The sequence below is a fragment of the Silurus meridionalis genome, chromosome 14 (assembly GCF_014805685.1).
Source record: "Silurus meridionalis isolate SWU-2019-XX chromosome 14, ASM1480568v1, whole genome shotgun sequence".
NCBI lineage: Eukaryota > Metazoa > Chordata > Actinopteri > Siluriformes > Siluridae > Silurus > Silurus meridionalis.
The window spans coordinates 14,074,603-14,146,691 of NC_060897.1; the positions used below are offsets into that span (position 1 = coordinate 14,074,603).

Here is a 72,089-nt window from a genome sequence, read left to right on the forward strand (position 1 = left end):
AGTGTTTTTTTTTTCCACATTTGTGGTAGTGTATGACAATTCAAAAAAAAGATCTGGGCTTAGTTAGACAGAGTTGGCAAGTAAACTAAAATAAGATGGATGTTCTGAACTCCACCTTCTCCATAATTCTGCAGCCATGTGCTGGCAGAGATGGATCTCGAAGGGTAATTAAGATTTTTGCCCTATGTACAATAGATGAAAATGAATGACATAGGACAGCATTTTGATATTTTTAAATGACCCAGAAACAAGGTATAGCTGCACCTTACTGGTAATGGTATAATTTATAGTGGCTCTCATTAAAACTGGTTTGACATTGTGTAAGACAGGAAGATAAATGGGTTGCACTTTCAACATTTAAAGCAAGGTGATGTTCCTGGCTGGTTATCCTACAGTCTGTTAAAAAAAAGCCGGATTGTTGCCAAGTAGAGGCAGCCAGACTGGAAAACAACAGTGATATTATATTGGCACTGATTCTCAAAAAAAAAAAAAGTTTTGCAAAAAGTAGGATTTGAGTAGTCAGCAGATGGCTAGTAGCAAATCCACAGCCAGTAAATCACCCTAATTGCTGCAAAAGGTAAAGATTTGGAGAAGATAATGGCTGATGAATTTCTGAGGAACCATATTACATTGTCATTCAGCCCAGTATAGATTTTGGAGGATTGAACTGTTCATAATAAACTGCCAATCTCTGTAGGGTCATCTATATATTTTTTTGTACACACACTGTCACTACATAATATTTTATTCATAATTCTCCTTTTGTCCCAAGTGGGCCCATGAAACAAAATGTGACCTCATTAAAACTGTAAGCATCAAAAAATTTTATCCTTTCCTGTGGTTTTGTAATCTATGCAATTAAGATTAACACGTATCATACTTTATTTATTTATTTATTTATTTATTTATTTATTTATTTATTTATTTATTTTCCACTGTTGCCGAAAGGTGATGATGATGATGATGATGATGATGATTATATTATTATTATTATTATTATTATTATTATTATTATTATTATTATTATTATTATTTATAGGATATATAATTGATTTATTAACATAGACACTTGAGTTAGAGACTTAGACATTACAACTTTATAGCCTGAACAAAAAAAAAACAGGAGCAAAATTTTAATCTTAATAATTAAATAATCTTTTCCAACCTGTTTAACTGTTATTCTCAAAATGGCTTTAAATAAACATCGGTTTAAAACATTTAACTGAATATCATATTCATATACCTTGAATATAATTTATAAAAATAAACATATATCTTATATCATATCTTATAACATATATCTTGAATATAATAAAAAAAAAAAAAGCAACTTGCAAACTTATAGAGATTGTACTAAGTTTTCAAATAAAAAATAGCTAAGAAAAAAAGCATTAACATTCACATTCACTTGACCTTCTGGTTAGAGACTTCTTCTTTTAATTGAGTATGGCTTTGATTCTAACCATGCTTTATCTTTAGTACATTGTCCATCCCTGTGTAAAAGTCTTGTACTATGGCAATGAGAGTGCTTTACACTATGCCACAGAGTACAAGTGATGCAGACAGAATCCTGATTAGACATCATTGCCCTTTTAGCACAGTTTTATAATCCATGCAGTAATCAATAGGAATGGTTTCAAGCACCTTGTCATAGGTCCAGGGCACTAATCTGGCCAATCTTCCTCAAGTTCCATGCCTTTCTTCCTTGTTCCTCTAAGGTACTGTATAACTAAGCACTGTTAATTATGCAATATAGGGATAACATTTAGTTATACCTGACAGGTACTGTTATTTCCGGCTAATGTTGACCCTTGAATCTTTCTGTTCAATTTACAGTAGGCTGTCTGAAACTTTTGGTGACAGGAACCATGTAGTGACAAGCAAGACCTTTTACGGAACACTCAGAAGGCACAACAATATGTTTGTACGGTTCTCACATACAGCATTCCAAGTAGACCCTGAGAATTCAGGAGAAATTATGATACCAAGATGGACAGTTCATGCATCCAGTTTTAGCTGCAGGCAGTTGATGAATTTATGGTAATTACACTTGTATACACAGTATGTAAATCAATCTGCAAAGCCTCCCTGTGGCTCCTGAATATAAATAAGTAGTGGAACAACACAGAATAAAAGACACCTACACCACCTACACATGCACAAAGCAACAATAAGAAAACTGGATTCTGATATGCCTCCAGGTGAACTTGGAAATCTGAGTAGGTTCAGGTATGGGGAGTTGAACTGGTTCCCTGAGGGAACTCGAGCTGCATCAACAACACGTTGGGAATGCCTGTGCATGACCATGCTCTGAACCACGTGTGCAATCTGTCTAATGGAAGGGCATGACGTCACCGGCAGGGTGAAATCATGACCAGGAAGCTATAAACTTAAATGAAGTGGAGACGGCACTAGCTTCTGATGTTCAGGAAGCACTCTCTGTGTGTCTGTGTTTTTCTTCAGACAGGTAAGTGCTGGTAAGAAAGTAAAATGAGGAAATGGAATGCAAACAATCTTTGAGGCTGTGTGTCTCTCCTTGCCCCCACTTTATCATGGGGGGTATACACATAGTTGGTGCATAGCAGCACCGGGGGAGAGATAGCTTGCAAGTGTCTCTTTTGACCCAGGGAATCGTCCCATAATCTTCAGTACCACTGTGATGAATTAGAGGGTAACATTGGGGCTAAGGAGGTGGGCTGAATAAGGATTATTCCATAACCTGGACACCTTTGTGTGCAGATCAGAAAAGAAAGGCAGGCACCAGAATAGATGCAGTGACCTAGGTCGCAAGAAGTGCTTATCTTAATTATTCTGAGGATGCACTTTCTGCTGTTCAGCTGGCCAAGCAATGTTTAGCTTTAAAACTGCTCGAGTAACTACCTTCAGAAGTTGCTCAAACTGGACTGACACAGACCTGTCTCTTTGGGCCACCAAGGAGACCGCTAGGGCTATAGGCCAGTCTATGGCAGCCCTGGTGGCTGCAGAGTAGTACTTGTGGCTCACACTTTCTGATCTCAGTGATAGAGACAGAACCTTCCTCCTGGATGCTTATGTCTTACCAACTGGTAATGTGAAGGGCTACCAGTTCGATACACACTTCTGAAATAACAAATTTGCTCAATTTACCTTTAATTATATGTTATGAATAATTAATTATATTCATTTATATCTAGTCAACTATATTTTAATATTGTAATTTTAAAATTCACACTAATGCAAGTATGATTTTGTCAGGGAACCACCAGCCATGCCTCCCTCCAAGGCTCTAACTCTCACTCAACCTCTCCCTGATCTAATCACCTACATCTGTTTCCCATTATCTTTCCCCTTTATAAGGTCCCGATTCCACCTCACTCACGTTCGGATCTCCTCGTTGCCATGGGAGATCTACCGGACTTCCTACCACTAGTATTTCCTGTAGTTACACGCTCCGCTTCGGAGGAAACGCTCAAGATAGGTTTGCCTTTAACGGTTTACATTGGCGATCATCCCTGGACTACCTGCATTAGGGATTCTACCTGCATTACGGATTCTACCCGCATTACGAATTCTACTCGCATTACGGATTCTACCCGCTTTCTGGTTCGTACTTCTTCTCAAGCCTCTGCCTTGTATATGTTCAGACTAAATAAAGGCAAGGTGTTTAACCATACGCCGGTTTCCAAATCTTGGTCTATCCGTGACAGATTTTAAAAAGAAAGGAAAAAAAAAAAATAGCGCCACTTACCAGTGAGCTGCATCTATGGTGAACTATTTTTAGAAAAGGCCCCAGAACCAATTCACTAGGTACACATGTAGTGAAGCCAATGAAAAGGATCGTCTGCAGGTTATGTATGTACCCATGGTTCCCTGAGGGAATGAGACGCTGCGTCACAACACTTTGGTAACGCTTCCATGTTGTCCACGCTCTGAATCACGCGTGTAATAAGTCCAATGAAAAGCACAGCATCATTGGCATGGTGACATCATGACCAGGAAGCTATAAAAACCACATGCAGTGAAGTGGGGGCTAGCTTCTAAAATTAGAAAAAAAGTGCTGCAGGGATGCCTGCAGTGTTATAAAACCTGACATAGGTCAGCGTGCTGGACCAGCCGAATGTCTTGGAGAGGAACTCTAGAGGACCAAGCCTTAGAGGCTGCCACACTTCGGGTCGAGTGTGCTCTGACCCCAAAAGGAACGGGGTGACCAGAGGACTCATAGGAGGATGAAACAGCACCCACAATCCATCTGCTGGGCATATGCTTGTTTGCAAGGAGACCTCTCCTCGGACGGGCATAGCAGTTGCTCACACACTCGTTCTGTGGATGTATATGTCCAGTGCTCACACCGGGGAAAGTCGGTTTAGCTTTTCCTGGTCTGGGGCCTGAAAAGGAGGAGTAGAGAATACCTGGAGCATACCCGGTCGTGGGACGACCGAGAGTACCTTGGGAAAATATCTCGTTCTGAGGTAAGCAGCTAAGTCCCACACAGGCACTCTAGGTCATGCCAGAGAAAATGCATAACCAATGGGTTTCTACCTAGCGACTGCCCTGAAAGGAGGGCATTATACACCACAATGGTGGACATGTACACTTTTAGGGTGGAGGGAGCCAACCCTTTGGCAAACTGTTAATGGCCAATCAGGCAGGATCAAATTGGTGCAGAACACACCATGCTGTGAACAGGCTCCATTTCATGGTGTATGACCTCTTCGTTAAGAGAGCTCTGGAATGGAGAATGGTCTCTACCACCTTGGTGGAGAGACTGGAGGCTAGGAGCCTTGCCCCCTTTTCCTCTTCTCCCAGTTAAGCTGTTCGAGAAGGTCCGCAAACCAGGAGGAGACGGATTACGTCCTGACTAACTCTCCCCAGAAATCCCTGGAGCAGCACGACAGGGGGAAGGTGAACAAATGCAGCCTCAGCCATGCCTGTGCCATGGCAGTCAGCCCTAAAGTGGCTCTGTGTGTAAGGGCGAATGAGAGGGAACAGTGTGATGCCTCTTGAGTTGCAAACAGGTCCACCTGAGCTCTGTAAAAATTTTTACCCCCTTGCCTCAAGAGGGGGTCTGCCCCCTCGTTTTGATGGCCGAGGACATACACAGGAGGATCTGTCGTGCCAGCTTGTACAGGAGGCATGAGCGCAGACTGCCCTGGTGGTTGATATAGGAGACCACAGAGGTGTTGTCCGAAGGGACCAACACATAATGGCCTCTGAGATCCGAAAGGAAGTACCTTAGAACTAGAAGCATGGCCAGCATCTCTTGGCAATTAATGTGCCACAACAGATTGCGCCCTCCCCAAAGACCTTGGGCAGAGCAGCCACTCATGACTGCTCCCCAATCTGTAAGGAAAGCATCCATTGTTAGCATTACGTGATGACAAGGAACTCCACACATTTAAAGCACGTATTGCTCACCGCGTGACCTTGATTGTATGAAGTGGATTGCCCCTCCGAGAGAACCCTTGGGTCCTGAGCCACCACTGGAGGGGTCTTATGTGCAGGAGGCCAAGTGGAACCACATTGGATGCTGCTGCTATTAGCCCCTGCAGTCTCTGGACCCGATTGACAGTGAGTGACTGGCCTTCTTTGACCATTCTGACAGTCGTAAGGATGGACCCAATGCGGGCAGGAAACAACTGGGTCGAATCCTACACAACGCCTAAATAAGTGTTTCTCTTTAGTGGCGTGCCCACCGGGAGCAACGAGATGTAGCGTTCGCATTGACATGTGAGCACAATCTGCGCAGTCGGTTCCCTTGAAAACCAACCTAGCATGCTCCGCTCCCAAGCAAGCCCCACACAGGCTGTGTGCTTCCTAATGGACATGCTGTTTTCAATTGGACTGATTACACACGTAATTCAGAGCATGGACAATGCATTGTTTAATGCAGCTTAAGTTCCTGAAAGGGAAGCTGGAATCTAGTGCTGAGTGTGCAAAGCTTAGTGTGAAAATATTGAATGGTTTCTTTTTTGTGTATGCTGGACTGAGATTTCTGAGAAAACTGGACCCTCATAACGAAGATCAAACAATAACTTTGGAGAATACTTATAAATAATATAGGACAGTAGAGGAATATATATATAGCAATATGATTATATTATTCCTTCAAGTTCAGAGACATCTCCATGAACACTGAGATTAATCAAACTGCAATTGCTCACCAAAAAAAATCTAACAAGGCAAAAGAATACCAAGGCAAAAGATTAAAAATCCTTAGTGGTTTTAGATCAGCTCTCATATTTAGATTTGTAAGAGTACACTAATTGACTAACTACTTTGTATCTATTCAGTTTACTCATAACAATTATTTGGGCTTGATTTATGTTTTAAATTAAAAAAAAATAATAATTGGAAATTGCTATCATCTTTGAAACGTAAGGGCAGTCTATGTAATCAAGCTTAGTCTTAATATTCAAGACATTTTAAAATATTCTAACATATTGAATAAGTGTTCCCTGTGGAACTTGAGGATCAATTCTCATTTAACATACACGGCAGTTTACAGGAAAAAGTGCACAATCCACAAAATGCTATTGGAAGATTGCTTACTGTTCAGGTGCTCTTCAGGTTTGCAAAAGTGAGTAGTAACAAAGCACAAATACTTTGTTACTATACCTAAGATTTATGTGATATTAGTACTTGACTTCGCTATTAATTTTTGGACTTATACTCATTACATTTTTTACACAAATATATGTACTCTTTACTTCTTACATTTTTAAACCAGACTAGTTACTTTAGTTTTAATCTATTTGGTGTCATGATCAATATTTTTTCTTCTCTTTGTGCACCACAAATGTAGGCTAGCCTACGAAGTTAACAACACGCAAGGCAAAAGGCAACTAAAAGTATTGCTATGTAAACGGCGATGTAAACATGATCCTCATCTTTTCTCTGCTTGTGTTCTATATAGTGGTTGTTCAGCCTGGATACGTACAGAAAACAACATTTTTAATTATTTTGTATTATTATATAATTATGATGTGAGGTCCAGTTACCAGCGTGACACTAAAACAGGTAGTAGTAATTGCTACTTTTTAATTATGTACATGTCAGAGCCCACTACTTCTGTACTTCTACCTGAGTGAAGGATGTGTGTACATTTGCCATCTCTGCAGGTTTGCTATTATGGAAACGTTGCACATCATTTCGATCGAGCTATTCTCAAGTACACATTTATTCCAAGGTTTATCACATTGCCATCTTGTGGAAGCTAAGAAGAATCACACTTCCTGATGTCTCATGCACAACCGATACAGTCATTTAAGACTGCCTGTCTCACTGGGGTACAAATATTTTATACCTAAAAAGCCAAATTCTCTTAATTATTATTAGAATAAGTGTGCAAGTATATACTTCTAGGAAAACCTATATAAAATTACATTAAATATTTAATTGTCAGTTTAGGCTAAGTAAAAAACATTACCCTATATAAATGTTTTTATTTATATTGTAATTACTGTATTTTGTAAATAAATGTATTAAGTGTCTTTTAACAAATAATTAATTACTGTCTTAGTAATAACATCATTTTTTAAAGATTATTTTTATTATATAATATGACATGAGAACAGATTTTCATCATCAACTTCAGTAACATCACAAATGTCTGTGCAAGTGCTTATGCTGCTTATGTTCTAGTGTGAAGCAACTGAGCTGGAATGTGACTGGCCAGATGATATGGTGTTGGTGCTCAGCTGAGAGAAACCACTATGACTGGACTCCAAACTTGTCATAGATCCCCTAAAATATGATGACATAAAAAATGATTGGTGTGAAATAACGTCTTACATCCAATAAAAATCAAATATTTAAACAGAACATGATATAAAACAGCATAAATATTTTTTAAAATTAAATAAAACCAACATATTTAATTAAAAGTACTTTAAACTAAAGATTATCACATTTTTCAAAAAGCCTTCACCACTTTAGGGACCCCTGGTAGTTCCCAGTCCTCACCATTAAGCTACAATGCCTTCAAAAGTTTGGAAACACATAGTCTTTTATAATGCCCTTTGTTTATATGCAAAAAACTTTTTAATGTAGTTAAGTTTAATGGTATATACATTTTATTAGACCAAACAAATATACAGTATAAATATGCAGATGTGAAACTTTATTTTCATTGATAAAACCCTCCCTATGAATAACATCTTCAAACATGGTTGCCATCTGGACAGTTAGTTTCTCCAAAGATTTAGCTGTAATAATTTACCATGACCCTTGTAAAACTTGCCAAAAGGTGTTCTTTGCTACTTGAATATGTATTTTCGGACCTTGCCATTTAGTTTATTCTAGAGCAGCTAAATAGGATTTAGGTACAGTGACTGGCCATGTTATTCATTGATAGATTACACTCCAGCTGACTGTTTTCTCACTAAATAAGGCTTATAGATCAATGCTTTAGGTCATTGTCTTTTTGTTCCAAGTTTGTTCCAATTAGTCACAGTCCAGACATAATTTTATGGCGTATGACTGACATTCAGGTTTAAATATTTTGAAGTGCTCGTTCTTAAAGTTGTACTTTCAGACATACATAGGAAACCTCTACTATCTCTCGCTCTGGCCACCGTGTACAGACATCCAGGGCCCTACGCTGATTTTCTTCAAGAGTTTGCTTGTTTTCTTTCAGACCTCTTGATCAATTTTGATAAAGTGCTGCTTGTAGGAGATTTTAATATTTATGTAGATGATACAAACGATGCCCTAGGACTATCATTTGTGGATTTATTAAACTCTTTTGTGGTTAAACAAAACATCACCAGACCAACTCATCACACACTAGACTTAATAATATCCCATGGAGCAGATGTCACTGATATAGATATTTTACCTCAAAATGATATCACGGACCATTACCTCATATTGTACACACTACCGGTAGAGAATATTAGCCCACCACGTTATCGACTTGGTAGGACTATTGTTCCGACCACTAAGGACAGATTCATAAATAACCTGCCTGATTTATCTAAATTTTTCACTAAACTTATAAATACTAAAAATCTTGATGAAATGACTAACAACATAGACACTATCCTCACTAGCACATTAGACACCGTTGCCCCCATCCGGTTAAAAAAGTTTAGAGAAAAAACACCTGCACCTTGGTATAATAGTCATAAGCATGCCCTCGAGAGAACGGTCCGTAATCTGGAGAGAAAATGGAGGAAAACTAAATTGGAGCTATTTAGAATTGCGTATAAAGTATGCTCAGCTACAGACAGGCGCTAAAAGCTGCTAGAACTGAACACCTGAACAAACTCATAGCAAACAACCAAAACAATCCCAGGTTCCTTTTCAGTACAGTAGCTATATTAACAACAAATCAGGTATCTGAAAAATATATTCCACCGCAGTTTAGTACTGAGGACCTTATGAATTAGTTTACTGAAAAAAGGTATAGTATTAGAAAAACAATTGTGGTGGTCCAACCTCTGACAGCATCTTCTGACACAATCTCACCTAAAACTCCACAACTACACTGCTTTACATGTATAGGACAGGAAGAGCTGCATGATGTTTTTACCAAAGCTAAATCAACAACATGTCAGTTAGATCCCATTCCAACTAAACTACTAAAGGAGGTGTTACATACAGCTAGTGAGCCTCTTCTGAATATTATTAACTCCTCACTATCTTTAGGTCATGTCCCTAAACCCCTCAAGTTAGCAGTTATTAAGCCCCTTATTAAGAAACCTTATTTGTATCCAAACACGCTATCAAATTACAGACCCATTTGAAACCTCCCATTTATGTCTAAGATTTTAGAAAAGATTGTCACTGCCCAGTTATGTTCCTACTTACAAGAGAACAGTATCTTTGAAGAGTTTCAGTCAGGTTTCAGGCCCCATCATAGCACAGAAACTGATCTAGTTAAAATCACTTAAGACATGTTTTAGCTTCAGACCATTGCTATACCTCTCTGTTAGTTTTGCTATATCTTAGTGCTGCATTTGAAACTATAGATCATGATCTTCTCCTAAACCGCTTACAAAATTACATCGGCATTCAGGGACAGGCATTAAGCTGTTTAAATCCTACCTGTCTGATCGTTACCATTTTGTACTGTAGACTTAAATGGAGAGCTATCCAGGTTAATGCAAGTAAATTATGGCGTGCCACAAGGTTCAGTTCTAGGACCCCTGCTTTTCACAATATAAATGCTTCCCTTAGGAAATATTATTAGAAGGCATGGAATTAGCTTCCACTGTTATGCTGATGATACCCAGCTATATATCTCATCACAACCAGACGATACAGCTCAATTGGCTCAGATAACTGAGTGTGTTAAAGAGTTAAAAGATTGGATGACTCATAACTTTCTATTATTAAATTCTGATGAGAAAGAGATTTTGCTCATCGGCCCAAAAACCAGTGCACAGAAGCTCCAGCATTTCAACCTGCATTTGGGCGGATGTTCTGTAACTACTTGTTCAACAGTAAAAGACCTGGGAGTTATTTTAGACAGCAACTTGTCTTTTAAAAATCATTAGAAATATTACTAAGCTACGAAACATGTTATCTATATCTGATGCAGAGAAGCTCGTCCATGCTTTCATGATCTCCAGAATAGACTATTGTAATGCATTACTAGGTGGATGTCCTGCATCATTAATAAACAAGCTACAGTTAGTCCAGAATTCAGCAGCCAGAGTTCTCACAAGGTTGAGAAAATATGATCACATATCCCCAATCTTATCGTCCCTACACTGGCTACCTGTTAAGTTTCAAATCGACTACAAACTACTGCTTCTCACCTCCAAAACACTAAATGGTTTAGCTCCCAATTATCTTTCCAGTCTTCTAACTCGCTACGATCCGTCACACTCCCTGAGATCTCAAAATTCCAGACTTTGAGTAGTTCCTAGAATAGCAAAGTCCACTAAAGGTGGTAGAGAATTTTCACATTTCGCTCCTAAACTTTAGAATATTTTTCCTGACAGTGTTCGGGGCTCAGACACACTCACCCAGTTTAAGTGCAGTTTCAAAACTTATCTTTTTAGCAAAGCCTACACATAACAAACATCACATCATATCTTTGTGCTCCAGATCACATGCATATTATCAATTTGTGCTGTTAATATCATGAACAGCAGCTACGCTAATTCCTCTCCACTGCTTCTCTTTCTCTACCCATCCCAAGACATCCTGAGGTTGCTCCAGCCCCAGTCACATCCCACCTTATGAAGATTGTGGACCTTTAAAGAAGTAGATGCCGACCCCGCAAACATCCCAAACTATCTAGAGACGTACCAGTGCCAATTGGATCCCACTTCATGTGGAGTTTTGACATTGGACCTCCTTTAATTTTTAAAGGCTATGGCATGGAGAAGCTGGTGTTAGATCTGTGATGATCGCAAAGGTTTTTCTTTGCCACAGTCGCCATGGCTTGCTCATCAGGGATAAATGCACACCATTCACCTTAGTGTTAATTTCTGTAAAGCTGCTTTGAGATAAGTCTGTTGTGAAAAGTGCTATAGAAATAAACTTGTTTTGAATTGACATTCAGTCATTCACTGTCTAATTTTGGTATTTTACCTACTTTGTTGTATAGAAACAAAAGAAACACATGTCTCAGAATAATTACATTTGAGGTCTTTCCAAACTTTTTACAGGCACTGAACTATTCATATATGAACTATATGTGTTAAATCTGTGGAAATGTGTAGCAAACCTGAAGTCATGAGAATGCAGTACTTCGGTGTAGTACATCACCCTACACTTCTGTGTGGAGACTTGAAGGGAGGATAAACTAGATGCTGAGCTGTGGTAGCACCACTGCAGTATGTAGAAGCCAGGCCAACGTGTTATATGAGAGCCCTACAAGAAGAGAGAAACAGAACAGGAATATTAACTCAGCAATATTATTAATAGTTATTTCAATTGTTTGCAAAATTTTTAGAGTATGTGATGCAACATCTGTGGTTACTTGTATGCTCTCGCCCTCTCTACAAGTTAGAGCAGTTTCCACCAAACTGTAGTCCTTCCCTAGCACCCAGGACTTCTCAATCACTTGCACATTGTTGGCTCCAGGGGCATTCAGATTACCCAGAGTATCTCGTTTCTGAGTCTGTGGGGCTTTTTTGGAGTGATAGATGTTAAAGGTAGCGTCACCTTTACACACATCAAAGTCCCATGTGATCACTGAGGATGCCTCTGTGATTTCAATCAGCACCTGACAACAGAAAAAAATAAGGAGTAAATATATATATTTAAAAAAATAATCCCTTTTCTGTCTAGCAGGGAAATTGAACTGAATCTCAAACCAGTTTAGAAAACTTCCACTCACTTATTTAAGGTTGTTGCTATAGTTTCATTTCTAAGCACCAGCAGAGGGCACCATCTCCTAAAACATTTTAAATACTTTGTGGCGCTATCTGAATCTTAGATGAAATGCATCAAGAGCTCTAAAATACCTCATGTGGAGCTCCTTTGAACACACTTGCAGTTTTGTAGATTGTTTCAGTCCAGAGTTTGATCTCCTCATTCTCCAGCTCCTCTGCTGTGCGGTACAAAGATTTGGGAACCACGCCTCCATCTGGAACGTCACACTACACATGAATCAAAGACAAAAAACAAGGACAAATAAGCTCCCCTGGTTCTTTCATTACTAAAAATTCAGTTTCCTAGTGCTTCAGTTAGTCTTTTTATGCATTTCCATTCAGAACACATACTTATAATGATACACAATTTATAAAAATGTATGTTGCCAAGGCTGAAATTGGTCATGCTTAATGAGGGGCTCAAATTATTTATAACCATAAGCTCATACTGTATCTCATTGATAATGTATTGATACTGTATCTCATTATTCACTTATCACAGAAGTACTGCATGTACAGAGGATATTGGATATAAAGATCACATTTGAGGTAAAACATTTATTTGTGATTTCCTCATTGCAGATAAAATGGTAATACCATCATTTTAACCAGTGCTTGGCCATTTTACTCACGGGACAATCTCCTCCGAGAAAGTCAGGTATGAACTCTCTGTCTATGTAATCCACCAAGCCTCCTGAATCCTGATAGTCATTCCCAGCGTAGATGAGGAATTTCTTGCGAGTGTTCTCATCAATGAATGGGCTAATCTAGAGGATGGAGTATGAGGTCAATAAAAAAGAGCACAAACATGACATTTAATTAGCCACGGTTGCAGAGAATGTAATAACACCTTACAAACCTGAATTAACTCATGACATTTTACTGCTGGTGGATCAATTTGTGATGACATTTACTGATGGTAAAAACAAGAAAAAGAAATGTCTATACGTAGACAGTATGTCAACCATTTGAAAACATGGTTATTTTAAAGCTAAGTTTATTAGGGGGAAAGGCTAATATGGTTGACCCATGCCATCTGCACATCCATCTTTTTGTAAACTTGCTTGCATTTGTCCCTGCTAGGCATAACTATTTTGTTAAGCCAAATTAAAATGTGCCACAACAAACCTTTGCATAGTTATTCACATTTTGGATAATCAATCCATGCTGGAAACACTATTTGTACTGCACACGTGTGCAAATGTGTCTACTAACAAAACTATTTCAAGTGAATCATTTCGCAGTTCCGGTAAAACTGCTCTGGTTGACACTATCTGATCCATACTAGAAATAGATTTTTAACTAGTGATTCTCTTGATATAAATATCAATTTTTGGTGAAGTAGACGCATTTGCGGACATGCACAGTACAAAAAGTGTTTCCGATACAGATCGTGTAGGACACAAATGGCAAAACGAGATCTAGTAATCTAGCTGCCTTTGTTTTGGATACATGTGAGTAAATCTTTTGTTGATGGACTTGTCATATACTAACAATGGCTAAAGCTTTGAATAATAAAAAAATAATATAACAATGCAAAATATATGTTGCCAAGTAAACTAGTTTACACACACACACACACACACACACACACAAACACACACATTATTTATTTATGTAATTCTTTTTTCTTACATGGTTCTTTTAAACCATTTAGAATCACCTTTTGAGTTTCTTTCACTCATTCATCTTCAGTAATTACTTTATTCTAGTTTATTCTACATTTCCCAAGAACAGTGGGTGAGAAGTGGGGGAAATTACCCCCAATTGGATCATATTTCCTTATAAGCATTCTGTTAGAGGACACCAGAGAACCCAGAGGAAATCCACAGTGGAATTGATGGAGCTGTGAAGCAGCAGTGCTACAGTACTTGCATTACTACTGTATTAGATCAGTACTTTAATCAGTAATTTATTTCATATATAACATATACTCATTTGTGAAATAATACTCTTGGAGATACTAGTTTTTTAACTAAACATGATTCACAATGGTTGTATTTAAAATGTAAGACCTTGATATAAGATTTGCAGAGTTAGACTTTTAAAACCCTATTACATAGTTTATGCAGTTTATTTCAGTAAAAAATTTTCAGTTGACTGCAATTTCATAAATAACTTCTGGCCTATGTACACAGCATGCATTTCTGTTTTTACCAGTGTCCAGAGCACAGGAAAAACTCTGGGAGCTCTCACTATGAGCAACCGTCCTAGTGTCTCAGGGTAGTTGGCTTCCACCACTTCTATAATCCTCAGTAAAGCTTTAATTCCTGGCCTCCACAGATGCCTCATATTCAACCCTTCAAGATCCACCAGACAGGTCCAGCAACTACAAATAAATGTCAGTGCATTTAGGGCATAGTGTATTTATATGGATATATTGCTTAGAGTCATGTGTTAGTCCTACCTAATTGGTTTACCAAAGATGATTGTGCTCTCCTCGCAGCGCTTGAGACCTTCCTCATTGATGGATAACACCTGATAAAGAAATAAGGAGAGAAGCAGATATGTTAATTTGGCTGCAATTTATTTATCCACAAAATATGTACTTACTGCTTACATGTCGAAGAAGAGATTCTTCCCCTAAAGCCCGCACAAGACCCTTGGTGTCCATTTGTCCTAGCCGTAAGATGTAGAGAGGGAGGCCATCTACATAATGTAGAACCAGAATCACTTGTTACTGTTGTTTTGCACAATCTAATTGTTTGATTATTATGTATATCTTCAGAAACAATTTTTCTCTATTAATTTGCTTTAAGTTTAATAAATAATGTTCACAAGTAATTTAGAAAATATATGATATAATATGTCATACAAAATGTCTTGATTCTTCTTGCCTTTGTCATGATAGTGCCATCCCCCTGTATAGTATTCATGCAACAACTGTGGACATATCCATGAGTCCAACAGCAAGTCCACTTGGTGTTGTTTTCTCCAGGTGAGTGTATGGCACAATGCCTCTCGAGCTTTTTCTACGTTGAAGTCCCGTGAGCGCAGAAACCTCAGTACATGCTGGTCTTTGGGAAGCTGTGACAGATGGATATGGGTACATTTTGTATAATGTCAATTCCACATTTAATACAACAGTTAACTCCTGATTAGAAAACAGATTTTCACTATAGAAAAATAAAAAAAACATATTGAAAAAACTCAATAGCAATTGCACTACTGACCTGCTTCCATATGCAACTACTCTTCTCTGGCTTATACATAGTCTAGCAGAGAGGCTCCTGCTTTGAAGGAATACATTCAGGAGCCTCTCATGGATAGGTCCATAAAATTGTAATCTTTTTTTTTCTAACATCTGCAGCCATCATACCTTTTTTTACAGTCTCCATTCCTTTCATCCCAATCACTTCCATACTCATCCCACTCAGTCCCTACTAAACTATTGATCCTATCCCTTTCCCTCATTTAACCAACCCCCTCTCTTATTCATCACAATCATTCATTAAGTATGAATAATTGGAGAGGATTAAAATAAATGAAGAGGTATTCGTGTGATGGAGAGCTTGAGATGAGTAGAAGAGACTATTATTGGGTAGATAAAGTGATCCCTCCTCCTCTTCCTCCTCTCGACATCTCCTTCTTCTCAATGCATCCCAGTACACCATTTTTCCTAGTCAGCTTCTCTCTACTCGCCCACTTATTCTATCACACTTCTCATTTTAATAATCTGTCCATTCATCTGCTTGCCTATTCACCCAATTCCTCCCTTAATTTTCCCAAACCATCTAAACGTAACCCTCACAGCTCTTATTCCCTACACCCATCCTATTTCCTTGCCTATTTATTACTTTCACCAATTGTATTCCCGAGCCATTCACACTAGTCTGCCCCCCTGTTCATTTCAGCAGCCCCCTTACACATTCCTTGGCTCACTATTCCCAATATCCTACCCGTTCATTCTGATCCTTTTTCCTATTCATCCTAATTCTCACATCTATCTAGATAGCTAGATAGCTAGCTATCTATACAGTACAGTACAGTATAATATTTGTACAAGTAGATATATAAATCTTTAGTCTTCTACTTTTAGCTGCTCTCATTAGGGGTTGCCACAGCGAATCATCTGTCTCCATACTACTCTGTCCTCTACATTAGCGTCTTTCAAATAAACTACCTGCATGTCTTCCCTTCTACATTTATGAACCTCCTCCTTTGCCTTCCTCTTTTCCTCCTCCCTGGTACCCAACATTCTTCTCCCTCCTCTGCACATTAACTCGTTTCTAGTCCTGTCCATCCTCATTACTATCAATGAAAATCTCAGCTTTTTACGTTGCTACCTCCAGCTCCACCTCCTTTCTCTAAACCATACAACATAGCAGGTCTCACCACAGTTGTATTAACTTTCCCTTTCACTCTTGCAAACCCCTTTTTTTTAACAAATCACTCCAGCCACTCTTCTCCACCCACTTCACCCTGCCTGCACTCTATTCTTCACTTCTTTAACACACTCTCTATTACTTTGCCCTATTGATCACAGGTACTAAAACTCATCCACCTTCACCACTTCTTCTCCCTGCAACTGCACCACTCCACTGCTCTTCCTCTCATTCACACACATTTACTCTGTCTTACTCCTTCTGAATTTCATTCCCCCTCTCTCCAGCACATACCTCCATTACTCCAGGTTCTCTCCACCTGCTCCCTACTCTCACCACAAATCACAATATCATCGCAAACATCATTGTCCATGAAGACTCCTGTCTGACCTTGTCCATCAACCTGTCCATCACTACTGCAAACAGGAAAGGTCTCAGAGCCAATCCTTGATGCAGTCCCAGCTCCACCTTGAACCAGTCTGTCGTTCCTACTGCACAATTCACTGCTGTAACACTGTCCTCATATATGTCTTGCACCAACCTCACATACTTCTCTGCCACACTGGACTTCCTTGTACAATACCACACCTCCTCTCTCGGCACCCTGTCATTTGCTTTCTTTAGATCCACAAATACACAATGCAACTCCTTTTGCCCTTCTTTATACTTCTCCATCAACATTCTCAAAGCAAATATTGCATCTGTGCATTCCTCAGCATGAAGCCATACTGTTGCTCACAGATGGTCACCTCTTTTCTCAGCCTGGCATCCACTACTGTTTCCCATAACTTCAGGGTGTGGCTTATTAGTTTTCTTCCCCTGTAGTTACTGCACATCTCATCTGCACAAGTCTGCACATCTCCCTTTTTCTTAACAATCAGTACCAGCACACTCCCTCTCCATTCCTCAGGCATCCTCTTACCTTCCAAAAGTCTTTTCAACAATCTTGTTAAAAACTCCACTGCCATCTCTCTAACATCTCCATGCTTCTACTGGTATGTCATCTGGTGCAACTTTCCAGTTTTCATCCTCCTAATAACTGCTCTTTTCATCCTTACTAATCCTATCCACTTCCTGCTTCACCATCTCCACATCAACCTTCTCTCTTTCATTTTCCTATTATCTAAACACACTTTTCATTCATTACCTCCGATGCCATCCTACAGACCACCATCGAGTGCTTTCTAGCTACACTGGCCCTGCCATCACCTTACAGTTTCCAGTCTCTTTCAGGTTGTATCTCCTGCATAGCATATAGTCCACCTGTGTGAACCTTGTTCCAATCTTATATGTCACCCTATGCTTCTCCTTCTTCCTAAAGTAATTATTTACCAGTGCCATTTCCATCCTTTTAGCAACATCTACCACCATCTCCCTGTCGATATTCCTCTCCTTTAGACCATACCTACCCATCACCTCTGTTCCATTCACAAACATGGCCATTTAAATCTGCCCCAATTACCAATCTTTCATTCTCCACCACTTCATCTTACTCACTCCAGAATTTTTCCTTCTCCTCCATCTCACAACCCACATGTGGAGCATAAGCACTATGGTATTTATCATCACCCCTTCAAATTCCAGCTTCACATTCATTACTATCAGAAACTCTCTTAATCTCCACTACACTCTTACTGTACTCTTCCTTCTGGATCAACCCTACACCATTTCTCTTTTCATCCACACCATGATAGAACAGTTTAACCCACCTACAATGTTCCTGGCCTTACTCCCTTTCCACTTGGTCTTCAGAACACACAACATTTCTACCTTTCTCTGCTCCATCATATCAGCTAACTCTCTCCCTACCAGTCATAGTACCAACATTTAAAGTGCCCCCCTGTAACCTCCACTCTCCCACACTTCTTCTTTTTCCTGATGTCTCTGTAGACGTCTTCTCTTCTCCTTCTCCTCCTTTTGCCAATTTCCAATGGTATCCTGTTGGCTAATAATACCTGTGACGGTAATTGGTAACCTGGGCCTCAACCGATACAGTATGTGATTCTGGTTTGTGATCCGCATATTTGATTTAGCCCATGTTATATGCTTTATTCCCTTCCTAATGCATCCCTCCTCATTTATCTGGGCTTGGGACCAGCACTAAGAGTGCACTGGCTTGTGCAACCATAATGGCTGGGTTAGACAGATACATCTATAATATATACAATTTTCTTGGTATTTCTTATTAATGAGAATCAGTTCTGCACATGTCTTATTGTGCGGTGTGCACTCAGCATAAACTTGTGAGTTTACAAGCCATCTTTCCCTACCTTTCCCTTGTGTGTGTCCTGCAGCCACTGCCGTAGGCGGATGAAGCAACTCTCATTCAGAGGGCTCAGCTCTCCTATATAGTTTCTGATGTAATCTGCATCTAACTTATCTGTAATAGTCACAACGCAAAGCCAAAAATCTATTATAAAGATATTATCAACTATTGTGTTTTCCAAATGTGAAATTAGATAAAAGGCTTTTATTATTGTATTTTGTATTTTTATAATTGTCATGCCCATCGTTCAAAATAAAGTAAACTAAATGTAAAAAATTGAAAGAAAGAAAAGAAAAACATGCTGGTCTTTATCCAGGGTCCAAATTAAAATATTTAATGCACAAATAGTTTACCTTCAGCCAAAGCAGGCAAGCTCTCTGCAAGGTTTCTGTGGACTCTTTTACTGTCTTCTTTGTATATGTCGGATGTGGGAATGGTGGTTGGGTTGACTTTTAGCTCAGGTGATGCTGTGATGGTGGAAGGAGGTCTCCAACGAAGTACATGAGTTATACCCTCTGTCTCCATCTCTCTAAGGTAATATTCAATAATCTCCTTTCCCTGCAGAAAGAGTTGATATACAAAAGGGATTTCCAAGCATTTTTATTTCTGCAAAAAGAAACCCAAATGCAAAAAAAACTCACCTATTAACAGAAACACATTTTTATGCTCATCCTTGTGTGGACATGCAATTAAAATACTATTTATGTGGTTAATCAATACTATGCCTACACACACACCTTTTTAATACTGGAAGCATACTGCCTCATTGCAATCTTCTCTGCTGTACTCTCAAATCCAAAGAAAGACTTTATATCCATGCTGGCTGACTGCTCAAAACATGTCCAGTCTTCATTTTCTGGGTGCACCTATGGAGAGATTATTGGGCATGCACAGTTGATATAAACTTTACCCTCAACCACACATTTTGCTAAATAATATTTTTCATGGTGCTGGGTTGTTCTTAAGAGTACAGGACCGGTCTCTGCAGATCTTAATGTGATTTGTACAGTGCAGTGACATTTCATGTGTCCAAAGTAAGCAAATACGCTGACTATTACAAAGCACCCACAGGAAGATCATTTAGGTTAATACATACTCTGAAACCTGAGATAAGTTTTCACAACTAGCCTATCTGAGTCATATGTGAATAAATAAAGGTCAATTTCGAATTATTAAAATGTCCTTTAACTGTTTCTAGGCCTAAGAATTGATTTATAGTTATTTAACAAGTGTAGTTTACATTCCTGACCCTGTAGCTGCAGTGCTCTTTGACGATCACCCTGGTGGAAAAAGACTCATTAAAAGTCTCAATATGCAGGGTCCTCTGGCGCCGGTCAAGTGTGTTTTTCTGCACAAAGTACAGGTAGTCCACCCCAGCTATCTGTAGGTATTGAAGATTGAAAGTATTAAGGTTCTTTATAGACAGGTATCTGTGCTGATTTAATTTTAATTTAGCACAGCTCTGTGTGTAAGTCAATAATAAAATACAAAAACAGACAAAATGATACAGGAAAAAAAATGAGCAAATCACAAAATTAGAATTGAATGGAACATTTTTGTGTAAATCATTGTTTAAAATGTATTTTATTTCTTAAAATCAGTGAAATGGGAAATTTCAGAGTTGGGAATAAGGTACATGAAGTGTTATTTTATTGTACAAATAAGTTCTAATTAAAAATCTACAATGTAAGTCTGCCTCAAGTAAATACATTAACTTCATACACAGCTTATTGTGCTGTAATTTGTGGGAATTACCCTTTTCAACAATCGAGGGGCCTCCACATCAAGAGCACACCTACGCTCAATTACGTGAGTTGCACCATCCTCACTCTGGCTTTCACTGATGATGTCACTGTGTACAAAAATGGGGATGAGGGGGCAAGTTGGGAATCGTCTCTCATAGGCCTGTTAAAAAGCATGCAAGCACAAGACATGAAGATAATGAAATATTGCTCATAACCTGGTTTTATGTGCTATGAATTTGTTATTACAATTCATATAAAGACACCAAGCAGATGAAATCGCCCAGCCAATCATAGAATGCCCAACTTTACACCAAGATCTTTGATTATACACTTATTTATTTGTTTCATATTAATTCATATAATGAGGGTAACAAATCCTTGAACCTTTAATAAACAGCCTCCATTCTACATTGTATTATTTTATATAGCTGACTTTACATCTTATATGAATAGGGTAACTACACATGCTTTCTCTCTTAAAATTTTTATCCCAAGTCTTTCATTTAACAGCACTCCACTGTAGGCAACCTGCAGATATATTAGGCCTATACAATACTGTTTTTTTCTTTCTGATTTGATCCTAATGGACTCTTTTTTACTTAACAATATGCTATAGTTGTTCCTGTGTTCACATTGCAAGAATAAAGGGCCAGGATGACAGCAGTTGAGCACAGAACTACAGCTAATGAGATTCTCAAGCAACTGGGCACACTTTTCCAGGACTAAACTGGACTAACACTATGGCTGATCAGACTACAGGTCATCAATGAGATATTTTAAAACATTTTTCATGACTGGTTAACTATTCCAGTCCATATTTCCCACCTGTATGTATGTCTCTTATAGAACTGCCTATATTGAAACAATCACATAACCATAGCTTATTTGTATTAGTATATGATGTGTATTAACTAGCAATATTATGAAATGTTCAGGTAAAGACAGAGGATTTTCAATAAATCAAAGAAATTTGTGGTATGATGTGATGACACAATCATCCTGAAATAGTAATGTGGCATGTACCAAAGATGCTTTATTGTTCTTATAACTCAGATATTTGCTAACATAATTTTTATGCATTACTAAATCCCTTTATTGTACTTTTCTTTACATTTGTACCCTAAATGTAGTGGTAATGTACAAAAAAAACCCACAAAATCTTAAACACTATTGCTATCACGATAAATATATAAATAATTACTATACAAATAAGAATAACGCTGAAAGCAGATGCAAGTGCCAACAAATGTAATTAAATTTAACTACACAAAAAAATTAAGCAACAAAGACAAACATATAAAATAATAAAGAATATTAAACATAACCCCCTACCAAAACAGGAACATAAAGATGAACAAAACCGTAAAATGAGATCAACCATAGAAAGACAATCATAATTGCAAAATACCATAAATATAAACCAGGTGTGGAAAGTTATGTGATGTGACAGTTCGGGTGCTTGTGGAAAACATAGTCCCTGTCCATAATCCTGACAGCAGCATTACTGTGTGGCATTCTATTTATAGCCATGCTATTGAAAATGAATTAAATGAATAAACACCTTCTGTCCAATCAGAATATTTATTGGCATTCAATTCAATTGATTTTATCTTTTTAATACTACTGCACCCTATGAGAAAAGAAAATGTGAAATTGAGTGGCATATGAATTTTCATTTAAATATGCGTCAAGAACTAAATAGTGCCATAATTTTTAATACTATTACATTATCACAATCTACTAGTGAATGATAAGTTTAAAATTGTAAACATATAAATTTACCTAGACACAGAACTTAGCTGACTCATTCAGACTCAGGCACTCTGTGAAGAGAATTTATAAGGAGTGATTTGAAAACCTGTGCCCCCTTAAGAGAAGGACTCAGCATTAGGTCTGCGTTTGATGTAAGGTGTAGTGACAGTGCAGTGTGCTACCCTAATTTAACATCTTCTGTAAATCTGAACAGCCAATATATATTTATACAATCCAGCCAAAAACCATCAGCAGCATATTTTTAAGTGGTCACCTAACAGGCATATTCATCAATTCAGCTGCTGTCAATACATAACACTACTGCTTGTCAAGACTTGTCTTCAAAACACAGCTGTTTCTTAAAGATATACTGTCCTGAAACTGCCATGCTGTCACAACAGTCTGCGTAATTAAAAATATTATATATAATTGTTCGTATTTTGAATTAAATAGATAAATAATTGCAAATATAATAACAAAGATGATTTTATAACTATACTAAGTGGCAGTAAATACAGACAGTACACTGAAAAAGAAGACAGTTGCTTGAGATATGATGTGAAACAGCCTGCTGTGCAGTGTGGTGTGAAGAGAACAATCTTAGATTGGTGAGTAAGATGTTGAGCTTCTGATTAGAAGGTTGTTATTTAAAAATTTTGTAGGCTGATTTCTCTTGAGTTTGTAATCTAGCATAATATTGTAGATCTATTTATTCATAGAGACTCAAAGCAGTTTTGTACGTCGCTCTGGACAAGGGTGTATCCTGAATGCAGTAAAAGTAAATGTAAACGTAAACTCCCAGCACAAATATGTTGTAACTGCTAGGCCCTTAAGAAAGACCTTTAACCCTCAAATGTTCAGTTGCATTAATGTAATAAATGTCAAAAATTAATGTAATATTTATTCACATCAGCTCAGTTTTTGAAGTGCTCATTAAATTATTGATTATATGTCAAAACATTTTCTTTAGAAAAAAAAGCCAAAGATGGAGCATGTCATATACAGCAGCCTGCCTAATTTTAGCAACCACCAATATCCAATATCCAATATCACAAACCCATTTAACAGACGCCCTTATCCACAGCGACGTACACAATCGCTGATATTTCGATAGCTAGTTCACTTTCAGTTCAGTCTCATGCTAGCCAATGTTAGCCATATACTGACAAGCACCTAGACAGGGCAAATATACAGCCCACAAGCTTGAACTAGCCAAATAAAGATAAAAAAAATATATATTTAGAGCATGTTTAGATGATGTTTCTTTATAACTGATTGGAAAGATTCTAAATGTATTCTATAATCAAAGTTATTATGATGGGGGCAAAGTAGAGCAATAAATTCATAGCTATATATTTAGCAACTGACAAAAAGTGATTGTGATCTTTAAATCTTCAATTGCATGCTAGATATTTGATGTTTGATGAGAGTTTTCTAAGAAAAATATCCTAGTTCCTACACAGAGATGAGAGGAAAACTATTGTATTTGCTTTTTTTAAAGCACACATCAGTGCTGAAAGTATATTTGGCCCCATTGTCAGACTCGTCATGATGGAAAATGCAAGAATTTGATGAATTTTGAATGGTGAAGATGAAGAAACAACAGGCAGATAATAATAGGGATTTCAGTGATGCAGCTGTTAAATGTGCTACCTCGTTGTTAAAGAAACAGAAACAACATTAATACCACACTCTGGTATATGTAATTTGGTGTAATTTGGGAAAAAAATAAAAATTCTTCTGAAAAGAAATATATTTGTTTGTGCATGCAGAATGTACTTCTTAGGTAAAAAGTGCTAAAGTGCTAGTTGTTGGCGAGTTTTCTGGCCTTCAGACTGACTCTTTAATCTGACTTTATTATACTGGACTACCGTAATTTCCGGACTATAAAGCACACCCATATATAAGCTGCACCCACTGAATTTGACAAATATTTTTATTTTGAACATAAATAAGCCACACCTGTCTATAAGCCACAGGCTTTGAAACTAATGAACTTTACACAGGCTTTAACGAAAGACACATTACAAATACTGTAACGGGTGAAATATGTTGCGATTCCTTTAGGAGCATAGCGGTATTTTGGGAATAGCCTGGCACTGCATTTTTCCAGTATTACTGCGTGTGTGCAAAACGAGGATTATGTCCTTATTATTTTCTGATGCTCATTTCTAAGTTTCTTTGACTAACCCGTAACACTGTTGCCAAGAAAAATAAAAAAAAGCACGAGTTTTGGAAACCTGTCTGTGCTTATATGATTTCTGTTGCAGCTGGAGTTAGCGAGCTATCCCTTGACCCAGACTCAACGCGTTACAACGGCTTGTATCTAAACAGTAGCCTACCAAGAAAGTCATTGTCTTCCTCCTTCCTTGCACAACTATTTCTCTCGGGAGTTTATCTTTTGGCATCGTCGTGCATTTAAAAAAACGTTTTTTTTCTTCCGAAGCCGTGCAGCTCAGAACACAGGTGAGGTGCGTTTTTTCGTTTCCGTTCGGAAATTTTATTGGTTTAATTTTATGGGGTTCAGATTTTTGGCTTGAAGTTTGTGAAACCGGGAAAAAACTAGGAAAAAATAAATAAATAAGCCACTTTGTTGTTTAAGCCGCAGGGTTCAAAACGTGGGGAAAAAAATATCGGCTTATAGTCCGAAAAATATGGTAAGTTTAATTTTGTCAATTAACTAAAGTGGGCATTATTTCAAACCCTTGACATAGGGTTGAGGTCGGAAAAAAAGAAAAAAATGCTGACTTTATCCAAACCATGCACTGTACATGATCACGCTGCATTTATTAACTATTTTAATGTAAGTTAAACAGAATAATAAAACTAAGCATTGTTTGTTGAATTTCAATTGCCTTACGGTATAATTGTCATCAGGAACTACTTATTACCAAATATTTTTTTTTTAATTGAAATAATTGTATTACCCAGCACTAATTCTTGGTATATTTACACAAATATATAGCCAAAGCAAAAAGCTTTACTGAGCCTGCTCATGTTCAAATGTATATGCAATACGTTATTGAAAATTTTAGAAGAATCAAATTAAATCCTGCAATGTGTTAATTTTTGATGTAAAAGTAACTTTGGGACTTTATGGACTATGTGGGCGAATGTTATATTTTTAAGACAAAACTGCAATTTTATTTTTATAAAAGACAAGTTGGTTGTAAACATCTTATTGTTTAGTTAGCTTGGTGCAAACATACATACATGAAACATTTAAGAAACATCATGTTGTTATTTAATGTCGGTTGTCTACATAGGTATTATAAGGTAGTTGTGAAAATCTACTTTTTTGGTTATAAATATTGCCTTTTTTCACATAGTTATGAAGGTTACTTAAGGCACTGGATTGAAAACAAAATTTTTCCTACCATGGTTTCGGAATTTCATTTTAATTTTAATTTCATTAAACCCCCTTCGAACTGTAAACAGAAATGTAATCGTATTTTCCAAGAAACATACACACGCAGTGCTGTCTTAGCATTTCTTTTAATAAGGACTCTTATTCTCAAATACGACTTTATCTCAATAGTAGAAACAGTCTAAATAAACCGCCTAACAGCTAATGATAGTATAATCATGCACATGGAATGTTTAGTAATTTTACATTATAGGCACATGCCTAGTCATTCAATTTCTCAATTTCTGCCAAGGGCCTACCAAGCCACTGTATTTGAAATGGTCTATAAATACTGAGTGTAATAAATAAATAAATAAAATGGTTCCATATGCTTTTCACCAGGATCTCTGCTGAGCAGAGTTCATCCACTCCACACATGGCAGATGTTAGAGGTGCTGAGGTTAAATATTCACTCCGATTGGAACCGGTCCAGTAACTGGATACAGTTTACTTGGTCAATAAAAGACCATAAAAAGCCATATAAAAGAAGCAACAAACTTTATGTCTACAGAAAAAAAGCCACTGGGATAAGAGTTATTATATATATTTTTTTTTTCCAGAAACAAATGTTCAAACATTAATTAAAAACGTATTATCCAAGAGTGAGTAAAATAAAAACTGTAAAAGATCAACATGATTTATATATATATATATATATATATATATATATATAATATATATATATATACACACACACACACACACACACACACACACACACACACACACACACACTTATTTAGAGGTATATCTCTGGGAGACATTTTCCAGCACACATAAACACATAGATAACTGTAAAAAAAACACACTTACCGCCATTATAAGTTCAAAGGGGTATTTGTAAACCCGCACAGGTGACTGATATTTCTGCACCATTGCTCCACTGGTTAACTCTACTGAGACACTAACAGAGTGATTACAGTCAGGAGTATAGTCCTCTCAGCTGAACTGCAGGTGTTGTGTAAGTCAGCTGAGCCATGTCATGTGACTTGCTATGTCAGAAGCAATGCACTGAAAACAAACCTTAAATGTCATTATACATTACGATAAAAGTTATGTTACAATTACAGTCAATTAATTTATTATTGAGTAGGCTAAAAGCACTTGTGATTTTACAATTTTCTTGAAACTTTCCTTTTTTTTTTTTGTGAGACTTTGATTTCGATACAAACAATACTATTTAATACATAAATGTTATTTTTGAATGCATTAATACTTGATTTAGATGCTAATAGGCATTATTGAATCGAGACAGAAAAAAAAACATTAAAAACATTAAAATTTTAATTATTTAATGTAGAAATTACACTTTAAGATGTCTATAAAAATATTTTTCATGTCTGTCCAACAATTATTAAATAATGTTGAGTTTTGGTTTTATTTTACTTGCACACACCTATAATAAAAATCCCTCTACATATATAATAGATAATAGATAATATATATAATAGATCATATATTTTCTCTTTCTTATTTGCAAGATATACGAGTTATTCTTAATATAACTCTATATATTTAAAAAATAAATTTAAATTGGGTTACATGGTGAATATACATTTTCCAAATATCAAAATTGAAGTGCCGTTATAAATTATAAATCAGTACTTAGAGAACAAAAAAAATTGAGTAAATGCTTTGTTAATAGTGTGTAATGCTCTACATGTTAAGGCCATTTGGTCATTCTAGCCATGACAACAATCTACTATATGCTCTCTAAAAAAAAGCTTACAGATCTTGGATTTATGCTTTAGGTCTTGTATGGTAAAGTTTCGATTAGCCACAGTCATTAAACTGCATGGCGTTAAAGTAAGTACAAAACAACTCCAATACATTAAGCCTTCACCTCCAGAAGCAGTCTGCTAACATCTTCCCTTCTGTTCTCCATCTTACATAAGTTCATCTGTTAGAGCCAAAAAAGTCATATTTGGACTCATCTGTCCACACAACATTCTTGCAGTCATTCACTATCCATTTCTAGTGTTCCATTGCCTTTTAAATAGTTTGGATATACACAAAAGAAACATGCATGTGTCTCAAAAATAATGAAAGACTGTGTGTTCCCAAAGCCTTTGACAGGCATTGTATATGTTGAATGTGACAGTTTTAAAAATCTCTCCAACCTGTTACCTCTTACAAGGTAAGCCAAACACGGCATTAAGTTTATATGTATTAACAAGCAAACCAAAGGTGATAAAAATTTAAAAAAGAAACCTAGGAGGAATCATATTTAAATGTCTTTTAAGTGACAAAGAATGGTGGGATAATACTGTTATTACAACTGTAAGGAGGTTTTGTGAGACTCTAGTGTGCACAAATTTTTGTACCAAAACCATTTATCATTGTTTATTTTTGTTTTAATTCTGAAAAGAGCCATTAAATAACTTGAGAAAAGTATTCATAAAAGCCTTATTCTCAAAGATGCTAAATTCAAGTAATACTGTCAGAGTGCATTTACCGTATTTTTCAGACTATAAGCCGCTACTTTTTTCCCACGTTTTGAACCCCGCGCCCTAAACAACGAAGCGGCTAATATATGGATTTTTGCTGGGTTTTTCCCGGTTTCACAAACTTTAAGCCAAAAAACTGAGCAACATAACATAAGACCAATGAAATTTGAACGGAAACAAAAAAACGCACTTCACTTGTGTTATGAGCTGCACGGCTTCGGGAGAAAAAACTTCCACTGGTGGCGCACGACGATGACAAAAGATAAACTCCCCAGAGAAATACAGTGGTACCTTGACCTACGAGTTTAATTCTTTCTGTGGACTAGCTCGTATCTCAGTTTGCTCGCACATCAAATCAGTTTTCCATATTGAAAATACTTAAAATGGCATTAATCCGTTCCAACCCTCAAAATGACACCCCGTTTTTATGTTTCATGTTAATAAATTGGAAAATATATTTCTAAATAACAAATCTTGTATAAAACCATAATAGAAAGAGTATGTAAAGATATAATAAGGTTTTATTCAGTGTATTTTCTTTGGAGTTGAGACGACTTGAGCTAACGAAAACGCCTGTGGTGTGTGTGTGTGTGTGTGTGTGTGTGTGTGTGGAGGGGGGGTAGAGGCAATAAGCGGAGGCGGAGGGAAAACTCGTTTTTTACTATCACTCCTGTACACTACGTATCCCTAAACTTTAAAATTTTTACTTTTTCTTCTTTGCTTATCTTAATTTTTGTCACAGTCTTCGCTTTTTGGCTTCGCTTCGCCATTTAGCAGCGGCGTCTCGAGCTCGTACCTCAATTTTTTGCTCGCGTAACAAAGCAAAAAAAATAGACAGAGTGACCGCTCATACCTCGGAAAACTCGTACATTAATGCACTCGTAGGTCAAGGTACCACTGAAGTTGTGAAAGAAAGGAGGAAGACAGTGAACAATGACTTACTTGGTAGGCTACTGTTTAGATACAAGCCGTTGTAACGCGTTGAGTCTGGGTCAAGGGAAAGCTCACTAAAACTTCAGTTGCAACAGAAATCATATAAGCACAGACAGGTTTCCAAAACTCGTGCTTTTTTATTTTTCTTGGCAACAGCGTTATGGGTTAGTCAAAGAAACTTAGAAATGAGCAACAGAAAATAAAAAGGACATAATCCTCAGTCTTGCAGTGGCATGCTATTCCCAAAATACCGCTATGCTCCTAATAGAAGCGCAACATATTGCATTTAGTGTCTTTCGTTAAAGCCTATGTAAAGTTCATTAGTTTCAGTGTAGACAGGTGCGGCTTATTTATGTTAAAAATAAAAATCTTTGTCAAATTCAGTGGTTGCGGCTTATATAAGGGTTCGATTTATAGTCCGGAAATTACGGTATATAAAAAAATCCTTCCCCCTTCTTTTATTGTTCTGTCTTATGTTCATATTAATACTAGGTGTGAACATTGCAGGTATTACTTTCTATAGAACTTATATGCAAAATATACTATCTGAAAAAGCAGATCAAAAGCAGATAAAAAATATGAAGAGTTCCTTTAATACACTTATTCTAACATACAGTTATGACTTTTTTTATGTTAATTCATTTGAATTGTGTTATGCATTTACATGCGTATTCACAAGAGTGCATGTATTATTCTTTTTTTCGTGTTAAGTTGTGTTGTATTGGTATGTTTACTCTGAAATACAGTGATTCACCTTTTCACACTTTAACTTTTTATTTTAATTTTTTTTATTTAGTTCATGGAATTTAGTGAAACAAATTAATTATTTTATTCTGATGTTTTTTATACTACTGTGACAGAAAACAAGGAATAATTTTTTACCCAGTGTTTGTAATGTAGGGTGGCACAGTGAAGCAGACTCATGATCCTAGGATAGGCTGTGGATCCACAATGACCCTGAGCAGGATGAAGCTGTTAGTAAAGATGAATGAATGAATGAATGAATGAATGAATGAATGAATGAATGATTGAATGAATGACACGGATTATAGATTTCTGAACAAAATTCTTGAAAGTTATCTGTCTTGAAAATAGCCTTATTCATTTAATTGCCACCGAATTTCTTCTTCACTATCAGCCATTGAGGAATGAAAATAAAAAAGTTTTTAAGTCTACACAAATATATTTAAGCTTGTGCACATTGATACAAATGTGTTTTGCTACAGTAGCTCTGACTAGTGCACTCTCTGACCATCCAATCAAATGATGTAAAAATGCAAATTTTATTGAACACTTGCTAGATAGCCCCAGTGTCCCCAACTAAAAATCTGATTCTAATGTACCTAATTACATTACATTATTGTACTTTACACTACAGGTGTTTGCACTGAGCTGCGTCGCAATGCTTTGGGAATGCTTCCGTGTTGTCACGGGGCTGAATGATCTTGGTTGTGGAGCGATACCTCGGGTAGAAGAGATGCTAGCCAGCTATCTCTCCCCGGGCATCGTGTCCTCGCAAAGGTCCTGACATTACCCACCAAGCCACTACAGCATGGTATGTATTACGGCATACCATGCCGACCTGTTGTGAGAGCTGGGTGTGAAGGACATCCCGGGCAGCCAGGTGCAAGAGCTCTGGCGTTTGGCGGACCTAGCTCTCAGAGTCAGCCTTCACTGAGAGGCATTTATGGCTCAACCTGTCAGAAGTCCCTGACAAAGAGTCCAGGTTCTGCAGCCATTACTTCATAGTTCCCAAACAGGACGGTAGGTGGCGTCATCATGTAATGCTTACGATGGATGCGTCCCGCACGGGTTGGGGAGCGGACATAAGTGGCCTTCTTCTTCTGAAAAGGAACATCTCTAGGTTACGTATGTAACTGTATTTCCCTGAGGGAACGAGACGCTGCGTTTTGACGCTTTGGGGATGCTTCAGCATTGCTCACGCTCTGAATCACGTGTGAAATCTGGCCAATGGCAAAGTTCAATGTCAACGGTGGGGTGACGTCACAACCAGGAAGCTACAAAATGCTTCTGAAAATAAGAAGGGAAGTGCGGCAGGAATGCAGGGAGTGTGGCTCATTTCCCTTTAGGGAAATACTGTTACATACGTAACCTAGAGATGTTCCCTTTCGGAAACTCGAGCTGCGTCACAATGCTTTGGGAATGAGTGTCCAATCATGCCACACTGATCAGTCCTTGCCTAGTGTGTGAGAGCACAACCAGAGTGCAGGACAGAGGAGCGGGGAGTGGCTCTAAGGTCGAGGTCGTAGAACCTGACGAAGGTCAGCGAAGTGGACCAGCCCGCAGTGTTGCAATTGTCCTGGAGTGGAACTCCAGCGGACCAGGTCATAGAGGCCGCCACACTCCGAGTGAGTGAGCCTTGACCCCAAAAGAAGCGGGGAGACCAGAGGACTCATATAAAGATGTAATAGCGTCCACAATATACCCACTGAGAGTCTGCTTGTTGCCTATATTGGTCATAGCAGACAGACAGTTCCCTCTCTTACTTCTCCACGGACTTGTCCTGTGGACGTACATGTCCAGTGCTCGGATGGTTATGTAGAAGTATGCATCCTTAGATCCATTTTGACAAACTGGTCCTCGGACCTGATCTGAGACATGACGTCTTAGAAATGAGCATCCTGAACCGAGCCTCATAATCGAATTGTTCAAGGAGCATTCATTGGACGCAACCCCCCTATTCTTCTCCAGAACCTCAAAGTACTGGCTGTAGAAGCCAGACCCTCTAAATAAAAGGAGAGACCATCTTCTATGGCCCCCTTCCTCAGGAGAGTGCTTATTTCCTGTTCCAGGACCAAGGCCTGCTGGGGAGAAGAGGATCCAAACTAAATCGAGAACCCCTTCTCTACCGTGCGCAGGACCCACTGAGACACGTCTGGCAGCAGGCTGCCAGTCAAGCTGGCATCCAGAGCGGCTGGAGCAGTGCCCTACAGCCGTTGGCGCCTCCTGAAAGGTGGCGGGTCTCCTTCATCTGCATCGACGCCAGGCGGAGGTGGGGGAGACACCCGCTGGAGGTGGCTGTGCCCTGAAGCACATTCTGTGGCAGGGTTAACAGCCTGACCTCCTGGTGGAGCTGAGGAGGGACAGGCACCATGTAATCAGGTGTACACCGCTGTCCTAAGGTTGAGGCTCTCTGGTTGTCAGGGCCTGCGTGCCGCAGCCTGTTTGCTGAAGAGGATGACCCTTAGGTTCGCTGGCTCCTTGGGCTTGGGCTGCTAAGGACCCTTGGGCCCCTCCGGAGGGGTCCGGGTGGCAAAGCTCTGTCTTTGGGCTTCGCCTGGCGAGCAGCCATTTGGAAGCAACGAGGGAGATACCGCTGGAACCCCGCCGACTGCATCTTGCTTCAGCATCTTGAAGGAATTCCAGCACTAAACCAACTGGGCAGTAAACTGGATCCAATTGGTTCTGTTCGCACCATACACTAAACAGGCACCATGTAGCGACATACGACCTTCTTGTGGAGGGGGGTCTGAATTGGAGAATGGTCTCTACCATCTCAGTGGAGAGACTGGAATCTCGGCCACAGTCTCCACAACTCTCGGCAGGGGTGAACTATTGTGTGAGGAATCCCCCAGGGAGATTGTTCGAGAAGAGCAACCAGGTCAAGCCGAAGCCATGGGGTCCAGCTCTAGAGGTTGAGATTAACCGGGATATACGCTGCCTTCAAGGAGAGGAGCTTCCCCTGGGCTGACAGGAGGATTCGACATGCTAGCTTATACAAGAGGCATGAGTGCAGACCACCCCCTGGTGGTTGATATAAGTGACCAAAACCAAACAGACCAACACATGATGACCTCTGAGGTCCAGCAGGAAATGCTTCAGAGCTAGAAGCACAGCCAGCATCTCTAGGCAGTTTATGTGCCACAGCAGATAGGGCCCTCCCCAAAGACTTTGGACGGAGTGGCCATTCATAACCACTACCCAACCCGTGAGGCATTACATGATGACCAGGAACTCAGGGCCCTGTGACAGGAACCTGGGATCTCTCCAGACATCTAAGGCACATAGGGCTCGCCTCGTGACCTTGATTTGTACGAAGCGGATTGCCCCTTTGAGAGAATTTGGGGGTCCCGAGCCACCACTGAAGGGGTCTCATGTGCAGGAGGCCAGGTGGAGCCACGTTGAGCGCTGCAAGCATTAACCTGTTAGCCTTCGGCACAGCTTTTAGGACTCAAAGCTAAAAATTTTCTACCTAATTTTAAATGTTAACAGTTCCTGATAAAAGTGGGCTACATACACAATTTAAATATCATTGAAAAGTAGACACAATGAGCTCTACTGTCCATTATTCAAAGTTGATATTGTTTAAAAAGATAATAAGTTATAGAATGTTATATATGATGAACTACAGTTTTTTTTTTGTTAACAAAGCCCACTTAGCATGAGCTAAAAGTAGATGTTTGAGCAGAACCGAGAGCTACATCCATTTCCTGGTTAATCACTGTGTACGTGTGCTGTTTTGACCATTAATAGTTTGTAAAGTGTAATAAAACTAAGACTCATCCACGTGGGGAATAAAATCCTCCCATGTATCATTAGAACCCTGCACTCATTGGCTACATTTTCCATCAATCATTTGGTTTCCATAATGCTAGTGGCTGGAAATAAAAGGTTTTATATGATAGGTGGTGCATTATAAAAACTTCGACACCTGCTTATAGAGTGTAGATTAAAGCCAGAGATTCCGCCACTTTTACTGTATTTTTTATTTATTTGTATATTTTATGTGTGTGGTCTTATTTGTTTTGTAACATTATATTATACCAGGCATATTTGTTTTTTCACCACCAAGATGTTGTTTTTTATGAAAAAGTTATTCAGAAATATTCACAAACAATACACCAACCGTGTACTATGATGTAAACAAAAGAATAACCATCTAAATAGCATGTTGTTTAGTGGAGCGATATCTTTCCAAATAAACCAGGATTTGCAGCAGTGGATGTGTTTGTGACTCTTTATTACAAGAAATGTGTAAGTACTGCATTTTTTATGTTGTTTGTTTGTACTGCTTACACACATTCAGCAGATACATTTTTTATAAGTTTTTTTTTTTGAGAAGTGCAAAACACATTAACAAATAAAAAAAAACCCCAAATGAACAAATTACAAAACACTAACAAATCCAAAAACAAAATAACAAATGCAAAAACAAAATAACAAATCTGAAAGCAAAATAACAAATCCGATAATCAAAATAACAAATCCTAAAACAAAATAACAAATCCAAAAACACAACGACAATTCAGACAAACCGGTAAAGGTAGGTAAAGTTTGTGAATGGAACACTTACTGATCATTGGACAAGACACCTGTCAGTCAAGATATACAGGAAGTACAACAGTCATTTTTTTTATTTTATTATTATTATTATTATTTTTATTTATTTATTTTTTTAAGCAATTAGCCATATACAAACAACGTGGCAAAAACAAGTACAATTTACATTACAATACACAGAACAGGTGCATGAAAATACAAATATACACACATATTTAGGGGAAAGAGGGAAAAAAATTAATAACATTTATAACAATAATAATAATTATAATAATAATAATAATAATAATAATAATAATAATAATAATAATACAAATTAAATAAAAAAGGATAAAAATAAACAAGGCTATGGTTTATTCTGTAAATCACATTTTTCTATAAAGGACAGAAAAAATCATTGCATTTTTCTTTTTAATCACTTTAAGGGCTTTTGTAAAATAAATAAACGCATTATAAAATGGTTTCACTTTCAGGTATTTTGATTTGTGTATATAAAATTTTCCTATTAGAAGTATATTGTTTACAAGAAAGTCGTCTTCCTTATAGTTCATTACAAGTCCAAAGATAGTTCAAAATCCTTTACAGTGAAATTTCTTAGATGGGGAACCTTTGACCATAAAGCGTCTGAAGTACAACAGTCTGTGGCTGGAGAAAGTTATAACGTATGTTTAAAAGTGTGCAAACTAAACTTTATGTCATCATCTACTGCCAGCATCTCCAACATCACTGCATATGAATGTCCTTCCTCAAAGTAGCTTTGAATTAATTCCATTTTCTCTTTGCTTGCCAATGTTTACTTCTGTTATTTTCTTATATTTAAAGGTGCACTAATCAAAATAAAAAATAGTTTAAAGTAAACGGAGAACTTTACACATGTACAAGAAACAAAGTTATAAGATTTTATACGTTTTTGCATTTGTAATTTTGTTTTCGGATTTGTTATTTTGCTTTTGGATTTGTTATTTTGTTTTTGGATTTGTTATTTTGTTTTTGCATTTGTTAGTTTGTTTTCAGATTTGTTAATGTGTTTTGCACTTCTCGGCCACCATAGTTTTTCATTAAAAAACAGTGATCTAAAATTGCTGCTTGAGGCTTAGACCTTTAGAATGATGTATAGTTAGGGTTTCTTCATGTGAGCGAGAATGACATCTTGATGCCAGAATGCTAAGTGCTATGATTAAGCTCAAATCAACCAATCATTGATATAGCTTAAGATGCGGATGCTCTGAAGTCTCAAAGGGACCAGGGCCACATCCACAGGACCCGATATTGGTAATCTTCGGCCCCAAAAACAGAAACTTCCTGTGAGAAGAAGGGATGGATACATAAAATATGTATCGTTCAGGTCTACTGTGAGCAATTACTTACAGATAAGAGTGATAAGTGGAACAGATGTGGAAAATCCAGAGTCTGGGAAGTAAAGTCTCTGGCAGCCATATTTGTATGCTGTGTTGTGTTCTGGGAGAAGTTCTTGGAAGCTGTTGTGTAAAGGGGCCTTTGACATAAGACACAATGCTTATGCTCTGAGAGGGGGCAGTATAATATGGCATACATCCAGAGTGCCATTCAAATCAAATGCCATATTTTATGTTTGTATTACATTCTAGAGCCACTCTCAAACCCCTTCCAGTATTCAAATTGCACATGCACATATCCATATCAGCCTCAGTATTTTATTGTCTCTAATTTTTACTCTTGACCATAATCCCTCCAGTTGGGATATAACACTGATTGTTATTAACTAATTTTAATGAAGTAATCGCTACATTGATTAGATATTGATTATATAATAGATTATTATAAGATTATTTAATTTTAAACTTTGTGCTACAATCCTAATTTTTCTGGCTACATAATAATTCTTCCAAACATGTGAATCATCTGAATTCCTGATAGAAGTAGTATGGCTAAATATAGCAGAAGCTGATAATGGAGATAATGAAGCATAGTAATTCTCTCCTAAGGGGGTGGAAAATTACATTCTGTTTGCAACAACAACTACCTTACAGCATCCTCATTTTAAAAGAATGTGTAGCATGGCAAGAATTATAAGAAATCTACTTACTTACTTTAGTGTATCTGTTTTCAATTTTCAGTAAAGCTTTAAATAATTTTACTGCAGTTAGCAGGACTCATGAAAGTATTCAATATACAATGTAACACCAAGTCAAGAGACTGTAAGACAATACAATACTAAAAACAAGAAGGAGATTTATTCATTTTATACAAGAGTACACTTGGGGCTAACATCAGTGTAAATTCTTGCCAAAAAAAAAAAAAGCTTTGGTTTAATTGTTTGCTCCAAGTTTGTTATTAACAAAAGGGGCAAAAAGCAAGTGTGTATACTGCTCACTGATTTTGTCGGTAATAAATAACTATGTTCTGCTTTTCTGCTGTAAACTTCTTATTTTTACTGTTTGGTGTCAGCAAACTGAACAGTTTTGGGGATGCCCAGGCCTAAGAGGAGTTTGTATGGCTGTAGAGGCTGTGACCGCAACTGTGATTAGTTATGCATCTCCACAATGTACACTGATTAAGATCCTGTCAAATTGATTGTATGTATTTTTTTTTCCCCCAAAAAAAGTAAACCTCAGTTTTTGGAGAAATAGCATTTGCATTTTGCCCGTTTATTTAAATAAAGATAAGACTTTATGCAGCATGTATTTTTTCCCAGCCACGTTTCTTTTTCCTATATTGGCTGAATCTCTACATGTTATTATCATGATATTTCGTCTGGTATAGTAAAATATAAAAAACAGAGGCAAAAGTCTTTCAAACTAACTAAAAAAATATCATCAATTTATACTGTATGTAGATAACGATCAAATGCAATAATTGCCATGAAAAACACCTTTGTATTCCTAAAGAACAATTGTTGTAAACAGTACTGTTCATTAAATTTACTAACTTCTGAACAAAAACCTTTGCAGCTTAATGAGCACACATCTCCTTAAGCATACTTTGAAATCTAGTGGAACATCTCCCAAATAGAGTGGAGGTTTTAAAATATAAAATGGGGACCAATATTTAAATGGAATTTTCAAACATCACATACAAATCTTATATTTAGGTGTTCACAAATTTTTGTCCATATAGTGTGTTTTGCTGTGGCTGATAATTGATGGCTTTATACATTACACTACATTACCTTCATACTGACGCTGTTCTTTTATATGCTCTAATAAATTCATTAAATCAGCAGCATTCTTTGCTGTAAGCCACAAGTCAAAATATAGAGTGGAATATTATGGAAGTGTTTTTTTTCTATCATTATTGTTGTTAAATCTGAAATGCAGCCATGTTTATTAATATTAATAAATACATAAATATTAAACAGCATTCGCTTTAGTTGATATGCCAAAAAAAGCAACCTCTTACACGTCTTACTCCATTTGATTCTGCAAGAGCACTCTAGCTCTAAAAACGATTTATGTGTCCTCTGGGCTTTACTTATTCGTTTATTTCATCTAAATGTAAATGTATCAAGTGCATCGTCATTTATTCTGCAGTGCAGTTAGGCTGATTGAGACTCTCTCAGATTGAGAACATTCACAAAGAAGTGTCTGTCCCTTCGCTCAACATTTTAAAATTTCTTCAACGTTTATCTCTTATCAGGAGCCAAGACAAGAACATTTTTAAGACATTGGAGGGAAATTAAGATTTTAAAAGCTACCCAGTGTAACACCAGGTTTTTTATTACAACAATAACTCACTGCAAGATTTTGTCAGAGTTCATTGAATATTTATCTGTTGGATATGTTCTTTATGAAACATCTACTCTTTCAAACCAACTACCTGCATGTTCTCCCTTACCACATCCTTAAACCTCTCCCTTGTCCTTCCTCTTTTTCCTCTTGACTCTTAAATGTCCTACATGAGCTGCCCCTCTAATAAACTTGTTCCTAATCCTGTCCATCATCGTCACTCCCAATGAAAATCTCAGAATCTTCAGCTCTGCTACCTTCAGCTCCACCTCCTGTCTTTTCGTCACTGCCACTGTCTCTAAACCATACAACATAGCAGGTTTCATCTCAGTCCTATAAACCTTCCTTTTAACTCTTGCAGATACCCTTCTATTACAAATTAACCCTTCTCCACCCACTCCTCTTCTCAACCTGCTGCTCACTCTCACTACAAATCACAATATCGTCCACTAACATCATAGTCCATAGAGACTTTTGTCTGATCTCATCTGTCAACCTGTCCATCACCATGCAAAGAGGAAAGGGCTCTTGATGCAGTCCCACCTCCACCTTGAACCATTCTGTCATTCCTACTGCACACTTCATTGCTGTCACACTGTCCTCATACATGTCCTGAACCACCCTCGCATACTGCTCTGCAGTGTTGTTACTAGTTACTAAGAAATAGTAACTAGTTACAGTTACTAGTTACTTAATTCAAAAAGTAACTGAATATATCATAAGGACTTCTGAAATAAATAACAAAACAAGCTGAATAATATATTCAGAATCAAAAACAAAAGTGGCTTATGCATCATAAAAGCTGTTGTGTTGAGCCCTTAAAAATCTTCTTTTCACAGCTTAAGTATGAAAACTATCAACAATGTAGAACAGAACACCGGCTTAGCTTCTAGCTTCGTCGAGGCATGTAGTTTCTGGAGGTGCTTCGATAGATAGGAATTGCTGTTTATCGCAGTAGATATGACCTTCGAACCAGAAAGACACAGCTTACATTTGAATAAAACGTTTTTGTCTTTATGCTCAACTGAAGTGAAATAATGAGCATATTTCCACTTTGAGAAACTCGTCTTGCTCTCGCCTTGACTCACCATTACTGCCGCACATACTTGAATATGCGTCTTCTTCGTGTTTACAATGGTTGGCATCCACCAATCCTACAATGTGTCGCTGCTGTAAACAGGTTAGGCTGTAGGCTACACTTCAGCCAAAATGAATTAATTAAAAAAAGTAACAGACAACGCACCATACGGTAACGGTAATGGAGTTAATTTATTAAAAGTTACAGTATTAGTTACTGTCAAAAGTAACTGGGTTACAGTAACGTGTTACTAGTACTTCTCTGAAGCTTCCTCTGACTTCCTCATTTAATACCACAACTTTTCTCTTGGCACCCTGTCATACACTTTCTCTAGATCCACAAACACACAATGCAACTCCTTCTGACCTTGGTGTGACATCTTGTAAGAGAAAAGAAGACAAAGAGATGTGGTGTTGGCATGAGGAAGCATAATGAGAAAGAGTTTAGCGAAACAAAATTGGGATTGGCAGAGAGATGAAAAAAAGTAAGCAGGTATACAAGGAGATGCGGCAGCAGGTGAAGAGGGATAAAGGGATAAAGTTGATCAGTTAAACTATGCAGTTATGGGAAAGAGTAGTGGAAGCCAGACTGAGAGAACCATACTGTTGCATGGTTTGATGCGTCCACACTACAGATTCAATCTATGCTTTGAGAATGTTGATGGAGAAGTATAGATATAGAGTATATAGATATAGAGTATAAGTTCTTACCTAGAAGTTTCCCGTTTCACTTCTGCAGTAGTTGCCCAATCATCCATCACCTCTTCACCACCACAGAGCCCCTGTCTGATCTCTTTCCTGAACCTCACACTGCAGTCTTCCTCCTTTAGTGTACACCATCTTATTCATTTTTCAGTCCTCACTCCCCTTCTCTTCTCCTTCAGCTCCAAAGCCATCCTACAGACAACCATTCGATGCTGTCTTGCTACACCTTTCCCTGCCAACACCTTACAGTCTCCAATCTCCTTCAGGTTGCATCTCCTGCACTTCCTTTACTCTTTTACGTCACCCTATGCTCCTCCTTCTTCTTAAAATTTGTATTTCCCACTGCCATTTCCATCCTTTTAGCAAAATCTACCACCATCTGCCCTTTCACATTCCTCTCCTTAAGGCCATACCTACCCATCACCTCATCACCTCTGTTCCCTTCACCAACATGCCTCTCGAAATCTGCTCGATTTACCAAACTTTCTTTCCTAGGTACACTCTCCACCATTCATTTAACTCACTTCAGAATTTGTTATTCTCCTCCATCTCACAACTTCCAGCTACATGTTGATTACCCTATCAGAAACTCTCTTCACCTCCACTACACACTTATTGTACTCTTCCTCCTTCTCCACTACACTCTTATTGTACTTTTCCTTAGACTTAACCATACACCATTTCTTTTTCCATTCACACTGTGATAGAACAGTTTAAACCCACCACCAATGTTTAAAGCCTTAATTCCTTTTCACTTGGTCTCCTGAACACACAACATATCTACCTTTCTCTGCTCCATCATAATAGCTACCTCTTTCCTTTCACCAGTGTGTCATAGTACCAACATTTAAAGTACCAACCCTAACCTCCACTCCCTACACTTCACCTTTCCCTGTTGTCTTTGTAGATGTATTCTCCCACTCCTTCCCCTCCTTTGGCCAACAGCAGTCCAATTTCCACCCAGTATTTTGTCGGCTAGCAATACCTGTGGCTTGTGATACTTGTGATCCGCAACTTTGATTTGGCACATGTTTTACGCTGGATGCCCTTCCTAACGCAACCCTCTACATTTATCCGGGCTTGAGACCGGCACTAAGAGTGCACACAGTGGCTTGCAACCTTAATGGCTGGATTAGATGGCTGATAACACAATATGACTAACAGACTGTATTATGTAGATCTGACTCTAGAAGTGGTGAAAGGCACATAAGTAGAACAGGATGCAAAAGCTGTTAAAAAAAAGAGCAGGCTAAAATAAATATATAACCACATCACATTGTAGATAATGCTTCTATTTCCATAATTTATATATTTACCATTTTAATTGGACTCTGTGCGTAGATATTTATAAAATAAAAAACATTCTAATCATTTGTTGTTTCTTACAACTTAACAGTACCAACACAATGTGTATAAAGGATAGTTAGATGCATGTTCTTTTTATATGCTCTAGGGACAATTTAACATTTTCTAATTGTTTTGTAAAGCTATACTCACAAAGCAGCTTTTTTATAAATTCCTCATATGAGGGAATGCATGCAAATAACCTCTAGAATTGATAGCTACGTGTACAGTATGTACAAGGCCTGTACAAAATATTGCTCTACTTTTTTGTCCTATATTATGTGCATTTTTTTCCATGTACAGTACTGAGATAAATTGCTGCACTCCGCAACATACATAATTTAGCTGCGAAAAAATCAGACAAACTAAAAATGCAATCAACATAGAATGTGACTCTATGTTGAAGAGAGACAGAGAGAGATGGGAGGGGGAATAACATTATATTATACTATTATAAAGAAATCTAACAAAAATTAACTAAACAACATTAAACATTATCTGTGAAACCAAAAAATGGAGTAGAACGTATTCTTTGTGAAAATAAGTTATGAATGCATATTTAATTGTCATCATTATGAAATATGAAAAAGAAATAAATCTGGTACAAAATGAAATATGCTAAACTGACTTACAACAAGGAGCATATAACATACTATTTTCATTAACTTACAATGCATTTAAAGTGTACTAATTTATTTTATATTCTTAGCATGAATCACAAAAAATGCAAATGTATCCCTAGCACAAGCTGAGCTGTTAACCCTGCCATGCTATCTTTCAGTGTTTACCTGGAAGAAAATCTGCAATAATCACTATACTGCATATCTGTATTAAAATGTCATCAACATGTGACTAAAGCCAGGAGATTTTACACTGATTTATTCGTCTGAGACAATTTTGTAAATCCTAAAGAATGTCTATAATCTGAGGCTAAAATCTGTAGTCTTTGATAGCTAGTTTGACATGTACACCGGTTGCAATCATTTTGCAATCCTCCCATTAAATTCTAGCAGTGTCAGAAGATTTCAGATTCTTTCCCGCAGTGTGACTACTCCTGTGAAAACCGTGTAACCAAGAACCAGTAGGAATGCTTTGTGTTTGTATGATGTTTTTCTTATTAAGGCATGTCATAAACAAAATTAACGTTACAGACTGTTTTGTTTGCTGCTAGCTACAATTAGTGAGAGAATGTGGGTCTAAACATACTGTGTCACTGATCGCTGAAACTTCGGACGAGTCTTTTTCTTGTGTCAGTTTTTCACTGTTGTACAGTCTGACATATGACAAGTGAGATCTTACATAATCTGAGATCCCTATAGAATTTGGATCATGTTTGTAGAGTATGACAAGCAACAATCACTAAGGACTATTAAAAATCGCACAGTGTGCATCCATCATAAGAAGCACAATTATATTGGTTATATGCTTATGTTGCATTGCTTAACATATACTTCTCTAAACTCATAGATACATTTAATCACAGCATCACTCTTTACACTCTGCTTGTGAGTTAAGGAGGAAGAGCAAGCTTCCTTAGGTGTCTCAGACTGAAAATCAATAAAAGAAGCTTTGTGATTTTTCTCTTCCTGTCTCTCTATTCTGTGGTTGACAAATCATTAGAGTGTGAGGGTGATTGTTGACTTGATAACAGTGACAGTTTGGGTTCCAAAATCTTTTCAAATAGAAAGATCCTAGTGAGTAGTGACAGCACAGGATTGTCCTTTGGAGGCAGTGATAGGCTGCTCTGAAATGTTTTGGTGAAGAATGCAAAAGGTATAGTAGAAAGGAGAACATGCCAAGAAAGAACCTTTAAGACAGAAATCAAATAAATAACTTTTTTTATTTATTTATTTTTACTTTATTAACCATATCTATAGCATTTGGAAAATTATTTTACATGTTTTCTTATGGTGAATGATAATAGTAAAAATGTAAAAAAAAATGGTTGAATTCTCAGAATATTTTTAAAAATGTATGAGCATCTAACAAATTCAAAACTACAATCTTTGCACTCAGGCAACATTTGTGTGCAACAGGTAGCTTTCTGGGCAAGGTTAATAAGCTGTGTGCATTTTGTCTCCCTGTGACAGCTTGGGTTTTGTCTTGAGTCTCCCACTGGGCTACTTTAAATTGCCTCTAAGTGTCTAAATGTGAGTGATTGTGCAAATGAAACTGAGTTCCATCCAGGGTGTATTCCACCAATTTATTTGACATGCTTTGACAGGATGTACATAAAGAGACACAGGGTTAACAGGTAAATGTAACTTGCACTATTAATCCTAAAACAGAAATACCTCTATATTTGTACTGTATCTGTCTGTAGTGATAATGCCAACAACAGTTTTCTCCTGATAAAGTAATTCCCTCTCTTAAAAGTCATATCATAAACATTATATACTAATTGACAAATTTCATATGTTTCTATATTAAAATATTTATATTATATAATACTTATGTCTAGTATATAGTTAATAATAGCTAAGATCCAACAGAACATAATAAATGCAATGTTAAATGACACATTATTCCATATTTATAGCATGTAAGGAAGTCAAATGCAGTCATGGTTCTCATAAACAAACACATCTTGGACTATAAAAACACACCACCTACTGTCTGCAAGCAAACATTTCATAACTAGCAGCCATCTGGATTATATAGAGCGACTATTTAAAAGTGCTGCTTAGTTTTATATTATCCTGGTGTTTGGCTCTTAGTGGGGATTGATAGCATGCAAGAAATAGGTTTGAAAATGAGAGAAAAGATGTTTAGTTTCTTCAGGAAGAGACACTATTCTACCACAGATGACTTTTAGTAAGCATGGCATAGGTATGACTTTCCTCTCACTGACTAGCCATACATATTACAATTATCATCTAAACTAACGTTCATTACAAAAGCTCTCATATGCCCCAGGGATATAAGGCTTCAGGAGCAAAAAGGCAATACAACGTAATTGAATACATAAAATGGCAAATTAGGCATTTTATATGCAAGATAATGAGGATTTAAAAATATATATACGGTTCACTATATTCTAATAATTTTTTTACACATGAAGTAACTCAGGATTTATTTATTTTTTTAAATGTCACCATTAAATAGTTTTTATAAGTCAAACTGAGTCATCTTTTGGTCACTCTCCAGTTTTATTTAAGTGGGTGTTAGTCTTAAAGTGTATATGTTACTTGAATTTTTTATTTGATGTTGAACATCTTAATTGCACATTGGTAGTAATTATGTAATTATGGGATTCCTGGGGGTGAGGCTGTATCATGTAATAAGCTAAAGGTGGATGCAAGTGCAGACTTGTATTACTTCTTCTTTTGGCTGCTCCCATTAGGGGTCGCCACAGCGGATCATCCGTCTCTGTCCTCTACATCTGCCTCTTTCACACCAACTACCTGCATGTCTTCCCTCACCACATCCATGAACCTCCTCCTTGGCCTTCCTCTTTTCCTCCTACCTGGTGGCTCCATCCTCAGTGTTCTTCTACCAGTATAATTCATGTCCCTCCTCTGCACATGTCCAAACCATCTCAATCTCGCCTCCCTCACCTTGTCACCAAAACATCCTACATGCGCTGTCCCTCTAATAAACTCATTTCTAATCTTGTCCATCCTCATCACTCCCAACAAAAACCTTAACATCTTCAGCTCTGCTACCTCCAGCGCCACCTCCTGTCTTCTACTCAATGCCACTGTCTCTAATCCATACAACATCGCAGGTCTCACAACAGTCCTATAAACTTTCCCTTTCATTCTTGCAGATACCCTACTATCACAAATCACTCCTGTCACTCTTTTCCACCCACTCCACCCTACCTGCACTCTTTTCTTTACTTCTCTAACACACTCTCCATTACTTTGCACTGTTGACCCCAGGTACCTGAACTCCTCCACCTTCTCCACCTCTTCTCCCTGCAACCGCATCACTCCACTGCCCTCCCTCTCATTCACACACATGTACTCTGTCTTACTCCTACTGACTTTCATTCCCCTTCTCTCCAGCGCATATATCCACCTCTCCAGGCTCTTCTCAACCTGCTCACTACTCTCACCACAAATCACAATATCATCCGCAAACATCATAGTCCAGGGAGACTCCTGTCTGACCTCGTCCGTCAACCTGTCCATCACTACTGCAAACAGGAAAGGGCTCAAGGCCGATCCTTGATGTAGTCCAACCCTCACCCTGAACCAGTCTGTCGTTCCTACTGCACACTTCACTGCTGTCACACTGTCCTCATACATGTCCTGCACCACCCTCACATACTTCTCTGACACACCTGACTTCCTCATACAGTACCACAGCTCCTCTCTCAGCACCCTGTCGTATGTGTTCTCTAAATCCACAAATACACAATGCAACCCCTTCTGTCCTTCTCTATACTTCTCCATCAACATCCTCAAAGCAAATAAGGCATCTGTGGTGCTCTTCCTTGGCATGAAACCATACTGTTGCTCACAGATGGTCACCTCTTCTCTCAGCCTGGTTTCCACTACTCTTTCCTATAACTTCATGGTGTGACTGATCAACTTTATTCCCCTGTAGTTACTGCAGGTCTGCACATCTCCCTTATGCTTAAAGATCGGTACCAGCACACTCCTTCTCCATTCCTCAGGCATCCTCCCACCTTCCAGAATCTTGTTGAACAATCTGGTTAAAAACTCCACTGCTATCTCTCCTAAACATCTCCATGCTTCTACAGGTATGTCATCTGGTCCAACCGACTTTCCACTCTTCATCCTCTTAATCACTGCTCTCACTTCCTCATTACTAATCCTATCTACATCATGCTTTACCAACTCCACATCATCCAACCCTCTTTCTTTCTGGTTTTCCTCATTCATCAGCTGCTCAAAATACTCCCTCCACCTTCTCAACACACTCTCCAGACTTGTATTACTGAATAACGTAAATAAACTTCTTATTACGGCTGCTTCCATTATGGGTCACCACAGCGGATCATTCATCTCCATACCACTCTGTCCTCTACATCTGCTTCTTTTACACCAACTCTCCTCATGTCTTCACCATAAACCTCCTCCTTGGCCTTCCTCTTTTCCTTCTTCTTGGTGGCTCCATCCTCAGCATTCTCCTACCAATATACCCCATGTACCTCAATGCTCAATCGAGCCTCATTCACTTTGACCCAAAAACATCCTACATGCGCAGTCCCTCTAATAAAGAAAACCTCAACATCTTCAACTCTGCTACCTTCAGCTCCACCTCCTATAACGTAAATAAACTAAAGAGCAAAACACAAGAAACAAAAAGCAAAAAAAAAAAAGGCTAACGCTAAAACCCAGAGTCATGACAACTGTAACCACGGCAAGGAACATAGAAGAATTAATTAAGTAAACAGTCATAATAAGGTTTATTTATGATTAGAAGTGTAATGATATGATGCAGCATATTGATTCATTTTATATGATTTGGTGTGACTGAATATTAAAGAGTATATTCAAAGCAGAATAATTATCATAAAACATCCCTTATAAGATATGAGATAAAATAAACCATTACAAGTACTGTACACACTTCTGCTTAAAAAAAAGTTAAATTTTTATCTCTAATTAGCATTTAAAATCTTCATAGCCTTAAATGAAAGATTTTGCACATACTGAAATAATAGTATTTGGAATGTTTATAGTACAAAATATAAGTAATTAATTGGAAGAATAATCTTACTATTAAAATGTATTCGCTTTCATTATCATCGGCTTTTGGTATATTTTACAACTGACTAAAAGACAGGAGGTGGAGCTGGAGGGGGCAGAGTTGAGAATGCTGAGATTTTCAATGGAGTGATGAGGATGGACTGGATTAGAAACAAGTTTATTAGAAGGACGGCGCATGTAGGACGTTTAGGAGACAAAGTGAGGAAGGCCCGACTGAGATGGTTTGGACATTTGCAGAGGAGGGACATAGGTATATCGGTAGGAGAATGCTGAGGATGAAGCCGTCAGGAAGGAGGAAAAGAGGAAGGCCAAGGAGGAGGTTAATGGATATGGTGAGGGAAGACATGCAGGCAGTTGTTTTGAAAGAGGCAGATGTAGAGGACAGAGTAGTATGCAGAAGGATTATCCGCTGTGGCGAACCCCTTACAGAAGCAGCCGAAAGAAGAAGAAGAAGAGTAAACTTTACAAAAAATAAGGTTATAAAAACTTTTCTCATAAAAGGAAGTTGTTGGAAAGGACAGTGTACCCTAGTGTACACTTTAGCTCAGCAGTAAGCAGGAACTAGAAAAAAATTCCAGGTCTGGTGTATGGGAACATTTTGGCCTCCAGGATCATTACTGTGTGCCAAATCTGCCAAATATGTTTACAATAAATTCAGCTAATATGCTGCCCTCACACACATTTTCAGGCATTTGTGAGCACACACAGAAAACTCTCTGCTGCATTCATGTAGCCTTTTCTGGCTGATTCAATCTGGGCTCAAGAAATAAGCTTGCCGTTTAGGAAATTCATATCTGGTAGTGCAGAACGCAGGATTCCAAAACCCACTTAGGGCTGCAGAGAGCAATGTAACTGACAACACAACAAGCTAACAGTAGGATAAGAATTGCTCTATGCTTCACAATAGCCAACATGTGAGTAAGAGCATTGAATGCTAAACTTGTTTAACTTTGTTCTGTTGTAAAACTCATAACTTGTTTCAACATATGCAGCTGAGTGAATGAAATAATTGAATCATAAAAAAATTGTCATTGTTGAGTTTTGATTATTGTACATTTTATAATGCTGAATGTTTTAATCAGTTGAAAATTCAAACCTTTCCTGTAACAAAAATGCCCTGGCTAATTACACCCCCAATATTTGTGCACAGCTGTCATTTAGAGTTATGTTAACACTGATATCATTTTTGCATCTTTAACATAAGTGAAAAAATGACAAAGGCATTTTACCATTCACTTGAACAGGAAAGCTTGAATACATGTACATATGTACATACCGGATACATCAAACATCAGCATAGTGGAAAAGTGTGATCTTTTTTACTTTAACTATTGCATGATTTTTATTGCCACTGCTGATCTCCTGAAATTTTTACAATCACTGGTGTTTAGACTTTACACAAAATAGTGCAGAAAACTCCCTGTGAAGGACAATTCTGTGTGTGGAAACATAATTTTGATAGGAGAGGTCAGAGGAAAATGGCCACATTGCAATAAGCTGTCAGGAAGCATCTAGCAAATCAAATAATTACTCTTTACAACTGTAAAGGATAGTTCCCTTTTAGGAACTTGAGCTGCGTCGGAACGCTATGGGAACGCGACTGCGTTGTCAAAGCCCTGAGTGATAAGTTTAATCATTCAAAATTGAAGACAGGCTGTCACCGGTGAGGTGACGTCACGACCAGGGAGTATAAAGTGCACCTGGAGAGAAGACTGCTTCAGCTTCTGTTTGTTCATGAAGCGCTCTGTGTGAAATTTATTGATTGTTTGTTTTGTTAAAAGAATGAAGGCTCACGCTTACACACCCGATAGTGAGGAGCTCCTGGAGGTTGTGACACGCGCCGTTCAGAAGCTCGATATAGCCTGGCCGTCCGGTGAGCATAAAGCCCCCCCCTTGGGCAAGTTCGATGAGTGTTTTTTGCCCCCGGCATCACAGCCTCCACGTCTGGCTTGCAATACGTGGTGCCCAGGTCCTGGGTGCGGCCTTTCTTGTTTTGCCCCTTCAGCCCCAAGACCGTGGTTTATTCCAACGTGTTATTATGGCTATAGTGTCATGCCACAGGTTGAAGAGATGCTAACACGCTATCTCTCCCTGGGTGTGGCATCTTCCCTAAACCCCGACATTACCCACCAAGCCCCTGTGCACTACCTTAATGCTGGTGGGTAAGGCTTACGCCTTAGCAGGTCAGGCCTCTGGAGGTTTGCACACCATGTAGGTACTGCAGGCATACCAAGCCGACTTGCTGGAGAAGCTGGATCTGGACAATCCCTTGGGTTCTCCCTATATCCACCAGCCCCGGTGGGACTGGATGCTGTGACACAACAATGGCTGCGTCTTGACAACTTTTCCCCATTGTGCTGCTTCCGGGTGTTTTGGAAAGAATTCGCCGGGGCAGAGTCTGTCTTCTCCTGGTAGCCCTGCGGGGGTCTTTCCACCGATGTTGTAGAGACCTTTCTCTAATCCAGAGAGCTCCCTCCATGAGGAGGTCCTATGCTGTGAAATGGCATCTGTTGACTACATGGTGCTCTCAGCACCGATTGGATCCAGTCCACTGCTTGGTTCAGTGCTGGAGTTTCTGCAGGAGCAGTTCGTTAAAGGGTTGGATCCGTCCACCATTAAAGTCTACGCGTCCACTGTTTTGGCGTATCATGCCCCTGTGTCCAGGCATTCACTGGGCAGAGACACATTCCTGACGCGTTTTCTCAGAGGCACCCGGAGGCTAAAGCCTCCGGTGCATCCCAGAGTGCCTGGTTGGGACCTGGCCGTAGTGTTATCTGAGCCCCCCTTCGAGCCTTTGGCCAAGACTTTGTGGAGGCACTTGTCCATCAAGACCATTTTCTTGCTGGCCATCTGCCCTCTGAGGAGAGTAGGTGATTTACAGGCCCTCTCTGTGGCCCCCTCTTTCCTAGAGTTTACTCCAGGCATGACCAGTGCCTTCCTGCACCCTAGAGCAAGTTACGTCCCCAAGGTGCCCTCGGTCGTCCCACGACCTGTCAGGCTCCAGGCATTCAACCCTTCTCCATTCCTGACCCCAGACTAGGAGAGGTTGAACCGTCTATGCCCGGTCCAAGCGCTGGACTGTTATGTACACTAAACGAGTCCATGAAGAAAGTCGAAACAACTTTTCATTTGCTACGGCCCTCCGAGGAGAGGCCTTCCTACTCATAAGCAGATGCTCAGCAGGTGGTTTATTGACACTATCGCGTCTTCTTACGGGTCCTCTGGTCTCCCTGCTCCAGTCGGGTTCAAAGCTTACTCAACCCGAGAGTGTGGCAGCCTCTAAGGCTTGGTCTCCTGGAGTGTCCCTCCAAGACCTCTGTGACACTGGTCCACCCAGCTCACCTTTACCAGGGACTGGTCGGTGTGGTGTTATTGGACTCTTGTTTCCAACGTGATCCGATGCAGCTCGAGTTCCTGAAAGGGAATGTCTCTAGGTTACGTATGTAGGAAACAAGACGCTGTGTCTCTGGCCACATCTCCAGCGGCCCTTCAGCACTTCCTTCACGGTTACAGAAGCTGAAGCAGTTTTCTCTCCAGGTGCACTTTATACTCCATGGTCGTGACATCACCCCACCGGTGGCAGCCTGTCTTCAATTTTGACTGATTAAACTCATTACTCAGAGCATGGACAACACAGTCACGTTCCCAAAGCGTTCTGACGCAGCGTCTCGTTCCCTCAGGGAACTAGGGTTTCATATGTAACCTAGAGACGTTGGGCTACAACAACAGAAAACCACATTGGGTTCCATTCATGCCAAAAAAGGATTTAAAACTATTATATGCACGGATTCACCCAAACAGTTAGGATAAGGGGAAAATTATCTGGCTTTTTCCCAGTCTTATTCAACTACAAATGGTTAATATTTTTCCAATCATTAACCCACCACATTTGCTGTTGCCATTTCTGTTTGTCGTGTGTCAGTTATGCAAATCTAAAATCAAAAACAGTCATGTGAAAAAGAAAGTACATCCTCTTTAAATATTAGGTTTTTTCCTTATAAGTATAAAATAAAAAATCATCTAGACCTTATCATCTATTTGGAAATTTGGAAGCTAGAACCTCAGATGAACACCACATTACATATTACAACATGCATTTATTATTATTTTTTTTTTTAATGAAATATAAAGCCAAAATGGAAAAGCCATGTAAAAAAATGCACACCTTTACTAGTTGCATAGGAATTAAAAACTATTGTGGTGGCCATGTGCTGCTAATTAAATTACACTGATTAATTATCATCAGGATGTGTGACCACCTCTATATAAAAAGCCCAAGTTTATGTAGTTTGCTGGCCCTGAGCATTCAGGTGTGTGGTAACACAACACCAAGGAGGAAATTAGAAATTATTTTTAGAACAGCAATTGTTGCTGATCATTAATCTAAATCTAATAAAGGGTTATAAGGTTATTTTAATTCTCTACCCTGGAGTGCACCTCCCAGCAAATTCACCACAAGGTCAGAACACTTAGATAAAGATACAGGCTTCAGTTAGCATGTTATAGTTAAAATATCATGGTGGTACAATTATGAAAAAACTGAACAAATGTTTTTTGTTTATAAGGGTTGCCATAAGATAAGCCTCTTCTCTTTAAAATAGACAAAAGGACAAGGCCTAGGTTTGCGAAGTTGCTTCTAAACAAACAACAAAACTTCTGAAACCATTTCCTTTGGACAAACAGACAGATAAGACAGACAAGCAGAGAATTTTCAGCCATAATGCATAGCCCCATTTGGGAAAAAACAGGATATCAGCAACAAACATCTCATAGCAACTATCAAGCACAGTGGATGAGGGGTGCAGTCATTGAGCTGACCATGAGCTCTACTTTATACCAAAGTTTTCTAAAGTCACATATGAGGTATTCTGTCTGACAGTTGACGCTTGGCTGAAATTGGGTCCTGCAACAGGACAATGATCCCAAACACACTAGCAAATCTAAAACAAAATGGCTGTAAAAGGATATAATCAAGGTGAGGCAAAGGCCTAGTCAAAATCCAGATCTTAACCTGGCTGAAATGATGTAGCAGGGCCTTCAGAGAGCTGTGAATAAACAAGTGCTAAAAATCCTAATGAACTGAAAAGTGAGTCAAAAATTAATTTACAATTATGTGAGAGACTAAAATAGTTCTACAAAAAACAGTTACTTCAAGCTATCGCTGCTGAAGATGTTTCTACAGTAAAAGCTATTGGATCATAGGACGTGCTGTTATTCAACACATGGTTTCCTCAATTTTGGCTTGACTTTTGTAGAAATAAATAGTGACACAGTGTATACCATGTATATACCATGTGCTCGTGTTAATCTGAGGTTGTATTTACCTAATTCTAAGACTTGATAAGAACCAGGATTTTTTATTATATCCTATTATGTGAAACCATAGAACTCAAAGAGTGTGTCCTTTTATTTTTACATGACTGTAAATAATGAAAGAGCAAATAAAAACCATCACATCAGAAAAAAGAGAAACAGTTTTTACCAGGAACCTTGTTAAACCAAATGTGCACTGCTTAAAATTTTTGCACCCCCACTATAAAGCATTTTCCTATGTTCCTGTAAAATAAATAGGAATATATAATTTGTAAACATTCCCCTGTATTTTTACTTTGTAATACTGAGTCTGTTTTATTTTGCAAATTAGTTTGACACACTACAGTCTTGGGATTATGGGGTTCAGGATTGTGTGCTGATTATTTCCCTGTTCTAGCACACCTACTAAACCTGGAATTAACTGTCATGGGGAATCAAATTTAAAATTGTCAAATCTTGAGAATTGATTTGCCTGAAAACAGTTCTTTAATTTATTTGTTATGAAACTTGAGACTACAAATTCATTCACAAAATAACTCACTATGGAACAGTATGCCCTCTCAGAGGAGAAAAGGAAGAAAGAATTGTATTAATGAGGTTGTGGAAGTGTGAGAAGGATATGTTGGATGCAACTGCACTTAACTGATAGTGAGAATTTGTAGAGGATTGAGTGTGGGTGATTGTGTGAAAATACCTATAAAAGACCCTTGCATATTTGCACGGAAGACATAATGAGGACATGTGTTCATGGGCTGTTTATCATTGTGAACCATTTATCTATATGTATCAGCCATGCAAAAGAGTTTCTAGACTAAATATATTCTTCCCTCAGAAATTCTGTATGAAAGAAGCATATGATCCGTGGGCACAAAAAGACATGAAAAAAAACAAAACATGCAAATGTGAGGAATGATTTGTTGGTTTTGTTTGCACATTTTTTTTTTTAGAACAATGAGATCATAAAAGAAATATGAGCATCTTTGTTTTTCTGTAATTATGTCCAAATATTTAACATTTTCTTTTCTCCACAGCATCAGCAGGAAAAATGAAACCATCAAACCCTGCCTCCTTTTTGCCATAAAGTCTCGGTAGGAGAAGGTTTTAAACTAAATGTGGTGTTATTTTGCTTTTGTGCCAAAAATAATTCAATAAATCTCTCTCATGTATTGAATTACATTTGTAGCTGGTCTATAGTTTTTGTCGTTACGTGACAGCCACACCAATCAAAAAGTTTTTTTTTTTTTTTTTTTATTAAAATATTAATACACACACTGACAGGTCCTGAAAGAGCACTCAAAGCATTTAGCCTTTTCATTGACAGTAGCTATGTAATGCTAATTCTCATAAATATTCACCTAATAGACAGGCAGCCTTTTTAAGAGCCTGAGAAAATACCCTCATTGTTCACAGTCACCAAATATCATTAACTTTATCTTAGTTATTTAATCTTGCATTAAAAGATTGTTTGACTTAAAGCTTTAGAGACTGCTAAATTATTTAGGCACTTGTATCTGGTTAGTTAGAAGAAAATTTGTTATACTGTAGAGCTTTAATTAAATTCTATTTCTTATAAGTTGCTATGTATAAATAATTATATTAAATTATATTAAAATTGTCCCAGAACCAAGGAACATTTGTTGGATAAATCTAAAGTTTCTTGGTTTAATTGTACATAATTAAGAAAGCAGGCTTTTCATCATAATTTTTAACTAATACTGTACTTGTTACTGAGCTGGTGTCTCACAACAATGCTAGTTAAGACTGCAACTGTAGTCTCACTAATACAAGAACACTTACCAGATACATCCTTAAAGCCCCAGTTTCCTGTGAACATAGAGGGTTTACTGTTGAACCTGCTGTCATCAGTTCTTGCCTCCTCAGATTTTTTTGAATCTTGAATTCATCCAACCAAGCCTACAACTTAGGTCATCTTTAGACTGGCTGCCACAGATAGAGTTTGTCAGTGGTGCCTGTAAGATGGCAGAGACCAAGCCAAACACATCCTCAGGCACTGTTGAGATGAACATGGTGGCTCAGATGGCAGGTTATTAGCCTGATAGCTGGTAGCCTGTAAGAGTTTTGCAGATGTGTCTGTGGATTTGGCATTCACGTGCTCTCTGATAAAGGGCAAGAAAGTTGACTGGCCATTGGACTGCAAATGACTCCCAACTGAAATTCCTATCTTTAACACACCTGGCATACTCAATAAGAACTTAATTATTAACTTATCATTTAGAAGAGGTAAGTCAGTGGTATCAAAATTAATACGCCAAGGACTGGGACTTTAAAAAAGTAGACTTTAAAGAAGCAAACATCCCGAACCATCTAGAGACGTACCAGTGCCAATTGGGTTTCATGCCTATCATACTGTAATTACTAAAACTCATACACCTAAGGGTGTGTGTGTGTGTGTGTGTGTGTGTGTGTGTGTGTGTGTGTGAGTGAGAGTGAGAGTGAGTGAGTGAATAAGATCAAATAAGCTTTCTGCATTACAAGGTGAAAATTTAACAGGAGGAGAACAGAAGTCTCAGGTAACTGAGCACTGTGTTTCATGTCACTGCAGCAACAGCAGACAGGTTGATTCGAAAGCATATTGAAGCTTGAGCCATGCAGTATGGGCAATATTGTGCTAGATTCACAGTATTTCACTTCTCCGCTATGTTTGATGTTGTTGTTTTTTTTTATAAAATAAATAAATACACACACGCACGCACACACACACACACACACACACACCCACACACCAAAGTGACAGAAATAGATGACCATTTGGAAACAGACATGTGAAGATGTATTGTATCCAGGGCTACCGCATATAAAGACATACTATATTAAGGGCACACAAGTTGAACCCTTGAGGATTCTAGCCCAATAAAAACGAAATGAACAATGTCTTCTTCTAACCCCTAAACCAGTGACTGTAAATAGTTTCCTATTTTACAGTGTTAAATTACTGAATCAAGGCAGTATAGCACTCACTAGCATTGTATATCATTTATATAGTAGTAATAATAAGAGTATTTTTGCATTTCCCTGAGAGTTAGTGAAAAAGAAAGAAGTACTGTGTTTGTATTTCTGTTTTTTATTTCTGTTACATATTACACAGTGTGATGTAGTTATGAAAGGTTAAGAGGAAGGGGTACAGTGTGATGTAATAGTGAAAGAGAGAGAGAGAGAGAGAGAGAGAGAGAGAGAGAGAGAGAGAGAGGGTACAGTGTGATGTAGAAGTGTGTGAGTGAGAAGGGTACTGCATGATGTAATAGTGAGAAAGAGAGAGAATGGGGTACAGTGTGATGTAATAGTGGGAGAGAGAATGTGTACAAGTGTGATGTAAAAGTGTGAGATAAGGGGGTACTGTGTGATGTAATAGTGACTGAGAGAGAAAGGGTACTGTGTGATGTAAATGTGAGAGAGAGTAGGGGAACAATATGCTGTAGTAATGTGAGAGAATGTGTGTTTGAGAGAGAAGCACAGTGTGATGTGATAGTGAGAAAGAGGGATAGAAAAGGGGTACAGTGTGATATAGTAATGTGTGAGAGAAAGGGGTACAGTGTGATGTAATAGAGTAAGAGAGAAGGGGACAATGTGCAGTAGTAATGTGAGAGGAAGAAGAGAAACAGTGTTTTGTTATAGTGACAGATAGAGGGGTACAGTTTGATAAAGTAGTGTGTGAGAAAAGGGGTACAGTGTGATATAGTAGTGTGTTAGCGAGAAGTACAGTGTGATGACATAATGAGAGAAAGAAAGAGAAGGGGTACAGTGTGATATAGTAATGTGTGAGAGAGGAGAGGGTACAGTGTGATAATAGTGTGTGTGAGAGAAGTACAGTGTGATGTGATAGTGAGAGAGAAAGGAAGGGGTACAGTGTGATATAGTAGTGTGTGAGATAGAAGGGAGTACAGTGTGATATATAGTGTGTGAGATCGAAGTACAGTGTGATGTGATAGTGAGAAAGTGAAAGAGAAGGGGTAGAGTGTGATGTAGTGTAAGAAAGAGAAGGGGTACAGTGTGATATAGTAGTGTGTGAGATAGAAGGGAGTACAATGTGATATAGTAGTGTGTGAGAGAGAAGGGGTTAATACTGAAATTAAAGAGGCAGTGCAATGCATTTTATGCGTTTTCTTTCAAATGCATGCCTTTTTAAGTCCAGTGTTGCAAAATAATTTTGAGCTTAGATAGAGTGAGAGTGAGAGAGAGAGAGAGAGAGAGAGAGAGAGAGAGAGAGAGAAAGCAGTGTTCAGGCGAGTGATGGCGCTGTGCTCTCGACAGTTTACCTGAGCCGCTCGTGCTTTGCGCAGTAGGGCGCATGATAGATGCTTTCCCTACAGGGAGTATCGTGGTTCCTTTGCTGCTGCTTGGAAGATGGAACTTTGCTCTTTTCCTCCTCGAGATGTTCAGTCGACTGTCCGCTCTAACCGATTAACCTCGCAGCCGGAGTACTCTGTAAACACTTTCTGTGTGTCATCCGTTGGACTTAGCGGCGCTGCTCTTTTTTGTTCAGCGCCCACTATTCACGCATTCAAGAAGTCTTTGGAATCACAGCGACACATAACGCACATCAGCACGACTCTTGGCTCGGGGGGGAAACTATGTTTACGCGCAGCTGATGGACCGCACGGTTTATTACTCTCCGCTCTGAAATGATGGCTTTTAATAGCGACGGCATGACCGTGGTTAGAAGATGCCTCCTGACGTTCAAGCCCTTCAGGTGAGCAGTGTTCAGTTTGCAACACTTGTAAAAAAGCTGGGGTTCTTTTTTGGAAATCAGTTCTTGAGTTATTTGAGCCTTACTTTTTGGTGCTAAATGTTCTTTAAAATTATGTAGGCTGAACATCAACAGAATGAACTTGTGATTTATACTGAACAGTATATAGGGCTGCTTTTAGGATCAATAAGCAAACGTGCAAATTAATTGCTTTTAGCTCTTGATGTTTAAAAAATCTTAGAGTAAAAAAAATGGGATTCAAGGTTTTATGCTATATCACGAAAACCAAAGTTATGCGTCATAGTTTAAGTTTAATATAGATGCAAAATTTGTGGGTAAACGTACAGAAAGAAAAGCCCAGGAACAAAGGTGAAGATATGCAAGTGTTGGATTTTATGTCATACATATGAATCATTATCATGTTTTTTTTTTGTTTGTTTGTTTTGCGTGGAAAAAGACTATATAGACTAAGTGAATTTTCGCCTTTTTAGCTTTTCACAGAAGAGGTGAATGTGGAAATTGGTGGTACAGGAGATCTCACGTGTGCATTTGTAAAATTGTTCTTAATATCCTGACCAATAATTTGTTGTTAAGGTCAATAAAAGCTAAATATTATGCCATTTTGGGCTTGGTTTATTTTCATTTTACCCAGGAGTGTATTTATTTGTGCATACAATTAATAGTCAATGAGCAAAAAGGGAGTGTAAACTATTGTTTGTAGTCATTTAATTCCTGTTTTCATTACAAAACAAAATTCTTACCTACCTTTTAGGATTTCAGGAAACAGTTCTATTGTTATAAATATTGTTTGCGTGGCACTGATTTGAATCGCTGGCTATTTTCTTGTTTACCTTTCCTTTTAAAAGTGGCACCTTTTAATGGATAATTAGATTATACTAAGATAGCACAATGCTCATTGCACAATCACTTTTCATATATTCTAGTTTGGGTTATGTGTGATAGCTTTTCCATGTCTGCTATTTTCTAAATGCCACCTTTGTCTTTGTAACTAAATATTTTCCATTTGCATATTGTTCTTCCCACAATCTTGTCAGTTCTGAAGGTAATTGTTCCTAATCTACGGGCTATGAGGGAGCAGCATGTAGTAGCAAGTAGACATGGTGAGGAAATTTACAGAAACAGTCAGCCAGTATCTAACCATACCTGAATAAATTTCTGAGAATTATTTATGGAAGCTGTACATGGATTTCAAGAGGTGTGTATAAGGATCAGGCATATATCCCAGGTTTTTTTTTTTTTCATGCATGCTATCCCAATAACCTATAAACAGTTATTTGTTTGTTTGTTTGTTTCTGTGTTGATTGATTGAGGGCTGCATGGTGAGACTTGCTTTTGTACCCAATGGCCATCAGGCTAATGTGACTGAGCTCTCTTGTCCAACAGGAGGAAGATCAATCTACTGAATAAGTTTCACATCTATATGAGCTTTGTTTGGAGAATATGGTTTGGGTTTGTAAAACAATGATGATGAAGAAAACGGCAATTAAAACATCATATTATTAATACCAAGACCAAGAATATAGCCCAAAAATATAGACCAAAAAGGGTTTCACTAGTTAATTATTAAACATAATTATAATTATGCTCAAAAACAGCATAGTACTGCAAACCTATGCCCTCATACAGAATGTCTTCAACAGTCACATGTGTGCACCTGAATTGTCACTGCAGCAAATTATTATTTTTGAAAATGTTTAATATGTTCGAAATTTTGGACACCCTTCTAGGTGTTCATAAAACAATAAACTTGTAAGGCCACAAATGACTCATTACTAGAGTCAAGAACTGTTAACTGTATAATGTGTAATACTTCTTGTACAGTTTAAAGCTTGTGCTAACACTTAAAAATCATGTGCTTAGCTGCTGACTAAGGTTCTAAAAATGAAACTAGGTAATGCCTGCAAAATAGAAGCGAGCTATTAGAGGTTATCAGAGAGCTTTCAGCTCACAATTTAAACTGGGCAAAATGTCATTAAGAAATGGCAGTTAGGGGGATTTGAAGACGCCAAGGCAGATAGAAGTGCATACATGCTGTGCAGAAACGTAAAGCAAAATCACTAAATGACAGGAATGACCTACAGGAAGGTTTAGCTGACACAGGAAGGTATGTTTTGGAGTAAAAAAAAAAAAAAAAAGGCAAAGCATTTTAAGAAAAGATCACTTTGCCAGCTCTTAAACAGGACAGTGGATCTATTGAACCTTGGGGGTTGTGTGACAGCCAGTGGCACAGCTAAATAATTTCAAGCAATATAAGTACATTTTAAAAGCATATGACACAATGTGCACAATCAATCAAAAACAGAAGATGAGAAAACAGGACAGTGAAAACAAACCTTGAAATCCATCACAAACTAGTTTATGAAATGCAAACTGACACTTCTGGAACTCACAGTGCCCTGACTTAAATATCACTTTTAAATTTTGGTAGGTCTTAAACATTTTGTGCTTGCAAAATGGCCCAAGAATATCTCTCAACTGAAGAAATTCAATGAACAGTGGGTGAAAATCAAATAAACAAGAATAAAAAGATTCCTGGCTTACTAGAAAAAGTGTTTGCAGGCTGTGATATCTGCCCAAAGGGGTTGTTACTGTACTGTCTTATAAAAGTGTCCAAAACTTTGCACATGCAACAGTTACAATCTAATTAAAATGTATTTTCCCTTATTTCTGTCATATAGAAAATAACTGCATTCATATTTGTACCAAAATGTATTTAAAATAGTTGATGCAAAGATTGTGTTTACTTCACTTCAAAAATCAATAAAATATGTAATTTGTCCAGGAGTGCCAAAACTGCATAAATTGTGCATCAGCAGTTTATGTTAACTTTAAATAAAACTTGTTCTTAAAAATTATTTTAGCCAATTGTGTGCACTACATTATGAGACACTATTTTAGAGTCAAAAGCTTAAACCAGAATGGGATGCACTTATTATCCCAATTGGCTTAATTATAAATGCCTGTTTGCAAACTACAATCAGCATCCACATAAGTTCATACATTGTATAGTAATAATTTGTGTGGGTGACAGAAAATCAATTTGGCTTTGATACAAAAAGCAGACATACTGAGCGAGCAAACAATAGCTTGCAAAGCATTATAATTCAAACCATAAAAGAACTATATTACTATTAAACTATTACATTTTCTGACTGCCATTTCTCCTTTTGAGCTTGTGCCACAATAATGGATGCACTAATATCTTTTTTTTCCCCTTCCATTCTTTGCAGGATTTTCGTAGTAGGGCTCGGCTTCTTCAGTCTCTGCTTCCTAATGACCTCTCTGGGGGGCCAGTTCTCAGCCAAACGGCTTGGAGACTCTCCCTTCACTATTCGAACCGAAGGTACAGGGATAACATTACTCAATTTTCAGCTTGTTTTATTAGTGTTTAGGCAGTTTGAAGCAGCATGCATCAACTGATTCAGTACAGCTAAGTAAATGGGAGGGTTTAAATATTCCTTACTATAGGAATTCTTAGAATTATAGGAAAAATATAGGATTCTAGATTGGTTTGTACTGAGGTGGCCAGTATATTGCAAATAGTCTCTATGGCTGTGCTCTGCAAATTTTACACACACACACACACACACACACACACACACACACACACACACACATACACACACACAGATCTTTAAATCAAAGTGCTATTAAAAGAGTTTATAGTGGCACAAACATTAGGGTGGGTAATTGGGGTTTAATGATCAGGTGATTTGGCTCAATGCATCAGTTTAAAAGGCCACAATTGAAACGGACAAAAGGTAAACTAATTATTATTGGTTAGAATTGAGTATATTAAAATTGGACAAAAAGAACTAAAGAAAAAATAATTGGTGTAAAAAAAACAAACAAACATTCATATAAGGTATTTATACCTTATACCTTTGTGTTAATAAGTTAGTAGGGTGATGAAGCAACGTGTTCCTATAATACTAAAATAGACTCTCTCTATCTCATCGTAATCAAAATACAATTATTATTAGATTTCTAGCGTTATATCATATTGTATTGTGTCATAAAATTCCATATTGTTTTCTATGATTTGAATGCCTGAGGTTTTCTTGTGACTTGTGAAGATTGCTTGTGGACTACTTGAGGGTTTTTCACACATATATTTTTGCAGTCTTCATGGGTATAAAAATTATTGTATTTTGTCCCATTAAAAGAACAACAATATATATAACAATATATAACAATGATAATATTTGCATGCTCTTGTTTTCTATGCAGTTATAAAGAAGCACATGACAATACCCAAACAACACCAACAATGAGGACAATAATCTCAAATGAAGCATTGTTGCTTATAAAACAGTAACTGATCTGAATTGTTCTTCTGAAATGATGTGTGATGAGAAAACATGAACGTCTACACCACAAACTAAATAAAATACTCTTAATCCCATTGCACAGTGCTAAATATGCAAACTCCTACACACACACACATACACACACACACACACACACACACACACACACACACACACACACACACACTGAATGGTGAGGGCGATCCACTCTTCACATTGTGATTGACTCGGTGTCAAATCGATAATTGGGAGGGTCAGGAGAAATCCTGTGCATTGATTTCAGTGGGCCAACTACAGTTCATTTATAGAATTGATACATTTCTCCATCTATTTTGCAGATAAGCACACAAATGCACTCACAAACTGAAATCACCAACATAAAGTTTTCGAGAAAAATAATGAAAAATTTAGATGAGTGAATCAGCAGCAGTCAACGGGGATGCAAGCAAAATGTCAAAAACAACAGATTCTGAATAAGCGAACAGTGTGAAATTCTACAAGGGACCTTGAAACACTGCTGACATTGTGAGCTTGGAACTTAGCATGCATTAGTAACATAGCATGCTTGTTGTGACTGTCAAATTTCTCTTCCCCAATATTTCTTTTTCAATAACAGCCTAGTTTTGAGTATTGTACAATGACAAGCGGGAAAAGTAAGAGATGGACAAAAGGAGGATTTAGAAAATATTGCCATGTACAGTGTTTACCAAATATTAACCTGTTTGGATCCTTTTCTTTGGCAGATTCTATGTAACTTTTTCTACTTACTTTTGTTGGTTTAGACACATGGCACCTGTATTTAGTACTGCTATTCATCATTCAGTTGCTTGTTAAAAAATGCATTCCCCACCCCATTCATCAATTTCAGGTTTGCAGATGGGTACGCTACAACCCAGTATGTCAGGGTGTGGAAGAAGACTCTGGAGACAGGTGGAATGTTAGCCGAGTGACGCTCTTTTGTTTATTTAAAACTAAACCCAAACCAACAGGAACAGACTATTTTTCTCCATCCACTGTTGATGTTTGACCACACCCCATTTGTTGCATACCCCCACTGCTTGACTCGGACTGGGGAGCCAACTGACTTGCAGCCGACCTTCCCAATTTAGACCAGTTCAATTTATCTAACTAAGTAAACTAACTTATAAATCATATCATCAAGCATTTAACTAGCCCATTTATGTGTGAATGGCACACACTGATGTAATTTAATCCTCAGTAAATTGGAATAATAAGTGCATCCCTTTCCTAAAGCTGTTCACTGTAAAACATTATCTCATACTAATGGCTTTCAGATTTCGCACAATCCAACAAGACCAGCACAAAGCAATAGTTCAAGTCAAGTCAAGTCAAGTGGCTTTTATTGTCATTTTTACTATACACAGTGGTACACAGTACACAGTAAAAACGAAACAACGTTTTTTTCTAATGGCACCAATGTAGAATTTAGTGAGTGATGGTGTAGAGGAAAATTTTGGAAGGTGGGCAGAATGTTTCCTGCAATCCTTGCTCATGTTTATTGAGCCCACAGTTTTCAGTACTCAAAAACTAAAAAAAAAAACTTTCAGCTTTACAGCTCTGCAGACTTGCACTCTTGAACTTGCAGCTTTCATGCTGTCAAGTTCAAATTCATGCTATGTTTGTATGTGTATGTGAGTATGTGTTTCACAAGATCCACTCTTCTTTTTCTTACTAGCACTAACATAGTATTAAGTAGACTGGATGTAATGAGACAAAGGTGGGAAGCGACAGGCGTTACCTGTAGGCAGTGGTGGATGAAGTACACAAACCATGTACTGGAGTTAAAGTAGAGATGCACTAGGTAAAATGTTAAACTTTTACTTGAAAAAAAAATTTACTTAAGCATCCAAAGTACTATCCAAAGTACATGGCATCCAAAGTACATGGCTATAATGTTCCTATTATCATTTTTGTCACAAGACACTTATTAAATTAACTATGAGAAAATACTCTTAATTAAAATTACTCTTAACACCAATCTTTTAATAGAATGAAACACTAATTCAAAATATTTTCAATTACCTAAAAAGAATCGTGCAAATAAGGCTACGGTTGTTCTGGCAAGTTAGAGTCAGGAGTTTACTATTTAAATCATTCAACCATCCCTCTGTACTCTCTAAATGTTTTGCTTACTGCTTTCTCAACTGTTGCTGAACTGTGTTAATGACACGTAGATGCCATCAAACGGCAATCAAAACAAGTTCACTCCACCCTGATTGGTGGCTTGCTGCTTGCTTGACAAGTTAGGTTTTTATCCTCTCACAAATAAAAAGGAATGACTGATTTTGCAAAATGTAGTTGAGTAAAAAGTAGGATGTTTGACTGTTGTAAAGTAAAGTAAAAGTCCCCCCAAAAGAAAATAATTTAGTAAAGTAAAGATACACGAACTTAAGTAAAGTAATAATTTACATTTACTGCATTACTGTCTACCACTGCCTGCAGGTTAGACCTGCCTCTTTTATACCACAGGTGAACATTTACCTCCCTTACTGAAATGGCATCCCACTGAAGCCCTGTTGACTAGTGTATAGTTATAGAAAGTCGAATTGAGAAATCCTTCTTGGTTCCCGTGCATTCTTTTAAAAAATAAAAACCCCACAAGAATTTAAAAAGTAGACTATGGGCCTATAAATTGTAACCACAAGGTTATGGAATATAACCACTGACATTAAATTAGCTCAGATGAGAAGAACAACTCTTTTATTAAGCAAGATTCCTCTGCTTTAAATTTTACATTGTGCCAGAGCTTTAAGTAGGAATAATATTTAGTTTAACAGCATTGAATTTTGCAGAGAGGGAAAGGGTAAGAGATTCTGAGAGACAAGAGAGAGAGGAGGCAGCTGATTCATTAATAACTTAATGCCAGTTTGTCCTTCTTTTTAAATGCTTCCACCCAGAGATCGGCTTAAGTCCTTTATTCATCTTTCCCCTGTGTCCTTCTATATATTTAACAGAACACTATTTTTTTATTTCCATCTTTTCTTTCTTTCTTTCTTTCTTTCTTTCTTTCTTTCTTTCTTTCTTTCTTTCTTTCTTTCTTTCTTTCTCTCTCTCTCTCTCTCTCTCTCTCTCTCTCTCTCTCAACTGAATAATAATGAATAGCAGTGTGTGATGTGGTTGCAGGGTGGGGGCGTAGTACAGTAGCAGAGAGAGCAATCATCTGCCTCACTGCTGTGCTAGGTTTAGTAGTCATACCTTTTCTGGTTTCTTCATTTGAAATAAACCATGTGAAATCCATCTCTTTTGTTAGAAACTCTGTGAATTTTGTATGAGATTGGATTGCCTGTTGATCTACTCCTCTCTACACGAGAGCTTCTTTTTTTTTTTTTTTTGCTTGCTTCCTACTACCCACCACATTTCACTACATGCAAAACACTAAAAATCTCTAACGTTGAAACTATGCCACAAGGAGAAGATAAGATTTCCAAGGTTTTGAGTAAATTGAATACAATTTAATGCTTCAGTGTGCTTTGGCATAGATTCTGTAAATCTCTGGAAATGTACTGGAAGGATGAACACCACTGACATTCTCAGTCAACTGAAAAATATTAGCTTTTTTGTTTTCATATGCTGTATATTGCAGTAATGCATGAAATCATGGTCAATGTGTGCTTTGGACCACAATTTCCAAACCTGTTTTATTATTAATATAATTGTTTTACCATTGACGGAAAGATTATGGATGACATACCATAGATTTTAGTCTCTCTTTCTGTTAAAACATTAGCCATCTCCCATGTATGCCCCAATATTAAACCTCTTCTTCTTTTGGCTTCTCGCATTAGGGGTCACCACAGTGTATCATCCATCTCCATACCCACCTGTCCTCTACATCTGCCTCTTTCAAAACAACTACCTGCATGCCTTCCTTCACCACATCCATAAACCTGCTTCTTGGCCTTCCTCTTTTCCTCCTTCCTGGCGGCTTCATCCTAAGCATTCTTCTACTAATATACCCCATGTCCCTCCTCTGCACATATATAAACCATCTCAATCTAGCCTTCCCCACATTGTCTTTAAAATGTCCTACATGCGCTGTCCTTCTAATAAATGTATTTGTAATCCTGTCTATCCTCGTCACTCCCACTGAAAATCTCAAGCTCTTAAGCTCTGCTACCTCCAGCTCCACCTCCTGTCTATTTGTCAATGCCACTGTCTTCAAACCATACAACAAAGCAGGTCTCACAGCTCCTATAAACATCTCTAAGTGTGTAACCCTAGCTCCCTGAGGGAACGAGATGCTGCGTTGCAACGATTTGGGAACGCTTCCACTTTGTTCAAACTCTGAATCACTTGTGTAATCCGGCCAATGGATTACCGGCGGGGTGACATCACGACCAGGAAGCATAAATCGTGCATGCGGTGGAGCCAATGCTAGCTTCTGAAAGGAGAAGGAAGCGTGGCAGGGATGCAGGGAGTGTGGCTTGGAGACGCAGCGTCTTGTTCCCTCAGGGAACCTAGAGACGTTGCCTTTCAGGAACTCGAGCTGTGTCACAACACTTTGGAAACGAGAGTCCAATCACGCCACACTGACCAGTACCTTCCTAGTGTGTAAGAGCACAGCCAGAGGGCAGGACAGAGGAGCTGGGAGTGGCTCTAAGGTCGAGGTTATAGAACCTGATGAAGGTCAGCAGGGTGGACCAGCCCGCAGCGTTGCAAATGTCCTTGAGTGGGACTCCAGCGGACCAGTCCTTAGAGGCCGCCAATCTCCGAGTGGAGTGAGCCTTGACCTTGAAGGAAGCAGGGAGACCAGAGGACTCATAAGAGAAGGATATAGTAACACCTAATCCACCTACTGAGAGTCTGCCTGTTAGCACGGAGTTATTTTATTATATGGACTGTAGCAGACAAAGAGCTGCACCGAATATCTCCACAGTTCTGTTCTGTGGACATATGTGTTGAGCATGCAAATCCTTGTACTATACTAAATACACCAAATAATCGTTTAACAATTGGGCAGCAATTTTTCTGCAGGTTTTCTGCTAGTCTGTGCCTACATCTGAAATCATTTTGCATGTGTTCAATACATTGGGGAGCCCTTTGACAAAACATTACTGTCAGATTTTATATGCTGCATTCTCATAGTTTGATATTATTTTATTTGTTCTTACTTATTATATTAATTGGCAGCAGGTCGGTGTCTGAAACCCTGCCCATTACAGACAGGGACAGCCTGTGCAATACTTCTGCCCAAGATGAATACAAGACTGTGAGGGCGAGAGCTGGCAGGCAGTGATTTTCTCAGCATTTATTTTATAATGTGCTTTAGCTTACACTTGAAGTGTGTGAAGTTGCAGAGCTGAACCTGATTGCGATAGAAGACATAAGAATTGTTTTAGCGTGTCTGTGTAGCCCTTTCAGTGCCAGGCCATATTAATTTAGCGTTCTTGAGCTTTTGCAAATTGGCCTTGTAGGAGGAACAAAGAAGAGGCTGCAGGGTCTTCTTGGTGATTGTGGTATCCTTGGTGGGATTGAGAGGAATTCAGGTGGGATAACACTTTTGTTTATGATTACAAGCTACCGTAATTTCCGGACTATAAAGCGCACTTATATAAGCCGCACCCACTGAATTTGACAAAGATTTTTATTTTTAACATAAATAAGCCGCACCTGTCTATAAGCCACACCGAAACTAATGAACTTTACACAGGCTTTAACGAAAGACATTAAATGCAATATGTTGCGCTTCTATTAGGAGCATAGCGGTATTCTGGGAATAGTGTGCCACTGCATTCTTCCGGTATTACTGCGTGTGTGGAGACCGAGGATTATGTCCTTTTTATTTTCTGATGCTCATTTCTAAGTTTCTTTGACTAACCCATAACGCTGTTGCCAAGAAAAATAAAAAAGAACGAGTTTTGGAAACCTGTCTGTGCTTATATGATTTCTGTTGCAACTGGAGTTTTAGTGAGCTCTCCCTTCACCCTGACTCAACGTGTTACAACGGCTTGTATCTAAACAGTAGCCTACCAAGAAAGTCATTGTTCACTGTCTTCCTCCTTCCTTTCACAACTACAGTGGTACCTTGACCTATGGGTGCATTAATGTACGAGTTTTCCGAAGTACGAGCGTCATTTATTTGCTTTGTTACGCGAGCAATAAATTGAGGTACAAGCTCGAGACGCCGCTGCTAGATGGCGAAGTGAAGCCAGAAAGCGAAGATTGTGACGAAATTTAAGATAAGCAAAGAAGAAAAAGTAAATTTAAAAAATTTTTCAAGTTTAGGGATACGTAGTGTATAGGAGTCATAGTAAAAAACGAGTTTTCCCTCCACCTCCGCTTATCACCTCTACCCCCCGCCCCCCCTTCCACACACACACACACACACACACACACACACACACACAGAACCACACACCCCACCGGCGTTTTCATTAGCTCAAGTTGTCTCATCTCCAAGGAGAATACACTGAATAAAACCTTATTATATCTTTATATACTCTTTCTATTATGTTTTTATACAAGATTTGTTATTTAGAAATGTATTTTCCAATTTAAAACCATGAAACATAAAAACGGGGTGTCATTTTGAGGGTTGGAACGGATTAATGCCATTTTAAGTATTTTCAATATGGAAAACTGATTTGATGTGCGAGCAAATTGAGATACGAGCTCGTCCATGGAACTAATTAAACTCGTAGGTCAAGGTACCGCTGTATTTCTCTGGGGAGTTTATCTTTTGTTATCGTCGTGCACCACCAGTGGAAGTTTTTCTCCTGATGGCATGCAGCTCAGAACACAAGTGAGGTGCGTTTTTTCGTTTCCGTTCGGAAATTTCATTGGTCTAATGTTATAGGGTTCAGTTTTTTGGCTTGAAGTTTGTGAAACCGGGAAAAACCCAGGAAAAATACATAAATTAGCCGATTCGTTGTTTATGTTAACCAAGTGTAATCATGACCGGGTTTGAGCTTACAACTTAAGATCCAAAGGGCAGGCAAATCGAAGTTCATGTCAAATTGTAATCTGTGTTTTAAGAATTGGGTTCCAGATTTTGCAATGTTTTAATTTACCTTGATGATCTCATGTGTAATTGTGGCAAGCTTGCATTTTTTTCTAGTGGACAAAATGACATTTATTCCATGATTTGTTTATTTTTAAGTGGATCATTTTAATGGCATTTAAATATTATACCACTGTTATGGACTCTTAATGTGATCTATTGGTGCTAAAATGTGTGTATGGTGTCTTTCATGATGTCTTTCCTAAATATCTTAAAATGATGCTTTAAGTGTTTAAATCTCAGTCACACATAAGTTAAAATAATCAACCTGGCACCGTCACACTTAATTAAAAGGGATTTTTATATAGCATCCTTGAAAGGCACCAAAATAAATATGTGGATTTAGAGTTATGAAAAAGGAATTGGCTAATATTTAACTACTTGTGTCACGTTACATTATATTTTGCATTATTTATGGATATTTTTGACTGTGTTGTAAACAAAACAAAACAAAACAAAACAAGTAGAGCTCATAGAAGTGAACAGCACTGGTTTATTTGTATGCCTGAAATACTATTTATATATATTTTAAAGAGGAAGTAAACTACTGAAGACTATATAAGCTTATAATGATAATGCTAAGAAAATCCTTCAAGCTCCTTACAAGCACCACTCATTCTTGAGATAATGTACTCATAATCCTGGCCAAATAGACATAGATATATGAATATAAGGACAGCCTGAACAAGAAAAACAGCATCACAAAAATAGTCACTACATCAGCGGTCCACAACCTTTTTTGCGCCAACAGCCAGTTTGAGGTGTGGCGGATAAATACAACAAAATAAAATGATACAACTGGCATAAAAACTGGTATTTTATAAATATAATAATAATAGTGAATCCACTGTGTTCTTTTTTGTTCATTTTGCTTGCTTGGTGGTTTTAATTTAGCAGTAATGTGTGATTTATTACCGGCCAGAGCAGCCCCTTTATGAAGGTAGCGGATGTAGGTAAGACATGTTACGGAGGGAAGCATCTTGACAGGCATCAAGAGTGAGTCATAGACAGATGTGGCTGAGAGAATCCAGTAATTTTCCAAAATAAAACATAGTTCAGATTTAGATAATAAATAAAACGGAAATAATGTAAGTTATGTATTTTTTCTGTGCGGCCCGGTACCAATTGACCCACGGACAGGTGCCAGTGGGCCCAGGGGTTAGGGACCACTGCAATATGTGACTTATAAATAACTTATAAATAACTTTTTTTTTTATAATATCAGGCTGTTTGTACATTTAATTTGTTTATAGATAACATATGTATAGGCATGAAAGCCTTAACAATTGTAAAAATGGTATAGCAAGTAATAACCAGGCTATAAACACTTAGCCATCACTTCTGTTATCTACCCTGAGCTTTAGGATATTGTTGGACAGCATGGCCGCTGGGAGTAAGCTGTGGATTGTCCTTGCCTCATTTCATTAAAGTTGCATTAGTCATTCTCTGGAGTCCCACCAGAACCCCTCTGCACTGACACTTCCGAATCCATTTCAGACCAGTTGAAATATAATGCAACATAAATGTGGCTGTCAAGGAGGATTTCTGTTACACAGTATCTTGCAAAAAAACTCACCCCACTTGACCTATGAGAAACACTACTGAAACTAAAACATTTCTCTCTTTTTTTAAACCTTTTTGTCACAAATGATTGTGTAAATTGTTTACATATTGTGGAAAACAAATTTTTAAAATAAGTAAAAGAAAAATGCTTCATACTATGATTTGCATTGGTTTATGTAGTTAAATTAAGATAGAGGAAAACATGTTATGTTATTCATCACCAGCTTGATTGATTAAATGATTCATTATATTTCAGAAAATTTGATCAAAAATGTAATTATGCTGCAGCTGTCACCACAAGGTCAGTTAGGCTGTTATATTTTTCCTGCAATGTACATTGTATTAAATGATATATTTTTTTTCAAAAGTGTGTTTACTAAAGGTGGCTTGGCAGTCACATCAAGTGTTTTCTGTATTCACAGTGTTGGTCGCATTTTAACATTTTTAAAAGGAATGTGACTGTCAGGAATTCCCCTGCCACGCCCCCTTCGGCGGCTGTCAGACTTCGGCATTCTCCCAAGCACCTCGCTCCTTCTCCCGTGCGTGCCCCGCCCGCACAGAGCCGCTCACAATCGGGCTTCATGGGGAACACCTGACTTCCATATACTCACTCATCACACCGCCAATATAAACTCCTCATTCACCCACACTCGGGGTCGGTTATTATATGTTCATGCATGTTCGTGTTGGGTTATGTCGGTGTGCTCGTACATCCAGTTATCCCGCTACGTACGTTCCGTTTCGGACTCCTCGCACACTCCACAGCTGCGCTTCTCTTCCGAAGCTCCCCTCGGACTATATTCACGGATTATCCCGAGTACTGTGAGTGCTTCTGTGTTGGCTCTGCCTTTTGTTAAATAAAGTTTCTGTTTGCCATTACTCCGGCTTTCGCCTCCGTACCTCGCCTAACAGAATAACCGACCCCTGAAAAGGAATATACGGACAGAGAAAAAAAAAAAAAAGGAAAGAAAGGACATGATCGGATTAACGCCGTGGTCCTGGCGCGAGGCGAGCCTCAGAGGTCGGGTTTGCTCAGCCGTGATCAAGCGGCAGCCAAGCTCCGCCCCGGGAAAACCCGGAAGCTCACGGGACTCCCGGCTCGGGACTCCCGGCTCGCTTCAACAGAGCTTGGCTCTGAGCTCGGCAACAGAGCTGAATGGAGGGGATTTTTACAGAGTGTGGGTCGATACGTGGAGTTGAATCCAGCCAGTTATCCCACAGAAGAAGCGAAAATCGCGCTCCACATGTCTCTGCTGACTGAGGAATCTCTCTCCCTTGCCAGAGAGCTGTGGAGCACGACTGAAGGCAAAGTCAGCTCATGCGCCAGGTTCCTCCAGCTTCTCACCAGGGAACTCGGGATAACCACGGCTGATCTCCGTCTCCTCTCCCCCACTTCCGAGAGCGCCGTTCCGCACCAGAGCTTCCAGGAGGTCACCGCGCTGCTCCAGGCCCTCCAGGAGGGCCCCGCTCCACCTCAGGTTCTCCAGGGGATCTCCACCGTACTCCTGGCCATCCAGGACAGCTCCGTCCCACTACAGGATCTCCAGGTGCTCTCCTCCCTGGTCCAGAATCTCCGGGTTGACTCAGCTCCGCTCCAGGTCTCCAAGGAGAGCACAGCTCCGCTCCAGGTCTCCAAGGAGAGCTCAGCTTCACTCCAGGTCTCCAAGGAGAGCTCAGCTCCGCTCCAGGTCTCCAAGGAGAGCTTAGCTCCGCTCCAGGTCTCCAAGGAGAGCTCAGCTCCGCTCCAGGTCTCCAAGGAGAGCTCAGCTCCGTTCCTGTGCATCCAGAGCGGCCCCGAGAGCTCTTCTCAGTTCCAGAGCGTCCAGAGCGACCCCGAGAGCTCTTCTCTGTTCCTGAGCGGCCAGAGCGGCCCCGAGAGCTCTTCTCAGTTCCAGGGCATCCAGAGCGGCCCCAAGAGCTCTTCTCAGTTCCAGAGCATCCAGAGAGTCCCCGGGAGCTCCGTTCCGCTCCAGAGAGTCCCCGAGAGCTCCGTTCCGCTCCAGAGAGTCCCCGAGAGCTCCGTTCCACTCCAGAGAGATCCCGAGAGCTCTTCTCAGTTCCAGAGTCCTAAAAAGAGCTCGGCTTCGTCCCAGGACCTCCAGGCGAGCTTGGCTTTGTTCCAGGACCTCCAGGCGAGCTCCACCAGCACTCAGAAGGCG

General features: G+C 38.4%; 2 protein-coding genes across 3 annotated transcripts in view; one reads left to right on the forward strand and one right to left on the reverse strand.

Moving 5' to 3' along the window:
• Positions 1–7,506: 7,506 nt before the first annotated feature.
• On the reverse strand, positions 7,507–26,735 carry LOC124396337 (SEC14-like protein 1). Its single transcript, XM_046865435.1, has 15 exons — positions 26,616–26,735; positions 20,655–20,804; positions 20,149–20,280; positions 19,637–19,765; positions 19,253–19,457; positions 18,904–19,013; positions 15,146–15,335; positions 14,869–14,957; positions 14,716–14,786; positions 14,466–14,637; positions 12,941–13,075; positions 12,402–12,536; positions 11,915–12,160; positions 11,660–11,805; positions 7,507–7,722 (listed from the first exon to the last, which is right to left on the reverse strand). The coding sequence occupies exons 1-15, from the start codon at positions 26,676–26,678 to the stop codon at positions 7,617–7,619; spliced, it is 2,079 nt and encodes a 692-aa protein (XP_046721391.1). The 5' UTR covers positions 26,679–26,735; the 3' UTR covers positions 7,507–7,616.
• A 29,806-nt stretch (positions 26,736–56,541) lies between these two features.
• The window catches only part of LOC124396311 (alpha-1,6-mannosylglycoprotein 6-beta-N-acetylglucosaminyltransferase B-like), a 116,391-nt gene continuing 100,843 nt past the window's right edge, over positions 56,542–72,089 (forward strand). For both annotated transcript variants that reach the window (XM_046865394.1, XM_046865395.1), the window contains exons 1-2: positions 56,542–57,018; positions 60,267–60,379. In XM_046865394.1, the coding sequence (XP_046721350.1) occupies positions 56,951–57,018; positions 60,267–60,379 (181 nt within the window). In that variant the 5' untranslated portion in view covers positions 56,542–56,950. The remainder of the gene's footprint in view (positions 57,019–60,266; positions 60,380–72,089) is intronic.

Excerpts from the sequence above, each read along its gene's own strand:
- LOC124396337 (XM_046865435.1), bottom strand. The coding sequence starts at position 26,678 with ATGGTGCAGAAATATCAGTCACCTGTGCGGGTTTACAAATACCCCTTT. Across the intron at positions 15,336-18,903 it reads AGGACACACACAAGGGAAAG|CTTCCCAAAGACCAGCATGT; the intron begins GTAGGGAAAGAT and ends CATCTGTCACAG. Across the intron at positions 12,537-12,940 it reads TTCTCGGAGGAGATTGTCCC|TGTGACGTTCCAGATGGAGG; the intron begins GTGAGTAAAATG and ends ATTCATGTGTAG.